At 43.1% G+C, this 71,637-nt stretch overlaps 3 protein-coding genes across 5 annotated transcripts; 1 reads left to right on the top strand and 2 right to left on the bottom strand.

The window, feature by feature from the left end:
* Window positions 1-16,873: 16,873 nt before the first annotated feature.
* Window positions 16,874-36,690, top strand: LOC120640503. 3 transcript variants are annotated; one of them, XM_039916368.1, is made up of 18 exons: window positions 16,874-17,562; window positions 17,704-17,753; window positions 17,843-17,951; window positions 17,983-18,123; window positions 18,427-18,531; window positions 18,626-18,709; window positions 19,643-19,758; window positions 19,845-19,946; window positions 20,026-20,139; window positions 20,230-20,279; window positions 21,405-21,411; window positions 21,493-21,559; window positions 21,668-21,721; window positions 21,836-21,910; window positions 22,010-22,045; window positions 22,154-22,260; window positions 36,114-36,484; window positions 36,562-36,690. In XM_039916368.1, exons 2-17 carry the CDS (start codon window positions 17,722-17,724, stop codon window positions 36,154-36,156), a joined length of 1,242 nt encoding a protein of 413 aa, XP_039772302.1. In that variant the 5' UTR covers window positions 16,874-17,562; window positions 17,704-17,721; the 3' UTR covers window positions 36,157-36,484; window positions 36,562-36,690. The 3 variants fall into 3 exon arrangements, with proteins under 3 accessions (XP_039772302.1, XP_039772301.1, XP_039772303.1); XM_039916367.1 differs by having other exon boundaries at window positions 17,840-17,951; XM_039916369.1 differs by lacking the exons at window positions 36,114-36,484; window positions 36,562-36,690 and having other exon boundaries at window positions 16,877-17,562; window positions 17,840-17,951; window positions 22,154-22,607.
* Window positions 36,691-39,398: 2,708 nt separating this feature from the next.
* On the bottom strand, window positions 39,399-45,973 carry LOC120640502 (wall-associated receptor kinase-like 8). The gene is made up of 6 exons (XM_039916366.1): window positions 45,493-45,973; window positions 42,421-42,987; window positions 41,775-42,248; window positions 41,447-41,493; window positions 41,079-41,181; window positions 39,399-40,989 (listed from the first exon to the last, which is right to left on the bottom strand). Exons 1-6 carry the CDS (start codon window positions 45,785-45,787, stop codon window positions 39,740-39,742), a joined length of 2,736 nt encoding a protein of 911 aa, XP_039772300.1. The 5' UTR covers window positions 45,788-45,973; the 3' UTR covers window positions 39,399-39,739.
* Window positions 45,974-47,162: 1,189 nt separating this feature from the next.
* On the bottom strand, window positions 47,163-53,719 carry LOC120640501 (dnaJ protein ERDJ2). The gene is made up of 10 exons (XM_039916365.1): window positions 53,278-53,719; window positions 53,054-53,149; window positions 52,564-52,684; window positions 52,368-52,474; window positions 52,067-52,284; window positions 51,067-51,244; window positions 50,854-50,973; window positions 49,887-49,973; window positions 48,344-48,454; window positions 47,163-48,207 (listed from the first exon to the last, which is right to left on the bottom strand). The coding sequence occupies exons 1-10, from the start codon at window positions 53,461-53,463 to the stop codon at window positions 47,377-47,379; spliced, it is 2,055 nt and encodes a 684-aa protein (XP_039772299.1). The 5' UTR covers window positions 53,464-53,719; the 3' UTR covers window positions 47,163-47,376.
* Window positions 53,720-71,637: the final 17,918 nt, after the last annotated feature.

The following is a 71,637-nucleotide window of genomic DNA, read 5'->3' as shown; positions in this document are numbered from 1 at the left end:
TTCCCCTGGCCATTTGAAGCTTGCTGGAGTTCCAAGACATCACACCCACACCCAAGAAACCTCCAAGCCATCCTAGAGCTTAGTGATCAAATATTTAGTCCTTAGCGCATCTTTGAGACTGTTAGTGCTAGGTTAGCTCTTAAGTGAGTGAGAGAGCAAGGTATTGCTTCCTTGTGAGTGGTTCTAGAGTGAACGAACAAGTGTATCTCGTTGCGCCGCCCCTTGGAGCATTGGTGGCTCGCCGACACGTCAACGAACCTCCGGCTTGGTGTGCAGCGGCGTCGACAACCTTGTGCGGGGGACGTGGAGACCCCGTTTCTTTGCGGGCAAGCTCCTTATTAGTGGAAAGCGGGATCAAGGTGACCGTGATTGTGTTCATGGAGAGACTTGATTGCCGGAAGCAATACTCTTCGTGAGTCCTTCAACAACGTGAATGTAGGTGTGCCTTCGTGGCTAACCGAATCACAGGATAAATCCTCGTGTCGAGAGTTTGATTGCTTCTTTTCATCCCCTCTTTATGTTTCCGCATTTCATACTAGCAATCTTTGTGTGCTTTTACTTTCATAGAGTAGTATCTCAATAGGGTTGTCTATAGATTGCTAAACTCTTTTGAGACGAGAGTTTCACATTAGAAGAACCATAGTTGCACATCTATTTAGCTTGAATTAATTTAAAATTTATGTGCAAAACTAGTTGGAGCCTAAGATTAAGGTTTTAACTTGTCTAATTCACCCCCTCCTCCTCTTAGGCTAGAGCACCCGATCACTTCCACGTCATCACCGTGCGCCGACATCGAGTTCTTATGTTCTACCGCAAGCGCCTTCCTCCACCAGGATTATGGATTACCATCGAGAAAAGACGAGCAACAACCGTGGTAGATCAGAGCACCGGTGCAACCCCACAGTGTTGCCGCAGAACTAGGGCCAACACACTAAAGCGCTAGAACGCGCAGCGAGCGACGGCACAGCGCAGCGCCGATGCTCAGACCAGTCAGACCGGTTGTCGCCGGACAGGCCGACGGCGGAACCAACGAACGTCGCCCGGGAAGGACCCGTTGGGGCAGGCACACGCAGGGTTGTTCTAGGGTCGGCATGCCACCTAGAACGCCCTCAATCGATGTAGAGACGAAGGAGGAATAACAAGTAATAGATTGAAAAAGTTAGGGCAAGAAAAAGTAAAAAGATAAAAAAAAAATTGTATTTGATCGATTGGATGCCTCAATCGGCCATGGCACTTTATATTTATAGGGTGGGTGGATTTATCCCGCAAGAAATTCTATTACAAGATTTAAATCTATAAAAATCTCTAGTTGTACTCGGACTCTGCTTGGACCGGTCAGACCGGTCGGACCCACTGGTCAGACAGGTCGGTCGTGCCAGACTAGCTACAGCACCTAGATCGGTCAGACCGCTTGGTCATACAGGTCAGACCGGTTGATCTAATCTGCTGCCAATTTTGGTTGTCAACATATGCCCCCATGTTCTTTGGCAAAGCTTGCGTGCTAAAGAACACTCTTCTAAATCAAAATTTATCAGCCGTATCTTGCTTCTTCTTCAAGCTGATGATGAAGCAACTTGCTTAGGCCTCCGTACCTGCTTCATGGTCGCCGACCTCGCTAGTAGAACCTTCGCTTGCTGTTCCATGGACTCCTTCTTGCGCATCCATTGCAGCCTGCTCTTTTGGATGTGAGACAAGCCTGAAGGACACCACCTCGACTGTAGATATTTTGAGTCTTGTTTTATGCACTTCTCACACTCTTTGCTGCAATCAATGTCCTTTTTGGCCAGATTATCGCTAATCGGTCTTTGTGAAGCAAAACTTGGATATATAGAAGGATAATGAATATAATACGATTGCATGTGCATCCTACTATAATCCAAAGGCATATAACAAGGATACCAGCAATACCATAGAGCAATCGGTTCATTAAATGAATTACCTTGGTTCGAACTCGATTGCTCTTGAGACGATGATGGCTTTGTATCCTTAACTTTATCTGGTCGTCCCCTCTGCTTCTGGACGACTCCTTTCTTCTCATATTTGGCCAAGAGTTCTTTAAAACTCGGCCTTTCTTTTTCTTTTTTGTTTCTAGAATTCTTTCCAGAATTCCCAGAGTGACCGATCAGACTGGTCAGACCGGTCTTTGCAGACTCAGCTCCTTTTTTCTGCTTCTGCCCCCGAGCGTTGAATTCTTCAATGAATATTCGGGGACCTTCTTTGCTGGAGCTTCCTGGTGAGATTTCGAAAGCTCAGATCTCTCTTCACCAACAATTATATTTTTCCCTTTCGCTGATTTGGCTTGATTTGGCCGAATTAAGACTTTGGGATTATTCAATTCAAGCATATGTGTATGTGTAGGAAAAGGATTCTGATCCACTTTCATTTGTAGAATAACTATTCGGCCTTCATTAACAGCCGATTGAATTTGCCTCTGAAGCACGTTACAATCATTAGTAGCATGAGAGAACGTATTATGAAATTTGCAGTAAGCGCGCCGCTTTAATTCCTCAAGCGGCGGTATAGTATGTGACATCTTGATGTATCCATTCTTATATAACTCATCAAATATTCTTTCGCATTTAGATACATCAAAAGTAAATCTTCTTGCCAATCTTTGTGAACCGGCTTAAGAGAACCACAAATACAAGGTTTATCATTGAAGGGCCAAACAAACTCAGCAGCATAAACATCTTTACCTTCATCGTCCGAACAATTGGAATCGCATTCAAGCACATAAACAGGACGATTAGGCTTTTCAATGGACTTTTGTGAATCTCTAGCCTCTTTAGCTCGGCTTTCATTACCCAGAGCTTTTTGTTAGACTTGACTAACATCTAGAAATTCTTGTCCCTCTAGCTTTGCTTTATGAAAATCAAGTAAACCAGCAAAAGCTAGATCAGCTAAATCTCTATCAGAAATTAACTATAGCATCAGTTTCTAGTATCTCTAAATCTTCTAATATACTCATAAACACCTTCATGTATTTTTTGCTTAATCGATGTAAGATGTGACAATTTCAATTCAGTTTCACCAGTAAAGAAATAATCATAGAATTTCTGCTCTAAATCAGCAAAAGTGAAAAGTGAATTGGGTGGCAATGAAATAAACCAAGTAAATGCAGCACCCGATAGAGATAATGGAAATAATCTCAATTTGTAAATATCATTAGTGCTAGCTTCACCACATTGTATAATAAACTGACGAATATGCTCCAATGTAGTTCTACTATCATCACCAGTGAATTTAACAAATTCAGAAATTTTAAACCCTTGAGGATACGCAACATAATCGTAATTCTCAGGGTATGGTCTTTAATAAGATTGGTATTTAGCTTTATGTTCTATACCAAATGTCTGCCGAAATATCTTAATCACCTCTTCCTTAATACTACCTGATCCAATATCATCGGCATTAGGCCGATTAGTGATCGGTGTATTGCTAGGTTGAGCAAAGTTCGGCGGTGTAGAATATCGCAACGAACTTGCTGCCCCATATGGCATATTAACATTAGGTGATGCATTGTAATTAATTCGGCTACGCTGATTAGCCGAATTAGTCACAATAGCATTATTAGTTGGAATTGTCGAACCACACATTGTCTTATTGGTATTAGATGTAGATGTATTATTACCGACAGACTTCATACCAAGATGTATTTCAATTCGGCTAAAACGATCATCAAACATATCATGCATATTTTGACCAATAAATTTCAACTTATTATTCACATGAGAAGAAACAACATTATCTATAGCATTAGCTATTTTAGAACTAAAGACAAGTTGTTCGTTCTCATTGAATTTTACCTCAAACTGTGAAGCATCAAAGGTAGCATCCGTTGTGACCTTTCCTTATCGGTCGATGGAGAAGTGCGAGATGTATTGCTTCATGGCTTCTTCTTCCGGTCTCTGAATCTCCTTCTCCTTCTTTTCTCTGATCTTCTTCTGGATGTCATCAAGAACCTTCTGATGCTCAGCCGAAAGTTGTTGAAAAGTCGGCCACTTGATGTTGGCAGCATCAATTTCGCCAGGTTTAGGAATACCGACCATGACAACAAGTATGTTGGCGCAGAACTAGGGCCAACACACTAAAGCGCTAGAATGCGCAGCGAGCGACGGCACGACGCAGCGCCGATACTCAGACCAGTTAGACCAGTTGGGGTTTATCGGTTGTCACCGGGCAGGCTGGCGGCGGAACCAACCAACATTGCCCGGGAAGGACCCGTCGGGCAGATGCACACATGGTTGTTTTAGGGTCGGCAGGCCACCTAGAACACCCTCAATCGATGTAGAGATGAAGGAGAAACAATAAGTAATAGATTGGAAAAGCTAGGGCAAGAAAAAGTAAAAAAATAAAAGTTTTTTTTATTTGATCAATTGGATGTCTCAATCGGCCGTGGCCCTTTATATTTATAGGGTGGGTGGACTTATCCCGCAAGAAATCTAATTACAAGATCTAAATCTATGAAAATCCCTAGTTGTACTCGGATTCTGTTTAGACCGGTTAGACTGGTCGGACCCACCGGTCATGTGGCAGAACCACCTGAATTATCCCGGCTCAAGTGCGCTTGCCATCATCAAACGCACTTCAAACGGAACAATTCTTGGCCTGTTGGGTAACATCCCGATACAACCACCGGATCTCGGATCGAACAAGCATACCCCGCACGAAGGCGAGTCCAGAGATATTACAACCATAAATTTTACAACACAGGCATAGTAGTTATTACAACAAGTTTAAAGTATTATTACAGGTCCAAACTCAGTAAGATGTTATACAAGACATAAGTTTAAAGTTCAGAGTTAAAACAGCGGAAAGAAAACACGACGGCTACAACACGTCGCAAAAGGATACCAAGCTAGCCCAAGCAAGGTATCAATCGTCGAGGTCATTGCCGGAAGGAGACGGATCCCACTCTACGGACCAGCCAGAGGGCAAAGAACAGGGCCAAGTCATACTAGCGGTCTGGTCCTCAAAACTCATACCTGAAACAGGATTCAACAGTAAGGCTGAGTATACTAATACTCAGCAAGACTTAACCATCAACGGATATACTTAGTCCACTTAACTAGACTATGCAGGGTTCTGTAAGACTCTGGGTTTCCTTTTTGCTGAAAAGCAACAAAGAGTAGGTCCTTAATTTCACATTTTAGCTTTCAATATCTAGTTGATTAACCATTCTATGTAAGCATCTAATTCTAATCAACCACGGTAGAATTTTAGTCAAACATCAAGATTGATCATAATAACATTACTCTTATTACTCTGTGTGGAAAAGGGATCAAGTAGTCTCAATATCCGTGAGAAACGGATGATTCGAATCGGATTTCCAACCTTGCAAGGTAAACCTAACACACACGTTTGGAACACCGTCGGGTCATTCCCAAACAACCGTCGACATTTCATTCCGGCTTGTGGATAGGGTCACTCTCCCCGACTACAGGGCACCAACTTCCTCCCTGCACCCGTGGTGTTGCGCAACATAAAATAAATAAAAACCTATCTCTAAGAGAGAGTGAAAGGTATATCCACTCACCGGGCCGATCAGCTACTAATCTTACCGTGTACCATATTTACGGCATGTGGCTAGTATGTTCAAACACTTAACCACTGCTACCACACACCGCGACCTTAACAAGTTCATCAACACAGACGGACTTCAACAAATCCGCCCATGATCCTTATAGTGATTGCAGGAAGTTAATAATCAACTCCTATAAGCTCGCGAGTGACAGGCAATCACTCGACTTTTATCGGTCCTATTAGCATAGCATCTAACTCGTACTCAAATCTAGTGTTCAATCAGTAGGAACCTAGAATTATGCAACTAGGGTTTCAATTCAAATCCTAAGAACTGTAAATGCACAAGTAAGTAGTATATAAAGTGCATAATTTAAAATACTGAGTTTATGTCCGGGGCTTGCCTTCGCGGTAGTCACTAGCTAAATCAGCCTTGGGCTCTTCCAGACTTTGGTCCGGATCTTCAGTCAGTGTAGTGGCGTTCACCTAGGCTTCTTGATCACCTCCTTCAGACTCCGGGATCAGCTCGTACGTCCCGTCAGCTATAACAGTCGTATCTATATGTGATGCAAGAAACTGTATTACAATCATACACACTTCGCGATAAAGTTGCGGTCTAACAACTAGCAAACATAACTTAGCATATGGGCAATTATTTATAGAGTAGTTGCTTAACATGATTAACCTCACAAGACAACTTGACTATCTTCGCAAAGTAAGTTTTAGTTGGTTCACATAGCATGAAAATCATGGTTTGCTAAGAATTAAGCAACTCAGTACACAACTAGTATTTAAATTCAGAAAAATTACTTCAAATAGGAAGTATAGAGAGCAATCTATCCTGTAAATTTCATACCATTTCATGCAGCCAATTATTCAGAATAAAACATTTACTCAGACAGCACCTAGAAAAAGATTAAATTTTACAGACTAAACTAGAGCAAATCAGAGGATAAAAATTTAACAGGATATCGATACAGAGCTAACACAGCTACTATAAAGTTTTCAGAATTTATCTAGACATAAAACAGAAGTAATAATTTTGACAAAATTAAATCACATATGGTAAAACTAATTAGTACAGAAAGTTCTATAACTTTTGTGTATCCCAAATTATACAGACATGAACATATGATCAAAATAAAGTTCCACAAATAATCTCAGATTTTTCTAAGCAAGGAAACTATTTGTTATAATTAAAGCCTTCTTAACAATTATTAAATCAAAGATATAGTTAAACAGATCTAAAATTTCCCGAACTCTCACAATAGCAAGATTTTAGTGACATGCATGCATGGAAAAAGTTTCAGATGCAGAAATTTAATATTTCTACCAGCATAAATGTATTAGCAAAACTAGTAGATCAAGGAATCTTGAAACTTTGACCTCGTTAATCATGTCAAAAGGTGCTCAAATTTTTATCACGTACTAGTAACACTGCAAGACACATTCTAGCCAAAATCACAGGAAGTTACTGAGTACAACTCCTAGAACATTTAAAACTTATTTATTCTATTCTTTTTCTTGGATTAAAATGCAGACTAAAACTGAAGATGTGTATGTAACAAAACTTGTAGGTCTTGTAACAAGGATTCCAAAACATTTGAATTTGTATATTTTTTATTTTTCTATAAATTTCTAGGCATTTTTAAATTTCACTGATTTGAGTTCTAGAGTTCATGTCGTTTTTACACTTGGACCCCTGGAATCAAGTTTCTAAATTACGAATAGGTCCTTCACCGGGAAACAAGAACAGAGCCGCCGTTTCGGCTCGGATTCTGGTGAAGTTCGGCACCGGTGGTGAGGGGAAGATGGGGGAAAACAATGAGGAGCTCGAGCCGCACCTTTTGGTGGCCCTGGCTCGGTGGGAGATGGTCGGAAGGGGACTCGTCGACGGTGAGCAGTGGCGACCGGCGAAGGGGAATGGCGGTGAGGATGCTTCGGCGGTCGAGGATGGGAGAGGAGTGGCCGGGGAGCTGTGCGAAAGCGAGGTGGAGCTGAAGGTGGGGTCTGCGCGGGCGGAGCGGCCGTGGAGGAGCGGGGCGACGGTGAGCTCAAGCTCGCCGGCGTTCGGGCGGGTGGTGGCGGCGTTCTGGAGGTTTAGGGCGGGGAACTGGCGAGGGAAAGAGTGGAAAGGGATGCGGGGGTTCCCCTGGTGCTGAAGCGCACGAGAGAATGGGAGCCGGGGCTCTTCCCCGAGCTTGCCACGGCGGCGGCGATGTGGCGGCCGCGGAGCACGACCGGGGTAGCGTGGCGAGGGAAAAGGGGCTCCAACACGGGTAGAGTGGGGCCAGGGGGTTGCGGGGGTGCCGCGTGTGGCGGTGGAGCAGCAAGAGGTGTCCTCCCGGCCTTCCTGAGTGGCGGCGGTGCTGCTCTGCGCCGGCGACAGAGGAAGCAGAGAGAGAGAGGAGGAAGATGATAGCTGGACCTGTTTGCAATTTCAAAAAAGTCTAGGGTTCCTACTGTAAAACAAAAATAACTCCTAAACTAGGGCTCAAATGAAAAAGTACCCAACATGAAAGTTGTTCAACTTTTTAAGATCTACAACTTTGATGTTGTGCAAAATTTGATTTGACCAAAGGTTGAAAGGTTATTTTGAAAACATAGAAAGGATTTTGAATTTAATGGACTTTCATCTTTTCCAAAGCAAATTCACCTTAATTTCAGATTGAAAAGTAAAATTTCCTGCCATGTAATGATTACACTAAATTTTACAAAAAAAAAACCCTCCACAAAAGCAACATTTCCCCACCCTATTCAAATTAAATTATAGGAAGGATCTTGCATCAAATCATATTTACACAATTAACCTTATATTTTTAAAATAAGACCCTTGTTCAAGCAAATTAAGCACATGATGAATAAAATAAATACACTTCTACTATGCAGACACCTAGGGTGTCACAGCCTTCCCCCCTAAAAGGAATATCGCCCCGAGATTACAGGAAGAATAAGGATGGAAAGATTTGGTACCTGGATTGGTTCTAAGAAAGTCGGGAAAATTTCTTTGGAGATAAGTTTCAGTCTCCCAAGTGGCTTCTTCCTCAGTATGGTGATTCCACTAGATTTTGTACATTATAACTTTCTCCCTTCTGGTACTTCTTTCTTTGGTGTCAAGAACTCTGATTGGATACTCAGTATAAGATAGATCGGGTTCAATTTCGATATCTTGTGGTTTAATGATCTCAGTGGGCACCTTGATGCATTTCTTGAGTTGAGAGATATGGAAGACATCATGAATGGCGGCCAACTGAGAAGGAAGACGGATTCGGAAGGCAACTGGACCACAAGTTTTGATGATTTCAAATGGTCCAACGTATCGGGGTGCCAATTTCCCTTTTATGCCGAAGCGTTGAACACCTCTAGTAGGAGATACTCCCAGATATACGAAATCCCCTCCCTTGAACTGTAAAGGTTCTCTTCTTTTGTCTGCATAACTTTTCTGTCTTGATTGGGCTGTTTTAAGATTAGTCTGAATAACTTTGACTTTCTCTTCTGCCTCAATGACTAGGTCTAGCCCAAAGACTTTGCGTTCTCCGGTTTGTGACCAACTCAAAGGAGTTCGACACCTTCGACCGTATAACGCTTCAAATGGTGCCATTTGCAAGATGGATTGATAACTGTTATTATTTGAGAACTCTGCCAGTGCTAGGCACTTATCCCAGTTCTTGCCATATTGAATAGCACATGCTCTCAACATATCTTCAAGGATTTGATTGATTCATTCAGTTTGCCCATCTGTTTGTGGATGATAGGCTGAACTATGAATCAATTTGGTTCCAAGGGATTCTTGCAATTGCTCCCAGAAATGTGCAATGAACTACGCCCCACAATCAGAAATGATCGTCTTTGGAACTCCATGCAGACGGACAATCTGGTCGAGATAAATCTCTGCATACTTCTTGGTAGAATAAGTTGTATGCACAGGAATAAAATGAGCGGTCTTGGTGAGTCTATCAACGATTACCCAAACAGAATCATGCTTCTGAGAAGTGTTGGGTAAGCCAACGATAAAATCCATACTGATGTCCTCCCATTTCGAGGATGGAATGGGTAAGGGTTGGAGAGTATCAACTACTTTCAAGTGACTAGCCTTAACTCTGCCTTAACTCTTTGACAGACATCACACTCCGAAACATATTTGGCAATCTCTCTTTTCATTCGAGTCCACCAGAAATTCTGTTTTAGATCCTGGTACATCTTGGTACTACCGGGATGAATAGAAAACTTTGATAGATGTGCCTCATCAAGGATTTGTTTTCTAAGCTGGTGGTTCTTGGGTACAACAAGTCAAAATTCAAACCACAGAACTCCTTTATGATCCACACGGAAACACTTGTACGTTGTTTCTCCATGGGATAGCTTTTCCTTGATGATTTTGATACCTTCATCATGTAATTGTGCCATGATGATGCTATCATGAAGTGTAGGCTCGACAGCTATATGGTTCAGACTTCCTTGAGGTACCATTTCTAGGTTTAGTTTCATCATTTCCTGGCATAGAGTTTCGTTAAATGGCTCTACAGATATACAATGGCATTGTTACTTGCGGCTAAGTGCATCTGCAACAACATTAGCCTTTCCTGGATGATAGTGCACTTCTAGATCATAGTCCTTTATCAATTCTAGCCAGCATCTCTGTCTCATGTTGAGATCAATTTAGGTGAAGATATACTTGAGGCTCTTATGGTTAGTGTAAATGTTACAATGAGTTCCCATAAAATGATGTCTTCAGAGCTTAAGAGCATGTATGACAGCTGCTAACTCCAGATCATGTGTTGGATAGTTCTTCTCATGATTTCGGAGAGCTCTTGATGCATAAGCGATCACCCGGTTGTCTTGCATAAGTACACAACCAAGTCCCGTATCAGAAGCATCACAATAGACATCAAAAGGTTTGGTACTATCCGGTGTAGCCAGCACTGGAGCAGTAGTCAGTCGTGCTTTGAGAGTTTGAAAGGCCTCTTCACATTTATCATCCCAAACAAATTTCACTCCTTTTTTAATAACTCCGTCATAAGCTTGGCTATTCTGGAGAAATCAGGAATGAATCGATGATAGTATCCAGCTAAACCGAGAAAACTGCGAATCTGATGGATTGAAGTAGGAGGTTCTGCTGGCATGACGGATTCTACTACCCTTGCACCAGCTGATGAAGCAATTCGGTTTGCATGGCCATTAGCTCGGCAAGATTCAGCGGTGGTGGCGGTGACTGCTGAGATCCACTGCCAGTTTCACGGCCGAAGCCTTCGGGCGATCCACGGGTATGACCAACCATCTGTAATTATGGAAGACATCCATTAGATACATTATCCTTGCTCCCAAAATCAATGGTATATGCAATGATCATACATTGGACAGCAAAACAAAATCAGTAGAATTTAACAAAATGCGGTGTAACACAATATGCATAACACACATTTTGCTCAACCAACATAGCTCAAAATTGGTCAGTTGTTAGATAACTTTATACTCTACCATTTCGGTATTCAACTCCAGAAGCAAAACAGTAAGGAAGGTAACCTAAAAATTCACTTTTCGTCATTTTGTGCTATGCTATTTTTCAACAGAGATCATGGTAGTGTTTTGACTATAAATATAGCTACACAGATCCAAATAGGCTAAAATTTGGTGAACACCCAGGTTACAAAATTTATAACAACTTTGGTACTCATTAAACAGCCTAAAAATGCACAAATGAAGAGATAAAAAAAATTCGGCAAGCAGAAAGGTCATGATTTCCAAACTGGTAGTCACTACTTATATTACATCTAAGGTAGTCTTTATATTACAAACCTAGCATCACACTTCCTTACCACATATGCTACAACAAGTGGTACTCCTTCCTAGGGCTATTTTACAACATTTTCTTTCCCTATTTACATATACTACAACAAAGAAGATCACATGCTATCTAGGACAATCCTAAGATGCCTAGAAGTCGTCGAGGTTGCCCACAGAGGAAGCACTGCCGGAGGAAGAGTCGTCCGGCTGAGGGTTAGGCTCGGCAGGCTCGTACTCAGAATCTATCTCTGAGACTCCATCAATCTCCTTTGGATCTTCTTCTTCTGTTGTAGGCTCGGTTGGGACAGCTGGGGGCATTGGCTGCTCATGGAGCATACCAATATGCTCTATAGCATCACCCAGCTCCATTTGGAGCTCGTGAACCTGCTCCTGAAGAAAAGCAATCACCGTGTTGCGCTGCACTATTTCAGTACCATACTCTAGGACCTGAAGCTCGTACTGTGCAATAACATTATCTCTCCCAGCAACAGCTTCATTAAGCCCCTGAATCTGAGTGTCTCTCAGACTAAGACTTCGCTGAAAAGTCTGGGCCAAGCACATCACCTGATCCATGTGCCTCTGCTGAAGGACCTAATAGCAGTACTGGGCATTCATATACCTAATCACCGCCTGGATAGTCTCATCAGACACATCTCCAGATAAGTGACCACAGTGGGTGGTCCTGAAGAGCCACTCTGCGCTGCCAGCATTGACTGCCGGAAACAAGCCAATAGGATAAGCGGCCACTTCATTCGGATGGTGCTCACAGAAGGTGGTAATAGCTTTGAGGGCTGCGGTCTCAAAAGCGTCCACAAGGCGATATCCAACCACCTCAATCTCAATAGGCGGCCAAGCCAAAGTGGGGTGCTGAGGAATGGTCATGGTGGCACTGCACTTCTGAACTCCATCCTCAGAAAACTGTCGTCTCTTGTACCGGGGTGGTTCTGGGTAGTGGAAAATACGAAGCGTATCCCACAAAATCCTAGGAAAGCCCTTCCAGTACAGGCAATCCGTATGAGCATATCCATCATCATCCCAGAAGATACTCGGAAGGTCCGCCATCTGAATCAAAAGGATTCAAATGTGAGTTATATGATTATCTCAAGACTTCTTAAATAAAGCTTTTAAGAAGACTGTGGAAAAATGTGATTCTGATTCAAAAGATTATATGGTTTCACAAGACTTAGGAAGTAAACAAACCACAATTGGTACTGGTTCATCTGTTGAGATTCTATGGAGTGAAAAGATCATTATGACATCAAGATTGGGCTAAGGATGAAGGCATGACTCAATTCCATCCTTTACATCCAAGAAAGTCTAAGTGTTTCAACAAACTTACTCCTAATATCAAGTTTTAACTCAACTTATTGTTTAATCATTCTAAGACATATTCATGAGGATGCACGCTAGAAATTCCTTAAAAAGACTCATGTAACAAATTCAAATCCTAGGAATCAAATCAAACATCCTCAAACTATACATGCACATTCTATTTGCCCTCACAAAATAAACAATTGCCAACTATTGTTGGGCTTACGTGGTTAGTACGGTGGCATAACATAGATATGTCTCTCCCTATAATATCTAGTCGATAAATTCTAACCGTTCTTAACTTATCGAATCGCGGTTAGTGTACCTGCAGAAGATTGACAGAACATATATATGCATTGAACCTTTCATGCCAGCACTCATGAAAGTGTTCCCATACATTACCGCTCACTATAGAAGCGGCATCCATGCGTCCAACACTGCATGGATAGTGCTCATATGCTACCGGGGCAACGTATTCACGGGGTACTTTTACTCCCAACATAATCGACCGATGGTCAGTATATTGGTAGTAGCTCAAGTAGGCCACTGCTTGAGCGCAACGTTCGGTTCGCATCGCCGACGGGAAGGTCTGACTCCCTCAGCTGACTGAGTATACTTTACTCCCAATATAGTCAACTAATAGTTGGTATATTGGCAGCACCTCAAATAAGCAACCACTTGAGGGCAGCGTTTGGCTCGCATCACCGACGGGAAGGTCAGACTCCCTCAGCTGACTGAGGATACTTACCTTCTTACCTTAGTATAGGTGCGTCGTTACAGAATTTAAAAGGTTGATTGTGCACAAAAGTAAGGTTTGACAGAATGTAAAGTGCTGCAAGTTAGATATAAATAAACCATAAGTTAGATAGCCACCTAGTAACTCCCATAAATTCCCCTAGGGCTTTACATTCTAAGCACAATCCTTAACGAAACAAACGTAGTTTTATAAATACTTTGTTGGTCCAATTTTATACGGATATCGATTTTTAAGGTTCCAACACCTCTGGTGTACACTTGCATCTCTGATACCAGCTGTGGCAGAACCACCTAAATTATCCCGGCTCAAGTGCGCTGGCCATCACCATAAAGGCAATACCGACTCAAACGCACTTCAAACAGAACAATTCTTGGTATGTCGGGTAACGTCCCGATACAACCACCAGATCTCGGATTGAATAAGCATACCCCGCACGAAGACGAGTCCAGAGATATTACAACTATAAATTTTACAACACAGGCATAGTAGTTATTACAAAAAGTTTAAAGTATTATTACAGGTCCAAACTCAGTAAGATGTTATACAAGACATAAGTTTAAAGTTTAGAGTTAAAACAGCGGAAAGAAAACACGACGGCTACAACACGTCGCAAAAGAATACCAAGCTAGCCCAAGCAAGGTATCACTCAAACAGCACCTAGAAAAATATTAAATTCTATAGACTAAACTAGAGCAAATTAGAGGCTAAAAAGTTAACAGGATATCGATACAGAGCTAATACAGCTACTGTAAATTTTTTAGAATTTATCTAGATATAAAACAGAAGTAATAATTTTGACAAGATTAAACCACATATGGTAAAACCAATTAGTACAGAAAGTTCTATAATGTTTCTGAATCCAAAATTTTATAGACATGAACATATGATCAAAATAGAGTTCCAAAAATATTCTCAGATTTTTCTAAACAAGGAAACTATTTATTATAATTAAAGCCTACTTAATAAGAATTAAATCAAAGGTATAGTTAAACAGATCTAAAATTTCCCAAACTTTCGCAATAGCAAAGTTTTAGTGACATGCATGGATGGAAAAAGTTTCAGATAAAGAACTTTAATATTTCTACCAGCATAAATACATTAGCAAAACTAGTAGATCTATGAATCTTGAAACTTTGACCTAGTTAATGGTGTAAAAAGGTGTTCAAATTTTTATCATGTACTAGTAACACTGCAAGACACATTCTAGCCAAAAATCACAGGAAGTTACTGAGTACAACTCTTAGAACATTTAAAGCCTATTTATTCTATTCTTTTTCTTGGATTAAAATGCAGACCAAAATTGAAGATGTGTATGTAACAAAACTTGTAGGTCTTTTAACAAGGATTCCAAAACATTTAGATTTGTATTTTTCTCATTTTTCTACGAATTTCTAGGCATTTTCAAATTTCACTGATTTGAGTTCTAGAGTTCATGTCGTTTTTACACTTGGACCCCTGGAATCAAGTTTCTAAAATACGAATAGGTCCTTCGTCGGGAAACAAGAACAGAGCCGCCGTTTCGGCTCGGATTCCGGTGAAGTTCGGCACCGGCGGTGAGGGGAAGGTGGGGGAAAACAATGAGGAGCTCGAGCCGCACCTTTTGGTAGCCCTGGCTCGGTGGGAGATGGTCGGAAGGGGACTCGTCGACGGTGAGCAGTGGCGGTCGGCGTAGGGGAACGACGGCGAGGATGCTCCGGCGGTCGAGGGTGGGAGAGGAGTGGCCGGGGAATTGCGCGAGAGAGAGGTGGAGCTGAAGGTGGGGTCTGCGCGGGCGGAGCGGCCGTGGAGGACCGGGGCGACGGTGAGCTCAAGCTCGCCGGCGTTCGGGCGAGCGGTGGCGGCGTTCTGGAGGTTTGGGGCGGGGAACTGGCAAGGGAAAGAGGGGAAAGGGATGCGAGGGTTCCCCTGGCGCTGAAGTGCACGAGAGAAGGGGAGTCGGGGCTCTTCCCCGAGCTTGCCACGGCGGCGGCGATGTGGCGGCCGCGGAGCACGACCGGGGTAGCGTGGCCGAGGGAAAAGGGGCTCCAGCACGGGTGGAGTGGGGCCAGGGGTTGCGGGGGTGCCGCGTGTGGCGGTGGAGCAGCAGGAGGTGGCCTCCTGGCCTTCCTGAGCGGCGGCGGCGCCGCTCTGCGCCGGCGGCAGAGGAGGCAGAGAGAGAGGAGGAAGATGACAGCTGGACTTGTTTGCAATTTCAAAAAAGTTTAGGGGTCCTACTGTAAAACAAAAATAACTACTAAACTAGGGCTCAAATGAAAAAATGACCAACATGAAAGTTGTTCAACTTTTCAAGATCTACAACTTTGATGTTATGCAAAATTTGATTTGACCAAAGGTTGAAAGATTATTTTGAAAACATAGAAAGGATTTTGAATTTAATGGACTTTCATCTTTTACAAAGCAAATTCACCTTAATTTCAGATTGAAAAGTAAAATTTCTTGCCATGTAATGATTACACGGAATTTTACAAAGAAACCCTCCATAAAAGCAACATTTGCCCACCCTATTCAAATTAAATTATAGGAAGGATGTTGCATCAAATCATATTTACACAATTAACCTTTTATTTTTAAAATAAGACCATTGTTCAAGCAAATTAAGCACATGATGCATAAGATAAATGCAGTTCTACTGTGCAGACACCTAGGGTGTCACAAGTCAGACCGGTTGGTCGTGTCAGACCAGCTACAACACCTAGACCGGTCAGACCGGTTGATCTAATCTGCTGCCAATTTTAATTGTCAACACACATCTCCATCTCTTATATGCCTCCGTGAGCCAAAGCAGTGGGGTTAGCTCTTTATAACCGTCCGCTCTACTTAATTTGATCCGCACAGCTCTCTGTCTTTTCTCCCTTCCTCGTATCGGCAAACCCACAAGTTGCAGCAGCTCATCCACACTACCATGGATCCACCGGCCCCATTTGCTCCAAGCTCCATCAATTTCTAGTAGTGCAATCAGATTCAACGCCAAATCAAATCCACAGTAGCAGCCGCGTTCTTCACCAAAAGTGTGCTGCTCAGCATCGAATTTTTGAGGATCGAGAGGTGACGACAACAACCACTACTTCGGGTGATGGCGATTCATCGATATAGCTGGGCGGGCATGCGAAACTTCTTGGTGTGTGCGCCAAGAGCTCGGTTGCGGCAGCAACGTTTGAGTACGGCTCGGTAAGTAGCGGTCCGTGAACGGACGGACCAAAAACTAAACTGAAGAACAAGAACGCACGAAGGATTTATTGCTTGGTTTAGAAATATAGGTATATATAAATATTTATTTGAGAGTACAAAACTTCATGTGTCATAGCGTCCATGACGGCTCCCTCCCTCTTAAGTGTGTGGGGTCATCCTAGCTATGGAGTCCAAGTGGGGGAACCTTAGTCATTATCTTCTATCTAAACACTCTCCGTGCAAACCGTATAAACTTCAATTTAAACCACCGAATTAACATCCAAAAAGCATGGGAGATTGAGTAATTTTACAATTAATCGCCCGCCCTTAGATTGGATAATTACACTTTTGCAAATCTCCCCTCCCACCCCTGCGCCCCTCCTCTTGGATTTTGATCTGATGACCCAGATTGAAGTTTGCATAGTTTGTACGAAGAGATTGATTTGCACCTGATATGCTCGCTTTAGTAAAGTGTTGAACTTAGTCGCGTCCCACGTGTTAAACTAAATACTTTACTGAGATCAAAAGTGTCTTAAGTATAATATGACTTTTGTAGTTTAGATTAGGACAGGCAGCTGGCAGTTGGGAAGTCGACTTTCCAATTAAAACCGGCAATCACCAGTTAATTGCTTTCCAATTAATGAAATGGATGGCCCAGATTTACCGGACGGTTGATCGCCTAGCTAGGACGTCTAATATGGACTGGGTAACTAAATTTTAGTCCATGTTTGAATTCATAAACTAAACTTTAGGTGGAAAATTTTCTAAACACGTAAATAGGTGAAACTATACTTTAGTCGGAGTTAGGTGGGATCTTTAATTGGGATGAAAATTTAGTCCAAAGTTTACTCCATAGATCGCGTCAGCGTAAACTCGGTTCCGTCGTCAAACCCTCTGAAACCCCACCCCTTTGTTGCGGGCGCGCCGCCGCCATCCCTGTCCGAAGCCACCCTCAGACCTGCTGCGCCGGCCGGAGTCCTGCTGCGATCCTTCTGGTTATTTCCTTTGATCTCGTTTGACCGGTAAGCTCTAGCATCGATTGCATCGCTTCATAATCAGCTGCTTAGCTGAAGCATTTGTGCCAATGAAGGCATGATTGCTCAATAATTCGTTTGGTAGTTGGCGCGATTAAGGAGCTCTAGTTTCTTGTTCTTTCTCTGCAGAAAACATTGGCACCTCCCATGGCGAAGCTTCCCAATGGTGTCTGCCCTAGGTATGCAAGTTCAGCCCTTTGCAGTTTGCACAATGGCTCCTAGCTAGTGGCTGTAATGCATCGTGATTCTGTTTAACTTTCATCAGCAGCGGCACACCAAGGTCAAATGAGGGCATGAAACTCATATTTTCGACGTTTTCTGGCGTCTTGTTGGGTTACCTGTTTGTGATCTCCTTCCCTGCAGTTAGCCTAACCAACGTAAAAGATCTTAATCTATCGCCCTTAGCAGTTTGATCTCCCTTCCTATGTTATCTCCTACATTGAGGATCGAAGTGCTGTCATCACAACCCAAACAATGTGGAACCATGCATTGACATCTGCAAATAGTCTTAAGGAAAGTTCTGACCCAAAATATGACGAAATTCCCAAGGTACTTCTGGTTTTGTTATATCAGTTATCTACGGTCTTAGGCCCTGATTTTACTGTGTCTGATACTTTCTTATATTTAATTCATGCCTTGCTGTTAGTTCTTCCTCATGCATTGTGTAAAAAAATTAAGATCAAGACATAGGCCAAGGCTGTAAATCTATGGTGCTCTGCTTATAGTCATAGAAGGTAGACCAGCCATTGCCTTCGCCCAATTGTTGTACCTGCACTACGTATCACACAAACAGCTTAAGAACTATCCTTGTTTTTCAATATCTTTTAAAAATCTGTACATAACTATCTGCAGATTTATGTTTCTACAAACCCAAAAGGTGCTGAAAGACTTCCACCAGGCATTGTTGTGCCTGAAACAGATCTTTATCCCCGAAAATCATGGGGTGAACATAGTGAGGTTGGTGGTTTTTTCTGCTGTAACCCTTGATTCTGTTTATTTTTAGCCTCTTCGATGTGTGATCTGCAATCTAAAATATATGGTCATGCTTCAGGATCTTACTAGCCAGCCGAGATACCTTGTTACCTTCACAGTTGGCATCGCACAAAAAGCAAATATTGACGCAGCAGTAAAGAAGGTAACTACTGACACGTTTACCAGCTTCTTAAACTGAGTGCATGAGACATCAGCTCTGAAATAATGATGTAAAATAAGGGTTTTGCTATGGTACACTGAAATCACTGTGGGCCGTTGATTTAATTCCATATTACCTCTTAGGAAGTAATAGTTTTAATATTTATTTTTATATTTAAATTAGAAAATGGAGAATTAGATCTAATAACTTGCATGCAGATTAGTTGATGTGCCGGCTATGGGAATTATTTGAGATCTCAGATTTGTTCCTTAACGTGAACAAAAGCAAACGTGCGGTGTGTGATTACTTCGAAAAAAATATGTTGATGACAATAACGTGTATACGCGTGACAAACTTGACTAGAAAAATATTTTTAGAACCATATCATGGCCGGTGTCTATTACTTTTGTAGCATGATAGGTGCACATATATATGTATCATGACATAATCTAGTAGTAGGACTTGATCTAATGTACATGCCTGGTAACGTGACATGCAAAAAAGGACCTGTATGTAGTGTGTTGTATACTTGTATGGTACGTGACCTTGCCCAATTAATAAAGTTCATGACAACAATGGGATATTTTCTCAACTTTTGTAACTCTGTCTATTTTCTTTCACTGTAAAATATAGCCGGCCAACAGAACTATCATTGTGATCTGCATGCCACCATGCAGAATCGTTACGAGCTTGCGGAATGAACTAACAGCATGCGTGATTTGGGGAAAAGGCACGCCAGTCTTTTTTTACTTTTAATTAATTGTTCTATTTCTTATAAAATTCAATGGCTCATATTTATTTAAACTGTTACCTCCTATATATGAGGTAATCGGTGTGCCGTAGCAAAGCTTATCCATGCATCCGAGTAGATATGGTAGTCACTTTGTTCTGTATGAAATTGTAATCATTTTGTATTCATATAAGTTTATTATGTAGGTTTCGGATAACTTCACCATTATGCTATTCCATTATGATGGTCGCACTACCGAATGGGATGAATTTGAATGGTCCAGAAGAGCCATCCATGTTAGTGCTGGGAAACAGACAAAATGGTAGGTTTTATAACATCCTGACCTAATCTGTTTGTATGAGACATTTGACTAGGAATTTGAAATTGTGTACTTCTTGTTTTTATAAGGTGGTTCGCAAAACGGTTTCTTCATCCAGATGTTGTCTCTAGTTATGAGTACATATTTATCTGGGACGAGGATCTTGGTGTCGAGCATTTCAATGCAGAGGCGTAAACAACATATAATTGTTTCTGTTCTTTTTTTTTTGGTCCATGTTGAGTAGGACGAGACATTGGTGCTGTTTTCCAGGTACATTGAGCTTGTCAGGAAGCACGGTTTAGAAATTTCCCAGCCTGGATTGGAATCTGACAAAGAACCAACATGGCGTATGACCAAACGACAAAGTGATCAAGAAGTTCACAAGTAAAGCTGAATCCATATCAGTTCTCAATGCTTAATACCATAAATGTGTCATCAATATTAGTTTCTCATGTAATATTTTGCTTCATTGAGAGAAACGGAGGAGAGACCAGGCTGGTGCACTGATCCCCATCTACCACCATGTGTTGGAGTAATGGGCTTGGCCCATTCAATCTAAAACATTAAAAGAATTTAAAGCCCACTATTAATGCTAGGGAATCAATGCTTAATTCCGTACCGAGAATTGAGGAGGATATCAACCGACTTAAAAGGTAGACTTCGTGTACACCACTTGTGAAGCCGGTAAGAGGAGGACGGTGAACCACACGCGCGCGCTCGCTCGCCTCGCCGAGCTGGGCGGTGCGCGTGCGCGTGCGCGTGCGCGTGCGGACGTGACGTGCAGGTGCGGTGCGGTGCGACGTGATGTGCTGAGATGAGAAGGATGTTTTGCAGTAAAGAGTATTAAAACAGAGGGTTAATGTCATCACTAATGACCGGACACTGAAGGCTCTTTACGACGTCCAGGTTCGTTGAACCTGAGGCACATTAACTGCCGCTCATCAAAGTCATTCATGACGTCCAGGTTTGTTGAACCTGAGGCATATCGTGCCTATATAAACCAGCACCCTCTCCTCTCATCCTCACTCATCTCAAGCACTCATCCAGGTACTCCTCTTCAGGAGACCTCTCCCTTCTCCCTCAGCTGCTTTCTGCCTTCCCCACCGCTAGCACTGCGCGCACAGGTCTAGCGAGAGCAGGGCCTCCGGAACCTCTGCTCGCTGAAGGTTCTGCACGGGACGCGGGCAATTAGGTTTTTGGGGAGCGTCTTGACGCGACTGCTCGCTCCCTGAACGACTCCTTCGTCTACTTCCCGGCGTAACCGCTCGTGCGAACGACTACTTCGTCTACTTCCCGGCGTGACCGTTCGTGGGACGGCTACTTCGACTACTTCCCGGCGTAACCGTTCGTGGGACTGCACTGCGAACATCTTCCTGCATCGACATAGTTCGGCTACTTCGAGCAAGACCAGTCGAATAGCATGTCTATTCCAGCTGGTAACGGCGCAACCGGTGCCTCCGGCACTGGTCCCGCCTTGGGGTACTTACTAAACCTACTCTGGTTTAATTCTTTGTTCATGCTTATTATTGAGAATAACATGAACACATGCACATATCTTGTACACACATTATCACTCATCTATATCATGAAATTGATATTAATATTTGGAATTAAAATATACCGAAAATTGCCTAGATATCTAACACCATGCGCAGCGTAGGATCCCAATTTTTGTTCTAGATTATAGCTACTTTCCTTTTGCCCAACGTCTGCTTGCATGTTCAATTTGATATGCAGATTTGTCGAAATCATGGCGACCGTATTTTCTAGAAATGCATGGCGCTGTGTATGGTACATGATTCAGGTGGGGTGATGCAACACATGCTAATTTAATTTATGGATTTGTTTAAACTGGTATGCTAATGCTTATTTTTTTGAACGTATGCTAATGCTTAGACACGGTGTGCCACAGAATGATTTGGTCCATGGGTGGGGTATGGACCTTGCCCTTAGGAGGTGCGTGGAGGTACTGGATGAATCTTCGGCTTACTAAATTTTTTGCAATTTTCATGCTACTACGAACCATTCATACATGTTTTGCTGAGCCGGCCCCTTTTGCTTTGTTTCTTTAACTGAACAGCCTGCTCATGAGAAGATTGGAGTTGTTGATGCTCAATGGGTTGTTCATCAAGCCATCCCCTCGCTTGGGAATCAGGTACCGTACAGACTATAGGTATAGGCAACAATAGCTACAGCTCACAAGACTTGATTCCACACAATGCCTCCTGATTCTGTAATGTCTATATTTTGACAAGGAGAGGCAGTTAATGGACGAGCACCATGGAAAGGGGTAAGGCAGTATCCACTGATCTCATGATTTTTTTTTTCAGAGCGTGAGCTCTGATCGATCCGTCCACCACTGCTCCTATACTGTTTTAATTTTGCTCTGAATCCACAGGTAAATGCGCGCTGCAATTTGGAATGGCGGTTGTTCCGCACCAGATTGGCTGATGCGGAGAAGGCGTATTACCTGGAGAAAGGGATCACACCTCCAAATTCGACAAGGTGAAAGTAGCCGCTAGTCCACATGAACGCGCTCGTCTTGGCCTCACATATCATCAGAGCATCTGCATCCGTAGCCATGCTGCTCCTAGGGGCCACACTTGTACATGAGACTTCCCAAGGAATCAGCATGGTTCGCTTTCAGCAAACGTGGAACTTTTTTTTTCTGAATCTGAAAGGAAGAAAAGGAATCAGCAATGCACGTTAGAACTAGCCTTAGGTTGTTTCACTATGTCAAATTTCGCCTTTTCGAGGCAACTCTTTAATTTGGATAGCTAGATGCACCTAAGTGTGAATTCTACCCTCCCAAAATTCCTAGTAATTAAAATTTTTAAATAAATTAAGGATAATTAAGTTGCTAGTGTGATTATAATTGGAGTTGTTTGGATTTATTGGATCTATCTTGTTTATTTGAATTCGTTTGGATTTATTTTCTTGTTTTAAAATTGTGTGGAAATTTAATTGAAGTGTGGCCTTCAATTTAAATTCAGATGCTAACTATCTTGTGTGGGATTTAATTTCAATCAAGCTCTTCAAATTAAATTCAAACACTAACAAAAACCAAGGCCCCTAACCAGACCTAATCGCCTAACCAGTCCAGCCCGCGACCCATAGCCAAACCATTACCCTGACCCAAACCGGCCCAGCCTGCCAGCCGCTACACACGCAGCCCAACCCACCTCCACTCTATGGGCCCAACAACCTCTGGCTGTTACCCCGTTTGGCCGCTGTTGGTCCAGCTCGCCGTGCCTCAATTCACCGCTATTGCTGATAAGCTGGCCCGCATGCAGCTTTCCCTTTTCCCTGTTCCTCCCTCTCCTTCACACCGCTGCCCTGCTCTGCTTTTGTCGACACCGCGTGACATGCCTCCGCTCTGTGCCAAACCAGCGCAATGGCCTTACCCGCTCCACGCCAATGTCACCCCACACTACGCCTCAACCCCCCGGAGAAACCCTAGCCTCGAGCGCTAGCCACCAAACTAGCGAAACCACCCACCATGCACTCGTCGGCGCGCCACACCACGTGTCCTGGCCCGGACGCCAAAATCCACCGCCCCCAGCCACGCAAATCTAGTTGGCCACCTTATAAAGCCCAGGAGCCACACCCCAAACCCTAGAGCCCTAGGGTGCTTTTCCCTCTTGCCGCCGCCACAAACCGAAAGGAAGGAAGAAGAGGACAAGAAGCAGAGGAAGAAGGAGAGGAGAAGAAGGAGAACCGGAGCGAGCCGAGGAGGAGGGGGAGGAACGCCGCTGCCGTCGCCGGAGCTCCCGCGTCACCAAGCCGACACCCTATTAGACTCCATCAACATTCCTGCGCAGCCTGCATAGCAACAACTCGACACGGCTCCAACTCGTCCCAGCCTTGCCCGTTCTTCTTCGAGCCATCAGGTGGGTCGCAGCCACCCAAGCCCTTTCCCCTTAAGGATGGCAGCGGATCGGGTTTGGTGCGGATATCCGCGGGTTTTGGGTTTGCAGGTTTCGGGTTCAGTTTCTAATTTTTTTCCCACGGATTTGCGGGTTCGGGTACCCAAAACATTGTGGGTTCAGGGCGGATACTTAATTTTACCCGGGGTGCTCCATCGGGCCCAAAACTTTCAGCCCAATAAAATCCCATCTAGCAACCCTAATTATATAAGTCAAAAATCTTATCCTCACCTGCCCGCCACACCCTCCCATCCACACCACATCAGCCCCAAACCACCCAGACCCTCCCACCAGTGCACGCACAGCACCAATCCCGCCTGCCGCCACACGCACAGGCACGGCACAGGTGCACGACGAAGGCCCCCCTCACCCTCTGCCATGCACCGCACCACGGAGGCACATGCACCCCGCAGGTGTTGGCGCCTACCAACGTCACCACTAAGAGAGCAGCAACGATGCCCGCAGACGCCAAGGGACTGGCAGGTATTTCATGAACCACGAATGAATCCGCAAGCGCACAAAATACTGTTGTAGTATTTTACCAGGGAGTATACCCTGGTGTCATTTATATTTCCGCAGGGAAGGCGGCGAATGGAAGGACATAGGCTAGTTAATGAACTGATCTAGATTGGATATTCAGTTGCATAAACAGAGGTAAGATAGATAACATGGTAGGAGGTAGTGCGACACACACACACAAACTACCATCACAGATAAATAAATAAAAGATGCTATAGGCAGAGAGAAAGACAGTAGTTAGAGTTCAAGACAGATGTGCTCGGCTAGCTATATCTATGCTATCTTATGGTTAGATTGTCAGAGATTAAACTAGTACAACAAGGAGACCGCTCCTCTAGCTGACGGGAGAAGCCCATTCACCTAGGCAGTTTTATGTACCTCCTACCCCCCAATCCGAATATGGAGGATTACTAGGGCTCGGACAGGCCTGTAACCACCTGCCGGCTACCTCTCAATCCGTGGGAAAGGGTGACATCCAGCAACACTTATCTAGTCTAGACACCACGTCCACATTAGTAAACGATACTCTAGCATCCCGTGTGGAGCGCCCACCCTCCGGATGGACAGACATCACACTAGAGCAAACATACGAATACTGGAATAGTTGACAGAGTTCTAAGTCCAATATATTAACCATCGCAAGCACAGGGCGATCATGCAATGCAAGCATCATAAGATAACACAACCTAATCACGAAGTATATATCCGATAACTCAGAACATACTTCAAGCAGATATCAGTAACCTTAGTCTAATTCTATTACAAAGAACCGAATATTACAAGAGAGAACTAGATATGAACCCATACCCAAACTCCCGAGCAACTTCGGGGATTCGATGACTCCTAGATTTCTCCTAAACACCACTAAGCCTATAGACTAAGCAATATTGCACTTGAGGTGAGTGAGAGGTGAGGTGTGTGTGTGTGTGTGTGTGCGTGTGTGTGTGTGTGTGTGTGTGTGTGTGTGTTTGTGTTCATTCCTTACCCTCCCCTTGTATTTATAGGAGGGAGCCACGGCCGAGCAGAACTCATTCCTCGGTGAACTGACATTGTGAGCCAATGCCAAGCCTCCACGTGGCCAGTTGAAGGTAGTGGGGCCCACTGGGCCATCAGCCGACCAGGGTGGTCAATCGGCCACCTAGTGGCCCCAACTGCTAGGGGCTGGACTGTCCTGAGCCTCCTTTTGTCTTAACACCGGGGATTGGCTTGCCTTGACTGGTTTTGACTTGGTTCTTGGGCTACACTTGGTCCATTTGAGCCTGATTCCGCGCTTTGATATTTTTTGCGATTTTATGTTGAGCCAAAGTGTGCTTGTAACCTGCATATTAGCTCAAAAATACATCTTGCATATTTCAAAAGGTAAAGTGTGGTTTAGAGATTTATTTGGATAAAGATGTGTGTAAGAAATGTAAACTCATGATTTTCTTATCAAATTGACGCCTGGAAATGGTCGTTAGTGAGCGTCAACAAGATCCCCCAAGCTGTCCTTTGCTCATCCCGAGCAATATAGGACAAATCGGGTTGTTGATCAGAAAATCACTTTGACTCTAACCTACCTGTCGTGTCATAGTCTATAGCAAAGATATTCATCTGTAAGATTAAATGAGTTGGCTTTGATACATTTTCTCTAATACCTTACTTATCCATGGGGCTTGTTAGCTATCTCCTTGTCTTGTGCTGTTGAGAGTTAGAACGGCTCATAAAGCAACACTTACTTGTTCGTAGATCTACAATCCATCTGGAGATATTTTTTGAAGATTTTCGAAAACGTGGCCAAGTTCCCTAAAATGATTCTCTCAAAGCATTCAACTTTTATTATCCGCACTAGGGCAGTGATTGCCTTCGGTCTTTCCTACTATGGGTAAAACTTTTGTGGAGCTCAAGGTAGGGTAAGAACAGGGCATACTTGCACTCCATATATTGTAAAGTCAAAAAGCGGATCCATGGAGAAACAAGTTGTTGACACTAATTTGCGCCAACACACTCAAAAGCGCTAGAACGCGCAGATCGTCAACACGATCTTCACCAATGGGCTCCCCGCGCTGACCGGTCAGACCGGTTACGGCAACCGGTCAGACCGGTTCTACAGAGAACGCCGCGAAAACCTAAAACCTCGAGCTCGGGAGGGACCCCATCGGAGCTCGTGGATCTATGGTTGCTCTGAGATCAGCAGGCTACTCAGAACATCCTCGAACGCCGTAGAGACGAGCGAAGAACAGCAGATGAGATTGGAAAAGTTAGGGTTTGGAGGTAAAAAGTAAAGGATAAATGTGTGAATCGATTGGGATTACCCTCAATCGGCCGTGACCCTTCATATATATAGGGTGGGGAGGTCTGTACCCATTAGAAGTCGGAACCCTATCAAATCTCATGTCAAAATACAACTCCTAACTCGGACTGGGCGTTTCGGACCGGTCTGACCGGTCTCTGGACCGGTCTGACCAGTCAGACCGGGGTGCAGGTCTTCCGGGAGGCATAACTCCTTCATCTGGACTCCGAATTGGACGTTCTATATATGCATTTCGATCGTCTCGACGAGATCTACGCAATGGTGTTGTCCAATTTGAAATTTGACAAACTTGTCTAGACCGGTCTGACCGGTTCATATGAGAGGTCTGACCGGTCTGTCCAGATTGTCCAGAAAACTTTAGTCGTGCCAATTTTGGGTGTCAACATATGCCCCCCTGTTTCTTAGTATAGCTTGCGTACTAAGAAACATATCTCCAAGCCCAAAAATGCGCTTGAACAACAAGAAGCACCTACGCACCAATCATATCTTGCTTTGAAGGACGATATCATATATCGGTCATGTCATCTTGTATAAGTGAGACAACCCTGAATATATACAACCTCGGCTGTGAATCATGTCCTTCAAAGGAACTGCTTCGGTCCATTTAGTAAAATAATTTGTAGCAACTAACACGAAGCAATGCCTCTTCGAAGATGGAGGATTAATTTGAACAATGAAATCCAATCCTCAACATCGGAACGACCATGATTTGATAATAGGATGTATCATCACAGCGGGCACCAATAGTAAATCACCAAACCGTTGATACTCTTCACACCCTTTTATACTTCTTGAAACAATCAAAGTTCATGGTATACTAATACAAACCGGCTCTATCAAACAACCACTTCATCCCGGGAGCCGATCGATGTGTACCACAAACATCTTCATGAACATTCCTCATGGCAACTTTGGCCTGATCTGAGCTTAAACATTTAAGAAATAAATATTCGGCTATTCAACGATAGAGCTTATCGTTGACTAAAACATTTTTAAGTGTTATCCGCCAAATATCCTTTTCTGCACCGCGACCAAGATCTTTAGATAGGATATTACAGGAACCCTCCAGTCCTGATCTTCGGCTTTAGTGATGAATCACCTTTCATAGCCGAATTGGTGTCTCCAACAGTCTGGACGGTCAGACCGGTCTCATGACTAGTCAGACCGGTCTAGGCGGTCAGACCGGTTGCATCGACCGGTCGGACCGATTCGCCCAGATCCTGCAACTTGGGTTTTGCTTGCATCGGCTTTCGAATATGAAAATATTTCTTCATAATTTATTAGCCAGATGCTTGCTTAGCCATAGCAATATAATTCCGTGGAGAAATCAAGACAGCACCAATTCTTTGACCATCATCACAAACCGATCTATCAAAATATAATTCCGTGGTGTGCAAGTAACATAGCCGATTCCCAAAGCATGCTTATCATTAATCCAATGCTCAACAATGAAATCCGCTATGATTTGGCCTCTCATAGATTCCAAGGATTCACAAGCAAAATCGTATTCAACTAAAGCATAAGCCCACTCGCCGATTCAATCACTTAAAATCGGCTTTTGTAACATGCGCTTGAGCACATCGGTTTGACATACTACTATGCAAGTACTAGATAGTAGATAATGCTTCAATTTGGTATAAGCATAATAGAGACAAACATAACTTCTCAGTAAGAGTATACCTTATCTCCGCATCAATAAGTCGTCGGCTTATATAAGTGATGACATACTCTTTGTCTTCGGTTTCTTGAGTCAAAACAGCCACAATGATCTTGTCTTCAGCAGCCACCTAAAGCCTGAAAGGAACCCCTCTCCTAGACGCCTTGAGCACAGGTGGCGAAGACAAATAAACCTTGATCTTTTCAAAGACCTCTTACTATTCTGCCCCCCAAGTAAATTCGGTTTCATTCTTTAACCGAAGAATAGAAGTAAGAGCATCAATATGCCTTATTACAAATAGTTTGCTAATTTTCTAGCTCGAATTGAAAAACTTCTAATTCGGCTTTTATCCGCTAATGTTGCAATTTTCAACCAGCTCAAGACCTCAAATACATGATCAAAGTCTTGAGAGCCCCTTGCAAACTGATCTATTGCATAGAAACTTCATGAGGTAAATTATCATTTGCCAATATTTTGCCCCCCGAGCACTTAAATGTCGTCGAGCTCCATATTGCTGCACTTTTGGTGTAGTATCATGTTCCACTAGCTCTTCATTGCCTTGTACCGAGAATGCTAGCGGTGTTTCTCTATCGCAAAGAGCCAAAACAGGCAATTCCAATTCAGCTTTCTGTTCTGCTGCAACCTCAACCGGTCTGACCGGTTGCTCTGGGCGGTTAGACCGGTCGCTTGTACCGGTCAGACCGGTCTCCTGAGGTGGTTTGACCGGTCGTGCTGGCTGGTCAACTGCTTTTACCCTCCATACCTTGCCTTGAGGGACCATTGGTTTGTAGTGGTTGGATTGTTTGTCCCTCAGCCTCCTGAACTCTTTTTCCATCTTCTCCCGAGCACGTAGACATTGCAGCTTCCTTCTTTGAGTACGAGTCAACCCTGAAGGACACCATCTTGGCTGAAAGTACTTTAATATCGAGTTACTGCTGCTGGCCTTATGATCATTGTCCATGATCGGCCTTTGGATAGAAGGATTGACCGATTTACCAAAAACCATCGGCCTTGTACCCACATCATTGACAACCACTTTGATATTGCCGATTTGCACAACATCATCGGCTTTAGCTTTCTCTAGATCAATAGTGGGTTGTACCTCTTCTTTCTTCTCCTTGACACGGTAAACCTGTCTCGGAGAATGAGCTTTGCCCGGCCTCTGATGAGACCGGTCTAACCGGTCAGCGGCGACCGGTCTGACTGGTGCAGGCTGTCGCCTCTGACTTGATTGGTTGGATCTCAATCGGTCATGCACTGGTCGTGCAACCTTGCCGAACACAGGCCTTCTGTGATCCTCCTCCCTGTGGTGAGATGGTGGGTATAGCATCGGATAACAATACATCCAAATTCCTTCATGCCCCCATGTAGGACAAGAAAAACCCGATGCCGGTGACGCCCATGACATATCAGCATACACCTTCTGAGGAGGCAATACTGTAGTGCTATCACCCCTACGCTTGCTGGATTCTCTCCTAGGAGAAGAACGCTTTCCTTGACGCGGAGGCGAACTTGGTTCTTTTTTTAGTGGCCGATCTTTTGGAACGGCCTTTGTGTATTTGTGCAGTAACTGAGCGAAGGTGAGCTTCTGCTTTGTAAAACTCCCCTGCACCTTTGACTCATTAACCTTCTGAGTACCTCCTTCCGGCCGCTTAGGCTTGAAAATTCTGGGCCGGCCTTTTGTCTGACCGGTCTGACCGGTTGAGGCGACCGGTCTGACCGGTCGTGCCTGCGTTGCAGGCCGACTTGTCTTTTGAGAGCAACTTTCTTGCCCCCCGGGTCTTGAAGCTTTGACAGTGATCTTCAGTGACTCCTTTCCATCAGGAGTCTTCTCCATCGTCACTTCCCTAGCCTAAATCTTGTCATTGATATTTTTCGGCCTTGGCTCACCAACGATAATATTTTTCCCTTTTGCTCCTTTGGCTTGTTCCGGCCGAATGAGTACCTTGACATTATCCAAATCAATCATACGAACAGGGAATGACGCCTTGTCATCTTTTACCTCATGCATTACCAATCGTCCTTCATTAACGGCCGATTGGATTTTTCGACGAAAGATATTGCAATCATTAGTTGCATGAGAAAAAAGTATTATGCCACTTGCAATATGCATGCCGCTTCAGCTCCTCAAGCAGCGGTATGACATGAGACAACTTGATGTTTCCGCTTCTAAGCAATTCATCAAATATACGATCACACTTAGAAACATCAAAAGTGAAACGAGCTTGTTCTTGCCGATTCTTTGGAATCGGCTTAAGCGATGAACAAGAACATGGCTTAGCATCTGATGGCCATATGAATTCAGCAACATAAGCTTCCTTTTTCTCATCGTCAGAATCAGATTTACAATCGACATGTATGGACCGATGAGTATTATGGGCATCTTTTGCGCTCTGGAGTCTAAATTCTAAACCCAAGACTTTCATGTGCAAATAATTAACAGTGTGGTACTCAAAGCCTTCGAGTTCTTTTTTCAAATAAGAACGCAAACCATCAAAAGCCAAATCAGCTAATACCTTTTCAGAAATTGTTAAATTTAAACATCGGTTTTTGATATCTTTAAAACTTTGGAAGTAATCCGAAGCAGGCTCATCTTGGCCTTGCCTAACCGATGCCAAATCCGACAGTTTAGCTTCATTGTGCCCATTATAAAAACGATCATGAAACTCACGTTCCAACTGATTCCAAGATTGAATAGAATTCGGGGCCAATGAAGAAAACCAAGAAAAAGCGGTTCCAGTCAAAGATAATGAAAATAAGCGAATGCGCAAAGCCTCATGAAAACCAGTTTTTCCCAGTTGTAAGATATATTGGTCAATGTGCTCCCAAGGTGCTTTATTATCATCACCACTAAATTTCACAAAATCAGGAACACACCAACCAGCAGGAAAAGAAACTAAATCAAATTCAACAGGATATGGCTTTTGGTATAATGTAGAATTACCTATATCCACACCGAATTTAGTTTTCATCGCACTAGCCGGATCCTCTTTTAACCTAGCGGGATCGGCTTTGCATCTACCACTCGTGGATGCTTGTGCTACAGAAGTAAGACGATGTTCTATAGAATTATCTTGTACCATCATCTGAACCGAACTTATCGGTGCATGCCCCGTAGAATTTCCATGTACATTAACAAGAATAGGTTCATGTGGAGAACCAGATTCTTGTGAAGAAGGTTGCACACAATTTGTCATCTCATTGGTTCGGCTAAGGATTGCCGAGCAAAGAGTAGACGTGTTCGGTGTAGATGTTACTGGGCTGACCACCATCGCACCAGTCTGACTAGTCTGTTGGACCGGTCTGACCGGTCCAGCCGCATTCGGCTGTACCAGCTGCAATGGTGATGTTTGCCCTGCAGAATAGTTCGTCGGCATGCCATATAGTGGTTCTTGAACAGATCCTGGCATAGCCGATGAATTAACAGTTTGGAAAGCACAATTATCATCTACGGATTTGCCTTTTTTCATGATATCTATTTGATCTTTTAAATCATTCATGGGCTTATATATATCAGCAATTTTCTTATCCATAATAGATGATAATTGGCTAAACAAGTCGGAAGATGAAGTGCTTACATTGCTTATTACCTCGACTTGCTTATTCTTGAGCGTGAAGGAGGGCATCACAAAGTCTTGAACCCTCGTGACCTGGCCTTGCTGATTTTTCTTGAATCCCTTCAAGAATTGTGCTTTGAAGTGCTCCCTGACCACCAAGTACTCTTGGCGCTCCTCCTCGCTGAGTTCCTCGATAGATGTGGAGATGTTGCCTTCGTCGAGGTCGGTGATGACGCCCATCTTCTTTGAGAACTAGATTAGACCGGTTTAAAAACCAGATTAATCTGTCCCCAGCGGAGTCGCCAAAAAGTGTGTTGCCACTAATTTGCGCCAACACACTCGAAAGTGCTAGAACGCGCAGATCATCGACACGATCTTCACCAACGGGCTCCCCGCGCCGACCGGTCAGACCGGTTACGGCAACCGGTCAGACCGGCTCTACAGAGAACGCCACGAAAACCTAAAACCTCGAGCTCGGGAGGGACCCCGTCGGAGCTCGTGGATCTAGGGTTGCTCTGAGATCAGTAGGCTACTCAGAACATCCTCGAACGCCGTAGAGACGAGCGAAGAACAGCAGATGAGATTGGAAAAGTTAGGGTTTGGAGGTAAAAAGTAAAGGATAAATGTGTGAATCGATTGGGATTACCATCAATCGGCCGTGGCCCTTCATATATATAGGGTGGGGAGGTCTGTACCCGTTAGAAGTCGGAACCCTATCAAATCCCGTGTCAAAATACAACTCCTAACTCGGACTGGGCATTTCGGACCGGTCTGACCGCCCTGGACCGGTCTGTCCAGGGCGGTCAGACCGGGGTGCAGGTCTTCCGGGAGGCATAACTTCTTCATTTGGACTCCGAATTGGATGTTCTATATATGCATTTCGATCGTCTCGACGAGATCTACGCAATGGTGCAGTCCAATTTGCAATTTGACAAACTTGTCTAGACCGGTCTGACCGGTTCATAGGAGAGGTCTGACTGGTCTGTCCAGATTGTCCAGAAAACCTTAGTCGTGCCAATTTTGGGTGTCAACACAAGTCATGCAATCTCGATCAAAAGGTGCAAGTGTGTGGATGGATGGATGAATGAACGGTGTTATGACTTACTCCTTAAAGCATTGGTTCCCTCTCTCTTTTATCATCCCGTGATGATCTCTTCTCTCTCTCTCTCTTGATATGGCTATCCCTATCTTTCTCTCTCTTTTTTTTTGGGCCATGCTTCTTTGACATGCCATCTTTTCTCTTTTTGAGGCAACCATAATCAACACCATATTTATTTCAAGGATGTTCTAAGGGAGAGTTTGCCAAAACATGGAGCATTTATTGGTGGATGGTGGTGAAGCTAATTCCCAGTATAGAAATGTCGCAAATGGATGGGGATGTGTACGTGCTTATGATCGAGAAAGCATGAAGAGATTCTCATTATTGTCACAAGATTTGACAAAACTCAACAGAACGACAAGCAACATATGTATAAGGTTTTCTCATGGTGTATGACATATGGCTCTGGTAGGACTTGCTTATCACTGAGGAACTTGACTTTTTGAACTTTTCGAGCGAGAACTCTCCTCGCTCGCCACCGCCTTGCCTCGTTCCATCCTTCTGCCACCTCACCGCGGCCGTGCCTCGCACAGTCATCGCAAGCCAGCACCGCGAAGCTCCGTGTGCGCATCGCTGCCAGCCATCTTGGCTTTTCCTCAAGCACCTCATGGACACAAGAACATACACGCCTAGCACAACACACATCTTGACCGCACATGCATGAGCCGCACGGGATAGCTCACGCTACACGGGATCCCACATTTGCTGCCATCAGGCCCCACTTGTCATCAAGCCCCATCGGCCATCGCCTCCGATCCCTTGCCTTAGAAAAATCCTAGCCTCCATCTTCATTAGCAATGGCGGGAAACAAGCGCACAGGAGAGGATTTCTCCAACCAACCACCAGCTCTTCGTCGCCGGGGGTAATGAATCTACCATCTTTATCACATACTGTAGCCTGATTAGATTTAATAAGCTCTTTGGTGTTTCTACAGAGATGACGAAGCTTCCAGTGCGCCTCCTCATCATTCTTCTTCCTCTAAACCACCAAGCCCACTCCATGGTGTCGACGAAGAAATCAGAGTGCTCATCCAGACACTCCTCCATGAAAAAGATGAAGCCCGCCAAACCTATGTGGCGGAGATCCTCAGGGCCGAAGCCCTCAGGACCGGCTTGGAGGCATCTCAAGCAGGTCAATTGCCCGCTAACAATGCGTTGGAGGCCGTTCGTGCCCAACTCATGGTAGCTGATACAATATCAATTTTTGACTGATTCTTATCTGCATCTTCTCCTCACCCCTAGAATCGCAAGTCCAAGCTCTTTATGCCTCAGCTGCCATTGCCACAGAAGCGGTTAACGCCCAAGGTGAGACTGTTGCTGCTGGCTGCAAGACATCCCCAATCGTGTCCAAGAGATCACTGGACATGGTGTCCATCGGGGAGCCACTGTCGCCCTTGCTGTGGTGCAGACTCTGTCCAAGAATGATCTGAGAATATTGCATCCTATTTTCCCCCACTGTGAAGCAAGGGAAGAATCTGAAGAGCTCGGCGATGATCTTGATGGTGTTGTCACCATCATCAGTGATGAAGTACAGGTTGGCAATGTGATCAACAATGTTTTTGCTGATGAATAGATTAGTAGTAGTAATATGTAGCCGATGTAAATGCCTGATCCACTGGATCAGCTTTTGTAATATATCTCTGATGAATCAATCGGCTCTTCCTCTTTATTTGTGCTCTGACTTTCTAATATGCACAAATTTCCCTTGTATGAAGATAGTCAACTGAATTAACCATGCAGCATACTATCAATGCTCCACCACGTTTCTTCAGAATCTCCAAAAAGTTCACACTGACTTATCAAGCCGACTGCAGCAATACTCTGAACAATCCTCAATTAACTTAAGATAACTATCCCTTTTGAAACCGCATCTCCTGAATTAAATTACCAGCTTCATAAATGAGAAATGTCCATCAGGTCTTCACTGATCCAGAAAGTGCTCAGCCAATTGGGCAAAAGTCATTTTACTAAAATAATGGACCTCCATATCAGACTTCATCTCTTGCTACGGCTATCAATTGGCCAAGAACAATAATAAACTGAATCTGAGCCAATCACTCTGGAAGCAAAACTTTTCTCTGACTCTGAGATAACTGATGAAATCATGCAACCTCGATCTTATCGATCAATATTTTGTCCACAATATTTATTGCTCAAAATCAGATGGAACTTCTAATAGAAGACAAAACATATCAAGATCAATAGGCTGGAAGACGATCAAGCCTGACAACAGCATATTGAACGACCGGATCCGAGTAACACAACTTATTTCAATGCCAATAAATAGGTAGCAGACAATTAAACAATCATTCCCAATCTTTGAAAGGCAATTCAGCCGATTACTTGATGAACAAACAAGATATCATCAAAATGAAAAATCTTGTTTGTAGATGTTTTTTGCACTAAGGGCGATATATATCATATCGGCCATGTAAACCGATGCTCATAACAATCGGTTAGCAGATGCAATTTTCTACAATATTTTTTTATGCTAAAGGCGATACATAGTATTAGCTATGGCTTGCACCCAGATAGATGTTCAAGATGACTCTTCTGAGCCGATTTGTTAGACCGTATCCAATTTGAAATTGGCCATCTTTAGGATCTCACTTTCCTAGGTTTCTCCAGATACACATCTCATGCCCACACCACTCCAGACCTCCGGATCGGCTGTTGCGATGCTGAAAGATGAGTCAGCATGCACAACTTCCATGGAATCCTCAATCCACTGCATAATACACTGATGCATGGTAGATGGTATGCAACAGTTGGCATGAATCTAGTCTCTGCATGGGAGTGTACTGTAAGATCCCATGCCTTTGATGACAAAGAACATAGTTGGTAGAGCCTTACTTCCAATCGTCAGATCAATGCAGAATGTCCCGTGCATGGAGAAACTGCACCCTCAAAGCCCAAGCTTTTGGCACGTCATATATGGCATGATGTCTACCGCTGCTCCTCCATCAACAAACATCTTGGTCATCGGCTTGCCATTAATGTCTCCCTTCATGAATAATGGCCTGAGATGTTTGCTCTCTTTGTCACCTAGTTTATCGAACGTTGCTTGCATGACAATTGTGCCATGGTTTTCTATACCGCTTCATCAGATGAAACTTTGAATTCCATGGGCAGAATAAAAATCAGGTTAACCGATGCAACCTCTACCTCATCACCTTTTTTTTCTTTTATGTGCCATATTTGAGACTTTGGGCCCCTTTCTTCATGAGTACGATCTTCTTTTATGCGCCATATCGCAGAAGTTGTTGCTTCTTATTATTCACTTCAATAACTTCTATTTTTTTATTCATCAGGGATCTGTACCAACTTGGCGAAGCAAGGTGTGTGCAAAGATGAGGAAAACAATTGCTGCCATGGCTCCTGGAGGCAGACAATCTAAGAGCGTCAGGTCAATCCCACCACCAGATGTTATTCTTGCAGGTTCATCAAGGATACTGAAAAGGCTAAAGACAACAGGAGCACCTGAACAGCATGTGCCGACATATCACCGATCACAGAAAATAGTACGGTGGTGACAATGCTGTGCAGGCAGAATCGCCAGTAGTTGTAGAAAATCGTTCAAGTCATCTAAGAGACTGGTCATATGCATATGCTGGTAATGACCTGGACGAAGATGAGACCGAGCAGAATACAGACCCCTGGCAGTCGGATCCCAGATATGATGGTTGGTTCCTATGTTACCCTCAAGATTGTTGCGCTAATATTTCTATACTTGTTCAATAATGAGAATTTGAATTGCAGTACCTACACAAAGAGGTGGCCCGAGAAAGGCGAGGGAAGCAACCAGAGGAGTTATGCTTGACAGTATGACCAAAGATATAGGGAGAAGGTTGCCCGTAACTGTTGCTGAGGGGAACCTAAGGCCGCATGAACCGATGCAGGCTGCTAAGTTTGCATCAGAGGTTGGTGTTATTGTCAGGGGTAAAGTTCCTATCTTGACCCATTGGAAAGAATACAAGCAACATACTGGCCATTTTGATGGCTTCGTGGGAAAGCTATCTCGAGCGGGCGGAGCTGCGACGGCGGCCCGAAGCGGAGGCAGAAGCCCGGAGCGAGAGCAGCGGGTGGAGCTCGACGCCGTGGATTCGACGGCAACGGCCACGGATGCGGTAGCAGCACAGGGCGGCAAGCTCAGATCCGACGTCCCCCGGTGGTAGAGTGAGCGGGGGCGCGGGGGCGGCGGCATCCCTGGCCCGTGGGTTTCTTTTTTTATTCGATTAACCGAGGCGGTTGCATTATAAAAAACCGCCTAGTTAATGCATTAACCGATTAACCGAGGCCTTACGACCGAGGTGGTTGCAAAAACCGCCCCGGTTAATGCTTTTTGATCGCCTCGGTTAAGATTTATGTAGTAGTGATGTACATTTTTTGAATGCATGCTATATGTATATAGAATATTAAAAAGAATTATGAAAGATTAAATGTCGGATTTTAGCATTTGTACTTGGTACTGGTATCTTGAGGTAGCAGGATGTACTTGGATTAAAAAAGTTGGCTTTTAACATTTCTAATTGGTACCAGTATCTTGAGGTAGCAGGATGTACTCTTTTTTAATGTATGCAATATAATTACTACTCCATGTGTTCCAAATTATAAGACATTTCAACAATTTTGGAGGGTCAAAGTTTTTTATGTTTGACCAAATTTATATAATAGAATAATAGCATTTATTATATAAACTAAGTACCATTAGATTCTTTATTAGTTATATTTTTATAGTACATCAATTTGATATTATAAATTTTTATATTTCTCTCTATAATCTTTGTCAAACTTGAGATTGCTTTGACTCTTCAAGATTCTTGGGATGTCTTATAATTTGGAACGGATGGAGTATAAACCTTGTTATCAATGGTAAGAAATTCGCAATGAAAAAAAAACCTATTCTTAATGGATGGACTGGAGGATCCAGGTGTTCTAGGCACAACTTAACTCAGGAAGATACATATTATTTCTTTTATCTGTTAGCTGTTAGCTGTTGACTCGTGGTTAAAAATTGAAAAGAGAAACGATATGTTCTCCTCCGTGCTATATAAAACTATTGCGTTAAAAATCTTGTTCACTCTAACGATGGCAACGGGTCGGATTCGATTCGGGTGGAGTGTCTAGGTACCCAAAACCGAAACCCGAACTTAAAACCCGAACCCGACGCGAACTTTGATTCGGGTGAGAATCTATGCCCAAAACCGAAACCCGCAGATATTCGAAACCCGACGGATAATCTGAAACCCGATTTTTTTTTTTTTACAAACTAGCAAGTCAGCAACAACATTTCCAACCACCAGTCAACCATGGAGAGCAAAAATAGTGCAGCAAACATGGAGCTCCGTCGCGGAGTGGAGGCTGGCAGCTGGCACCGTGGCGTCGAGGCCCGAGGCGGTCGTGCCTGTGCGGCCGACCGAGCGCCATGCGGTGCGGGCGAGGCGGCCTCTGTCGGGCAGTCCGGTGCGCGGCGTGGCTGCCTCCGCCGAGCGCCGGCGCCGCCCGTGCCATGTAGTGCCCGAGCAGGAGGCGCGGAGAGTCTATGCCGTCCCAACTCGAGAGTTGAGACAGATTGCTGAAGCAACTATGATGTCCAATCTGGTTCCTGAACCACAAATGCCAGAGAAAACATCTGCGGGAGTCATTAGTCAACAAACTTATCGTCACTTTGCCAAAGACCGTAGAATATTGGCAAACTGGATGTAACATATTCCTTGCGTGCCAGGAAACTGCACTGACTTGACACGCGATTAGACGAGTGAAAGAGGACAGGCAATTGGTATCTGCCGGTCTAGCTCAAGCATCCCTGGTAACCCACGTATTTGTGCTAGAGCAGGTTTAATAACGCAGTCAGCCGGCGGGCTGCGTGCGCGCGCATGCACCAGCTTCCGCGCCCGCTGCAGGCTATGTGCGGGCGAACGCCTCTGCCTGGGCCCACGAGCAGAGATCCATCCACCAGCCTCAGCCGGCGGCAAGCCAAGCGCCCGTTTTCTTCTCTCTCCTCTCATTTCTTTGCTCCACGTAGGATTCAGTCTACTTACAGCCTACTATATTACTTGCTCTTACTCGTACGGAAATTATTGGCCAAACTAGCCAATAGAGTATATGAGGTTTAATTTTCAGTTTCCTACAGTCGATGATCGAGGCACCTCTTTCCGCGGCAGCTACTCAGGGAATGCTATAGAAGGGAAGCAATTGCTAATCATGCTCAGAGTTCGAGAGTTACCGATTATTGGCACCTACAATATCTCCAGCTTCTAAGAAACTGCAACCCAATGGATGTTACACCGAAGCAGCTATAACTTAAGGCTTACCAGACATATAACCATGGGTGGCAGTTCGAGCAGAGGCTGAGGGTCCATACCGGTTTGCTGAAACCAAACTCAGTTGGACGCAGATCGTCGACTCCCAAGTCAATGCAGAGAGTGAAAGGCTAGGAAAAATCCCACTACTGGCCTACTGGGGTGCAGATTGTGGATTGGGTACGTGCATCTTTGATGATAGCAAATTAATTAATGACATATGTACTTTCCCACTGGGAACGTTTCATGTGCTATTAGAATCAGTACCCAGCATAGATGCCTGCAAGTTGTCGATTTGACAAGTTAGCTGTTTCATGAGTAATCTGAAAGACGAGAAGAAACATACAGTTTGTTTTGTTCTGTTCGTTACATGTCTCTACATAAATAGTCAAATACATTATACATGACTAACTCACAAACATATGCATGCTATTATTCTTTCAGAGGATGTACGTGCATTTTTGAATCACAGGAATCCGAATACAAAAATTAGATCATGGTAATCCATCACTTTTGGGGGGATAATAAGCTGGACCACATTAAGATGTTCAAACACATGCCTGATTATAACACCCACCTCATAAAATCTTCTTTTCCTATGAAGTTTTAGTGGCATTTTCACAGTGCAGAGGCCCTTAGCGTGGCACCCCGGAAGATGATTCGAAGTCATGCTTCAAGCTATTGAATCTTTGGCTGTAGCAAGATTCTGAATTATAACTTTCACCCAAGCTAATAGCAAACGCCTCATATCTAGATTCAGCTCTTGTAGATAGCAATGGCTGCGCCTCTTCAGCATTATCTTGAATAATGTGGCGTGAGTTTGAACTTTTTGTTCGCAAGAACTGCAAACTCATCTCAACTTGCTTCATAGTAGGTCTCTCTGCACTGTTGAGTCTCAAACACATCTCCGCAAGAGAGGCAACACTGTTAATCTCTTCATCAGTTGCTTGCTCACGAACCTGAGTGGCCACTATCTCTTTAATTGGCCTTGCTTTTAGTTCCCAAAGAAAGTAGTTAGATAAGTTCTGCTTTGAACCTGTCTCATTTGTAAAAATAGGCTCCCTTCTCAGAAGTAGTTCCACAAGTACCACGCCGAAACTATATACGTCACTCTTCTCGTTTAGCTGCCCAGTGTGGTAATACTCTGGATCTAAGTACCCAAATGTGCCTTGAACATTTGTAACAACATGGGTTTGATCAATAGGAACCAATCTAGAGGCACCGAAGTCTGAAACTTTTGCCGTATAATTTGAATCTAACAGTATATTAGAGGACTTCACGTCACGATGGAAGACTGAGACTGAAGCTGCTGAGTGGAGATAATAAAGAGCTCCTGCAGCTTCTGCAGCAATTCTTAGACAGTCATCCCATGACAAACAGAAACCACTACTTGGATCAGAATGTAGAATTCCAAATAATGAACCATTTGAAATGAAGTCATACACCAACAGCGGGACCTCAGTTTCTAGACAACACCCAAAAAGCTTTACTATATTTCTGTGATTTATTTGAGAGAGAATTGCTACCTCATTAATGAACTGACTGATCTCACCTTCCTCAATGTTCTTAGACCTTTTTATCGCCACCACGCGTTGATCGGTTAAGATACCCTTATACACCATGCCATGCCCCCCATGACCAAGGATACGTGTTGGATCAAAGTTATTTGTTGCCTTTTCTAGCTCCTCCAAAAAGAAAATCTTTGTCTTGTCACTAGCATTTTCATCTGATGATATTATTTGTTCTAGGAGAAGTCCTTGGTTCTTTCTAAAATACGTCCTACGTAGCTGCTTTTGAATGTCCCGTTTCCATTTACGGCACAGAAATGCCGCACTTAAGCTGAGAAGTAGAAAGCTGAAGCCACCACTAAGCCCTATGAGAATACCTGTAACAATTTTATTCCATAATTAGTCATGCTTTGTCCTCTTCTTGCTTACTGTCAAATTAACTAATTAACTGGCATGTAGAGCTCACCTACTAGAAGATTTTGCTTTCTCGTTGAGATGCACTTCATTGTTATAGTATCATACTGTGTTTTGTAAGGGCACACAGTGCAGTCGTATCTTCCTATAGTGCACTTCTTGTTTTGTAGGGGTGGAATCGAGCCGAGCCTCGACTTTTTTCGAGCTTTCTTCGAAATCAATATATTCGTATTTATTATAGTCTCCCGCGTTGTTTGATATGCAACTTCAAATTGAGCATAACGAGCCGAGCCGAGCCGAGCCTTCCAAAATTGACTTTTGTTCCAAATCAACTAATCTTTATTTTAAAAAAAGAACGAACGTAATCGGAGCAATTTTGAAACGAGACACCGAGCCAGCTTAACGAGCTTTTTTCCCAGCCCTGCATAAACCATTGCAAATGCCTGGTATTTTGCACTCATCAATATCTGCAACCAAATGTAAAGATTAGATCCAAGTTTTGAGGAGGCCATAGGCCATGCTTGTTTCTGATATTTAGAAAATCCCTCTTTGATTAAAAAGGTCTATGCTCAGGGTAAATATCATTATTCATGAGAGTATTATTATTGAAAACAAATGGTTCCACCATAAACTTCAGTCCAGCATAAGTGCCTGAATGGTGTTGCTGTTTTCCTTTGTTTAATTGAAGCCCATTCTTAATGTTCAAAACATATATATATTTTTTGGAGTGTCGTCTGTGAGACCGAACCTTCGCATCCATTTAGGATGTATGGATTTCCTTGAAAACCTGATGTACATTTGCATCGGTATCCAATATAACTACGCGTTGAATTGACGCCCAAGCATGTGCTGTTGTTGCTTACACATGCATATCCAGACTTGTTCTGTTGCGCCTCTTGACAAGTTAGATTGGCAACGGCCCATTGCATAGATGCCGAGTCACCTGAACCGATATAGAGTTCAGGCTCATTCGGTATATAAACCCCATACATCTCCTCCCTGAAATATGAGGTGTCATCAATACCCACAAGGCCTTCACTAACATTTATATATGTCACACGATATTCATCGTTCAACTGGAGACTGGATGTGGACATATTCGTGCAGTTGAGCAGAAATAGCTTCCTTGCCGAACAACCTTCTTCTAGACCGAATGGAAAAGGAACACTGATGTTCCCACACAGTTGAGAACAGTTAAGCTTTCGTGCAAACGGAGTGTATCCTGTTTTAAAAGTAACATCATGAGTACCATTTGAGAACAGTTTTGACTCTAAGGCCTAGCTTTCTCGTGTCAATTGGAACAAAAATGAATGAAGTTGGACAAAGTAGTTCGATGTTTTAACCCAACTAACAGCTGTACTTAAATCAGAGAAGTTAAGGTGCGCGCGACTAACCTTCATCACGCTTGCAGCCATCGACCAAGTAAGGGTTGCCTTCATACCCATTAGTACAGCGGCAATTATAACCATGATCAAATGTGTAGTAATCATTGAAACACGTGCTGTGGTTGCTGTCACATGCATAGTTGGTATTATTAACCAAGGCGCTGGCGCACGTTAGCTGATCCAACATGCTCCATCTAATGCCTGCAAAGACAGTAGTTACATTGATTCTGTCCCAGAGAGAGCTTGGGTAAGGGAGCTGCCCCATGTCCTTCCGGACAAACTTGAGCTGAATGGCGTTGGCACGAACGGGGACCGTGATGGAACAACATCCAGTACCGTTGCAGTCCTGCCTAGCAACAGTCTCCGTGATTTCTTTGTTAGGGCAGGTAACAGCACAGAGCAGCAGCTGAACTGTGTCTTGATTATCTAGCAGCTGGTATGCATCGAAGTCACAGCCAGTGATGTTCAGGTAGATGTATCCAAAGGTGCAATGTCTCCCAGGAGCTTTCCATGACTTGTTGTATTCGTTGACACCAGATATCATGGGAATAGAATATGAAAAGGACACTTCGATTTCTGTAAAGGAGAAATGGAAGGAATTATACAGAGCACCAAAAACTTATCTTCAGAACCTATGTATCACCGATATGCGATATTGAAAGGACCGGTAGCGCGTTCTAGCCTAAGAAGGGGAGGGGGTGAATTAGTCAACTCAAAACTTAGACCTATGGCTTCAACTAGTTTGCACAAAATTAAACTAAAACAAGCTATCTAGATGTGCAACTGTGGTTGTTCTAGTGTGAAACCCCTATCCCAAAAGAGTTTAGCAACCTATAGCCTTTCCTATCAAGAAATTACTCTATGAAAGTAAATGGATACAAATTACTAGTATGAAATGCGGAAGCTTAAAGAGCGGAATAAGAGATAGCAAACTCTTGACGCGGGTGTTTATCCCGTGGTTCGGTTAGCCACAAAGGCACACCTATATCCACGTTGTTGTAGCACTCACTAAGAGTATTGCTATTCGGCCACCAAATCTCTTCCGTGAACACAATCACGGTCACCTTGGCCCCGGGTTCCACTAAAGAGCTTCTCCACAAAGAATGGGGGTCTCCACGTCCCCCGCACAAAGATGTCGTCGCCGCTCCACACCAAGTCGGAGGGTCAATGACGTTGCCGGCGTGCCTTCAAAGCTCCAAGGTGCCGGCGCACCGAAATCTTCTTTTGGTTCAGTTAAGAACCACAGCACAAAGACTCTAGGCCTTGCAAACTCACTCACTAAGAGCTATCCTTTACACAACACTCTCAAAGTGTGCTAAGGGCTAAGGATATGATCACTATGCTCTTGTATGGCTTGGAGGTGTTCTTGAGTATGTGTGGGAAGTCTAGCAACTCCAGCAAGCTTCAAATGGCCGGGGTGAGGCGTATATATAGGCCACCAAGTCATGTAGCCGTTGCTCCAACAGTCAGCAGAAAATCTGCGTATCATCGGATGAACTGATGCCTCTGGCTGAGTTAGCGTCGGTTCATCCGGTCACTCATAACCCGAAGTAGCCGTTGAACTCCTGGCAGCTGACGTCATTACACCGATGGTATGCACCGATGCTTCACCGGTTCAACTGGTGCTGAAGACTTGGCTCTTGCGCGACTTGCATCGTCTCTGGAACACAGTACGTCCAATGCACCGATGCCTCTCTTGACACCATCGGTTTATCCGGTGCTTCACTTGATGTCCAGAGCCGCACAGACTTGTGCCAATTGCCAGGCCGTCGGATCATCCAACAACCATCGGATGCACCGATGCTTATAGTATCAGTTCTTCATGTGCTACTGAAGTATCTCTGCGGAACCACCGTAGGGGCGGCCCTTCGGGCCTAGCTACGCCTATCTTCTCTTTTATCATCACTTGAACCTAAAAGCCTGAGAATGGTCATCTTAATAATCATATTAGTCCCATTGATTGCATTGTCATTCGATCACCAAAATCACTCGAAATGGCATAAATGGTGCCATGTTCGTTACAGATATGGGTACGCCGATACAGGTACACCGATATTTTGATACGGCGTCCTTCAAAAAACAAGGATACATTGGCTATAATATATATAAATATCTATTAATAATTATCTAAATTATATAAATAATTGTATATGGGAGAGAATGAGATGTATATAGAATTAAGTTTGAGAATATCAACGTAGCACTAACATAATATGTTGTTATATTCGAAAGACTTAAATATTGTTACATTAATGCATCATATAACAAAAAGGAAAACAAGCCTAAAAAGGTCCCGATACGCGTATCGGCAAGTATCAAGAATTTATTTATTTATTTTTAATTCCATTATTATCCAATACGCCCCGATTCGCATATCGGGAAGTATTGACATACAGGATACGTATCAGATACGGGTACAGCAAGGCTACAGAAGTATTGGTGATTCATAGTTCAGATCTGCTGCTTCTTATTTTTTATGAGATGTAAATGTAAACCAAACAGCACTCCTGTTTTATGTATTTTTTTGGCGATTAAGATAAAATAGAACCATTCTTGCGATCAAAGAAGAGGTGCTGATACATTTAAAAAAAACTCGCTTTCTTTCTTCTTGCTAGTCACAGTCGTGTGTTAATTTGTTTTGCAAATTAATCAAGAGTTTCGGGACTCAAATTAACAAAATTATATCTATGGCTTTAATGCACACGACAAAATTTAAGGTTTCTACTTGACCAACCATAATATTAAATTCAAGGAAACAGATGAGAGAGCTACTTTAACCCAAATTCTCACTACTTACAGAGTTAGAGGTTTCTCAAAAAAAAAAACTTACAGAGTTAGAGGGGAAAAACTATCTGTATTTGAGCACTAGTATACACAAAAGTAATAAGATTAGATTCAGAAAATGATAATAGTAGTATAATTCTACGAAAAATACATTCAAACCACTTTATTATCAAAAACTTTTACTGAGAATTTTTTTGGGGGTAATGAATTTGGCTGGATCTGGATATAGGACCAGAACTGTATAAAACAAACAGTACTAACTTATATAGACAAAAGTACAGATATTGTATGCCCTACCATCATCTGGGACATCTAAATCATCAACGATCTCAGTTATGCCGTCGTTGAGGAAGAGCCTGGGGGCTTGTGTTGTGTTGTTGCAGATGAGCTTGAAGTCGGGGTCACGGAAGCAATGGGGTGAGCCGATGCCGAAGGGGTAGTCGAAGGTGAGATTCCCGCAGCTCCGTTGGCAACCGATGAGCGACGCAGCGGATGGACGACGGCTGGTATTGCCGCTGCCGGAGGAGGCTTTCGCTGCTGGGATTGCAGCGAAAGCTAGGAGCAGAGCAAGTAGTGCGTCGAAGAGGCTCATTTCTCTCTATCTTCCTGGCCTTTGCTCCACAGAGTTGTAGACGAAGGCTCTTTTCTCATCAGATATTGGCTAAGTGACTTCCTTTTAAGGGCAGACGAGTATGTATAAGTGTGTGCGCATCTTTGGAAAATGGGGAAAAGGAGAGGGAAAAAAACAGTTAGAACCCAAAAGCTACGGTGACCAATGGGCGCATCAGCCCGGTCGGTCCAGAGACAGCTTTCAGGTTTCAACAAAAGTGTAATGTTGGTCTTCATCAGTTATTGAACTCGGTTGGAATTGGGACCGGAGACCCGAAGGTCAGTCAACGGGAGAGTGAAGTTTAGGCGCCCGGTGAACTCATCAAACTCCAGCAGAGGCAAATGGCGACTCTATTCTTTTACAAAGACCGGCGCACGCGCAAATCTAAGTGCAAAATTATAATTCTGACAGCAGTAACTCAAATATCTACCTTTTTTATAAGCAAAGCCTGAGGTTTGAGTCACTGCCGTCAGTAGCTAATCTTGAGCAAGAATACATGCTGATGGAAGTTGCTTAAACCTTTTGTTTATGGAAGAAGAAAAAATCCTCTGGCCTCTCCTAAAAACCCAAGGTCAAGAGTGGATCGTACCAATCTAAGGCCAGGTCACACGTGCCAAAGAATCCGGTGCTTCCAGCTTCCTGACTCCAGAACCAGCCAGAACCACCATAGAAGGGGATGCTTATACGTAAGGCAAGATTGTACTGACCATGGGATGATAACGTTCCATGACTTCAATAATCATCAATACAAACCATGGAATAAAGAAGCAAAGTTCCAATCATAGAAGAGCCCTGATTAACGGTAGTGGTGTACATAGACTAGTAATTCCTCCATTCCAAATTATAGATTGTTTTCAATATTTTAGATACATAGTACTCCTTCCAGTCACAAATGATAGTCTTATTTCACAATCTGAAAAATTCAAGATTGATAAGTCTTATTTGAGAAACCCACCTATTGCCTCTCATGCCCAACGTCCATTAACTGTGTAGGAACAAATTTGTACCTCAAAAAATGACTCTGATAAAATTAGCTGCATGCGGAAGGAGAATTGAAAACCATTTATTTTCAAGAGGTTTAAGTATTAAAGATTATTTCTTTTCACTAGGTCTATAATGACAGGATAAGTAAAATTGGCAAGTAAAGTTTTTTTACCTTGATCGTTGTTTTCATTGTGTCCATCACAAATAAGACTATAATCTGTGAATGAAGAGAATATTTATTACGCACCTAGATATCCATTTTGTTTAAAAAAACAAAATAACCTATAATTTGGAATAGAGTAGTTGAGAAGTACTACTTGCACTTCGGGAAATGGGCCCTTAAATACCAGATCAACAACTCAGGAGTCAGGAATAACATGCCAAGAAACTGGTTTTATTAGGTCTATTTGTAACCATCAGCCTTGTCTCAATTTCTTTTCATCCAACACAAGGCTGTATAATATGCAAAATTGAGTAAATATTACCGCCAACTCTATAAATAGTATGTTAAAATTCACGGGGTACAACAGTCAAAACAGAATGGTGTTACGCGTCTATGGTTGTTTCAGCATAACACTGGTATAATATTACTCATCGCTGCCCGAATCTATATCAGAGTCGGCCCCTTGATGGGCCGCTCCATTCACCACCTTCCCCTTTCCCTTCCCCTTGTTCTTCTCATCCTCCTCATCATCACTGTACTCACTTTCGTAGTCATCATACTCCTCTTCCTCTTCCTCCTCTTCCTCCTCAATGCCATCCTCTGCTGCTACCGGCCCTTCCTCGGGCACGTGGCCCCTGGTTCCTGCACGACTGCGCTTCAGGACCTTCAGTTTGAAGCTGGTCTTGGTGTCGCAGCCTATCCATGAGTCGCACAAACAAAAGGAAGTCAGATTGTGAGTGCCCTCTGCTGGAGCTTGGAACTTGCCCATTACCAACCTACTGCCTTTCTTCACCCTGTCAACTGCCTCCCTAACTGCAATTCCTATTTCCTTTGCACTTGCACCCAATGCCTCCTGGGTTTCTTGTATAGCTTTTGATGCTGCAGTAATGGCGGTGGCCTCATCCATGAAGCTGACCTTCTGGGACAACCAGACATCATTCGATGCAGCATCTGCTAGAAGCAGCCAGAAGTTTTCTTCCTTGTGGAATGGGAAGTAGGGACAATGAGGAAGAGCAGCAGTTAGTCCATTACGGCGCTGAAGCGAGACCCAAGCATACATCGTCACGACATCACCCTCTTGAATCCCCTCTTCACCCTCAGTCTCGCACTTAATATCAACTTCAATAGAAGGAATCATCTCCAGTACAAGCTCCACGTCGCGAGCTTGTTCTTCAGAAAGCCCGGCAACTTGTGTCAGCAATGTGGCGCGATCCTCCACAGACATGTCGCACAGTTCCTGGAATGCACGGATTTTCTGTAGCCAAACACAGAATGAGATTGTTATATTCCAGATTTACAAGTATTGCTTTTTCCGAGAGGCCATCAATTTTCTATATTCCTTTGCTCAATTTACTTCTAGTCAAAAGATGCTAAGGGCAGTAAGGAAATACCTTGCGAGCTATCTTTTTCACAGTTGCCTCTGTGAAATGCGGCAGCTGCAAGAAAGGTGCTATTCCTTCCGAGTTACCTCCACTAGCTTTTCGCGCACTTAATGGTACAGCCTAAACATGTAGCATCCAAATATTAAATTGACATTAATGGTGATGGACAAGCTTATAAAATGTAAGGAAATGCAGTAACGGAAACAAAAGGACACGAAGATAGTTACTTTCAAAAGCAACAAGTACCAGACAATATCCCTAGATGTTTCAAGATTCGACGAGGCGTGACTATATACGGCACAATGGAACCCTTATGAAGTATTAACTATCGTTGTCACATCATGGTAATCCAATTCATAATCTATTTTCCTACCAAGATTATTTCCACAATGAATGAGTAGCTTTTCTGATTAAGCTACATAACACATCTCTACAAGTGGTGTTGCATAAAAGCTGACCAACCAACTTAAAAAGTCAATTGAAAGAAAGGTATAACAGAGCAGCACGGTAAAGACAGTTAAAACATATTAACAGAAAATAATTATAATTAAGATACTATATTTGAACATAATGACTAGTGCATTATTGCATCATCCCAAGCTCCACCTACTTTTTATTTGCCAGGACCGCCTAGTAAATTAACTAGTACTCCCTCCATACTCAAAATAATTGACGTTTAGGACAGCAACACGGTCTCCAAAACACAACTTTGACTTCTTATTTCTCTAAAAATATTTATCAAAAAGTGATATGTATACTTTCATAAAAGTATTTTTCAAGACAAATCTATTCATATAATTTTTACATTTTCAAACTCAACAACTTGAGAGTTATTCATAATTTATATTTTCAAGGTTTGACTCAAACCTTGTCCAAAACGTCAATTATTTTGGGTATGGAGGGAGTATGAAAGAGGCACCAAAGAATAATAGGCACCACTAATACTGGCTGGACAAACTCCTCTTTTTCAAATTAGACACAGACATAATATGCCATTCATTAATAGGTAAACAGTGGTATACGTCATTCAGTTGTATGCTTATAACATGTATCATACAACAAGGCTAGAAAACTGGCTCATTTATGTTACATTTGCCTCCTATCCTGAAAACATTATGAGTTGACGAGTTGTTGCCATTTAAATCAAAATGCAAATATTCGATCCACGTTTTTCATATATTGATACTGCTTCCATATGCTTTACACTTTGATAAGTTATATATTACCATTAAAAATCAGGATCACAGAATACAATAATGACTAGTTCAAAATTTAATCAAAGATTGAAGACTTTGAATAAACACTAATATTGACAACATCTCAAACCACAAGCTAATCCTATGAAATGATAAACTGATCAATCAGGTATGTACATAAAGAAGTAAAGACAGCACCTGAATGATTCAGGTAACTTAAGCTACTTATCTATTGTATACAGTTCACGAGTTTAGTATGTCAGCATGACAATACCTGAAGAAAAATTATATAGCATTATCTATTTTGTACAGCTCAGCATAGGATGCCTGAAGAAAAATCAGGTGGAAGACAATACCTGGATGATATTTTGAGAAAGCTCAATAACACCAGATGCTGGCCTGAGCCATCCAAAACCATGGGGATTCCGTGGTAGAACTGCAATCTGCAAGCCAATGAGTAACTTTAAATTGTATAGCATTAAACAATAGAAAAAGGAATAATGTGTGAGTTCAAAAAAAATTGGAAAAAAACGATTAACAAGGTAAGGTGGCTTCAAATTACAATAGAACAATTTCTCCAGTCGTTGCCCAAATAAGTAGAGAATACACCAACTTGATGTACACACTCAATAATAACTGTCAATTATTAAAGCGGACTAATCAGAATTTTCAAGTATCCATGAGGCGTGGTCCATATGGCAACTCAAGAATCCCTTGTTCAGACATTTGAAATTTAGGATATTAATATGGTTTACTAGGTAAGAAACAATGCTAGGGCTTACTGTCATAACAAAGATAAACACAATGGTTTGGAAAATGTGTCACAATTTGCATGACATTGCCAGCTTGCCCAAAAATATACCCGGTCCAGGTTTGAAAAGATTTTTGACCTCAACCAAAGAACTGCATTATTGGTCCAGAAATGTTGGTTTGTTTACATATACAACATAGCGCAGCATAGCAACTGCTAACTGGAATCCACCTTGCCAGAACAGGTTCAATGTGACCCAATAGGGTTTAATCAGCAAATTGTATACTTAATTGATAGCTGCATGGAGTGAAATCTTCATTCTTATGGTTTTACCACTATGTATAGCTTTACAAAATTTACTCCGTGAATTCTGATAGATTCAGATTTCAGATGTTTCATGGATGAATTATTCAGATCAAATTACCAAACTCAATAGTTACATGATGTCGATGTCAAATGGCACAAATAAGCAACCAAGCATCCTAACAATTGTAGAGAACCAAAACTTACAATACAGAATACACTCAAAATAAAATTAATGACAGAAATCCAAAGAGTCAGCAAGCAAGTACCTTAACTAGTTCTTCTAGAAGACGAGGTGCAAGTTCAAGCATGTGCCTGTAATCTTTTAGAAGTGCTGGGGTAAGGGCAAATGACTCCCGAGTGAGATGTGCCTGAATCAAGAGTTCCATCTGCAAAATGGAAGACAGAATATTTTAGATTGTAGGACTTTCCGCAATGAAGAGATTTGTTTATAAAATAACATCCAGAAACAAAAGACCAACCTTTACTAGTGATGGATGCTGCTTCCAGAATTTTGCTTGTTCTGTCTTAATGTTCTTTAAGTCCAGATTTAATTCACTTCTAACAGCTACAAACAATTTCTGCAGGGGTTCATCATCACTGCGTCGAACCGGCATCTCCATATATTCTGCAGCCTTGATGAAGACATCCATAACTTTGCTGTGACATAGCACCAATCCATTGCTCAGGTATGGAAAAAGGAGACAGATTTTTAAGGCTAGCAAATACCCAAGAAGGGAAAAGAAAGATCGGACTAGATTCATCCACTAGGTATACAAAAATAGCTATATTAGACCCACGGCTTTGGTCAGCAGCAACAAAAATGATTCATTACCCTTATAACATTGTTTTTGAAAACTGAAACTCTTAAATTTTGTCAAGAGTGGGCAATGATACATAAAGCAATGTGGTTCTGCATGTGCAGAACATCATTTTTTTTTCAATCGAAATTAGACCCACGGCTTTGGTCAGCAGCAACAAAAATGATTCATTACCCTTATAACATTGTTTTTGAAAACTGAAACTCTTAAATTTTGTCAAGAGTGGGCAATGATACATAAAGCAATGTGGTTCTGCATGTGCAGAACATCATTTTTTTTTTCAATCGAACTATCAACAATAATGCAAGGTAAAATTGAGCTGCGCAACCATATGTGTCCAGTAAAATTAATCATTTAAAAAAAGATCTTGTACTGGATCATACAAGAAAGCGAAGTCTAAAACAGTGAATCAGTGATAATATGATAATAAATCCTATCTTCACTTTCAAATGTTACTAAAAGCCTCCATTCCTATGGGCAAATGTTATGAAAAGCCTCCATTCCTAATGGGCCTGCTAGTCTCATGTCAGTCTGACATTAAAAAATTGAGGGGGAAAGAGATACGAAGCACTTTCACCTCAATAAGACGCGATAAGAAAGCACAAATCAAATTTCAATTACCAATAGTGAGATTGTTAAAATAAGGTGTTGCAAGTATTACCTTGGAGCAAGAGATGGCTTCATAAAGTAGTAGTAAGTAGACAGTGTTTGATGCATAACATAATTTCCAGTATACTTTGACGACCTTGACAAATAAATAACTGCTATCATCAAGGGCAACAGTATACAAAATCCGACTATTCCTAAAAGCATTATCCCACCAGATGCACCATCAATATTCAGTAAGAACTTGGGCAAAGCAATGCCCATTTGGAACCCCTGAATCATACATGACATGCATCCCATGTTAGCTTAATACGTTTCTGAAATATGATGTCGCAAAATTTAGCTTAGGCTATTACCTGCCGCCCATCAGGGTGACCATATTTCTCATAATTTTCACGGGACACAGGATCAGTTAATGCCTGATATGCCTTGGATATATATTCAACGAAGTACTTATGGGCCTCTGGATAGGTGGAGAGAAAGCATAAGACAGGTTCATTATGTAAGACATTTTTTCTTCACTGAGAAGCATCGCAGGTTACAAAAGAGTACCTGGATCAGGATTTTTATCAGGATGATATTGAATAGAAAGCCTCCTGTATGATTTCTTGATTTCAGATTCGGATGCCCCAGGTTCCAGTCCAAGAATGCTGAAAGGCTCAAAAACTTGGACCTACAAGATTCAAATTCAAATCAGAAAACACTATGTATTGGAATTTTATCATGCTGAACTTTCAGAACAAACAGTGGCTTCAATGCTCACAGCTTTTATAGCGTTGCATATACCATATCTTAAGTTCACAAAAATGTTAAGTTATTAGTATATCAATACAAAGAGCCATCACCATGTAAAACCCTGCAGCTGCAAAATCAGCCTATACACTATCTCGTCTGCCGTTGGGCCCAAATAGCTAATGGTTATTTTGATAATTCATAAGCAAGTGACACCTAAATGAATTTTCAGCAGAAAATAAGGGAGGATGGAATCAGCAGTTCAACACTAGAACGTGATGGATAATTGATGTAGTAAAAAAATACATACCTCACGGCTAACATGTTTGATGTAGTAAACCAGGAAGATCATAAAGATCCAAAGTAGAACGATGGTCAGGTTACTGCACGTCGAGAAGTTGGATATCTGCGAAGTCAAGACAAGCAAAACAGAGTCAGAGAAGCAAATCGAGCAGCACTCCCAAACAGAACCCACTAGTAGCAAAACAAGACGGCAAAAGATAAAAGGGAGGAGGCGAGTAGCAGCATCCGCACCCTCTTGTAGATCGACTTGCGGTACTTCCCGGAGCGGTGGCACCCCGAGCAGCGGCAGTGGATGGTCTTGGCCTTCTCGGAGGCGGCGCGGCACAGGCGCATGATGGTGTAGGGCACGAGCGGCAGCGCGATCATGGTGAGGATGAAGATCAGGAACAGCGAGGTGTTCTCCTCCGCGGCCGCCATGGCTGCTGAGACCTAAGCCTCCGCTCTCCCCCGGCCTGGGATGCGGCGCCGCGGGGTTTTGCCGGGGGCAGGCCCGGATCTGGCGGCGGGGCGGCGGGAAGGTTGGAGGGGGCAGGCGGATCTGGGGGACCGCCGGCTCGCGGCCAGGCGAGATCGGGGAGGGGACGGAGGCGCGGGGGAGTGGAGGGATAGGTTTTGGGTGCCGTAGCGGTGGGCTCGCAGGCACCGCGACACGGGGAACCAGGTGGGACGGTACGGCAGTGTCCGAACGGAGGAAGACAAGTGGGTTTGACGTGGAGAGGGAGGAAGGGCGCAAGGCTGGGCCTAGAAAGGATGAGCCGGCCCTTTACGTGGCCTTTCGGCCTTTTGGCCGCGAAACAATTGTATTATTCTTGGCTTTACCACATCTGTGTACGCAAAGTCTACCAGAGGACGGGTCATGCCGGGCGCGGTTAGCCGTCACTTCAGACCACATTAGCGCCAACCATCACCTGTAGCGGGATTAATTCCTCCCGATTTTAGAGAGCTTACTATTAGACCCAATGAATTTTAAGCCCACCACGGTTTGCTTCGACTATTTTTCTGCGTAGCACCTTTGCCACATGCATTCATGCAAGTGAAGACAAAATTGAAGACATTATCTATATACAAAGACAGTTCATACTAAAAAATCTATAAATCCTAAACAGTGTATTAAATTGAATTCCGATTGCACCATTATCTTTTTTATGATAAGATCTTCAAAATAAGACCACACTTGCCTATATTTGCACGATATTTTTAAAAAATATTTTTTAAATACTAAATAATTAATTTTGGCTACTGGGAACAAATATTTTAACAACACGAACAAATAATTATTTTCACGAACAAAAAACAAAACATAACGAACAAATAATTATGTATTACGAACAAAATATTGAACATCACGAACATTTGATTGTATAGAATAAATAACCAAAAATGCATATTCTGAACAAATAAATCAACGTCACGGAACAATTTAATAGACAAAGCGAACAAATAATTTAGCATTATGAACAAATTAGTTACACATAAATATATAATTTTATGTGAAGAACAAATGCAGCTATGTAGTAAAAGAAAATTTTATGAGCAAGTAATTTAATCTACAAAAAGCGTATGCACCATAAATTCCATTCTTTCTTCTATATTTTTCGTGGCGCGATTATACATTGCTCACTTGAACGTGTTAGTATATAAAGTAAATAAATTATTTCCCACACTGACTAATCAATCTACAAATTCAAACAAATTAGTTTAGAATATGGTAAAAGAAGTTTCCATCAGATGAATAAATGTCCACATAAGATTTAAAATAAATAAATTCAAATAGAAATAAACATAGATATATACATCAGGATTATAAAAATAGAAAAAGAATAGAAAACAATCAACTAGTCTAGTCGTCGCAAGAAAATAAATAACAAGAAAATAATAAACAAGGAATAAATAAATAGACACAAAGAATTGGAAAGGAAAGAAAAATGAAAATAAAAAAGGAAGGAACAAATAAACACGTCTAAGACTTCGAGACTTTTGTTACAGACTTGTATGTCTTCCACGAGTGGTTGCTTTGTTCACATCTTTCTATAAAGTTGTGGAATAGACTATTATCAATATATTATTAAATATGTTGTAGCTCTTCTATAGGCTAATAGACTTCTCTTCGTGGGCCGAAATCACGCGCCAACCCTCACAATTCTCTTCAGGCGATGGCAACCGGATTTGTAGCGCGGGCAATACATAGTCTTCCTGGGTCATGCCAGCCGCCCAACGTGCGACCCTCCCGGCCCAGCAGGCCGACGCGGGCCTAGGCTTCCTTTCTGGCCTTTTTTCTTTTGCCCTGTTGAGCAAACCACCCCCCAACACCGGAAATCCTATATATCTTCTGGAAGATTTTTTTCTTCTCAACCTTCCAGTTTGAGATTCATGCAGACCATCTTGTTCGTTAGATCTACTCAACCCTAACCTTCTTCCTCCTTCCTCCCATGCGCCGCCGCCACCGCACCTGCTGCGCGCCGCCGCCGCCACTGCGCCGCTGCTGCTGCGCCACGCGCTACTGCTGCACCGCCACGGCTGCTATGCTGTTGTTGCGCCCCGTGAGGCCGCCCCCTCTCCGCGCCGGCGCCAGAGAAGAAGACGGATTGAAAAAAATGTTGATCTAGATTTTAATTTATTGAATCTATTTTTTGAGATGTTGAAATAGTCTATAAAAAATGTTGAATCTACTATTTTCAAATGTTGAACTATTTTTTCAAAATGTTGAAGCTAATTTGGGCCTAATGGGCTTTATATATGCATAATTTATATATCTTCCAAAAGTTATGTAGGAGCCCCCCCCCCCCCACGCTCCCCTTCCGTTTCACCCAACGGCCGCCTCCTGCGGTAGTGGGGAGAGGACCGCGTGCGGGAGGCGATTCCCGATCGTTGGCGAGGAGCAGCGGCAGAGGACCACCGAGGAGTGGCGGCAGCGGCTCTACGGATGCTAGCTTCCTTCAGTATGAGTAAGTTGGTATTTGTGATTTTTGTCTTGCATAGTACTTTTGTTTGAGTGAGATCAATTCTCTTACTCGCGGATTCATTGCTCTGTATTTATACAGAGTGCCATAGGTTGCTACAAGAATTCAGACGTAGTCAAGCTACGGTAGTAATCAGTAGTGTAGACGTGGTGTCTAGGCTAAGGGTTACCTTTATTTGCCTTATATCCCACGGTTTGTAGAAGTAGGCCACAGGTGGTGACAGCCTGTTGGTCCCTTGTAATCCTCCACATTCGGATATAGGGTAGAGCTGTTGGTCGGAGTCTCCGGACCATTTCAGGGGTAAGTCGGTGCCCGAAGCGAGTATTCTTACCCGAGAGATCGACATTTAACTCATCCTTAGTGCTACCGTAGGAATCCTCTCCAGTCTTGCCACTTATCCTGGTGTGTCCTTGGACGACTGAGTTAGGAGTTAGTGCACACATATTCTCTGTGGATACGATACCCTTGATTACTCACGGGTGAAAGTTACGACGGTATCCGTGCGCTTGCGGATTTATTCGCATCGTTAAAATACCCAACAAGGTACAGGAGGTAGAAGGAGCCCCACGCTGCCGCTACAATCGCATCCTCCACCCGCACACCCTCGTAGTTGGCTTTGCTGTTGAGGTAGAAGGGGCTCCACTGTGCCGCTGCCATCGCCTCCTCCGCCCGCACCCTCTCGCAGTACAGGTAGGCGGCGAAGTTGCAGAGGACGCGCTGCTTGCTGTAGAGGTAGAAGGGGCTCCACGCCGCCGCCGCCATCGCGTCGTCCACTCGAACCCTCTCGCAATACAGGCACCCGTCGGCGCCATGGTGGAAGCAGTGCTTCGTCGCCGCGCCCGCACTGCTTTCGCTGCTGGCTACGGCGGTGGGGAATCCTAGATTTTTTTTAGTGTCAAGTTATGTGAAATTTTGCATGCAAATAGCGTCGTTTTAGTGTTAAGTCAGACATATCTTGCATGCAAATCCTAAGATACATCGGTGTAAATCAAGCTCAATTACAACTCACTCTGATCAAATAGCACTCAAGTATAGGATTTCCAGCAGAAAAGGTTGCCTTGCTCGCTTTTTTACCCTTGTACGCACAAATCTATCTCATAGCAGCACTTTCAAGTTCGGTTACTTAAGTACAGCAATTGGAACAACTTAGCGTGGGAAGTCTCCCATATTTTTGTCTTAGCCTCGCCTCACCTATTTTCCTCAAAACGAGATCAAAATGAAATAGAATTCATCGTCAAGTTACAGACTCATTATATATAGTGTCACATTAGGGTCAAGGTAACTATCAAAGCACAATTTAAAGTGTCAACATACATTTTATATACGTAACTTACTTTTTTGTGTTTGTTTTTTAGCATAGCTAAGAAACAAAAACTTGAAACTGTGGGACATCCTTCTCCGCCGAGAAAGAATACAAGAGCAGCTTCCAAATCATATTTGGGAGGTGGTGGTGGTGGTGGGTTCTCACAGGCACAAGATGCTAGTGATGCTGCCCCCTCGCCGAAGAGGGTCACTAGAGCAAGCTGCAGAAATATCAAGGGAATGCCAGATCAAGATGTGGAAAACAAGAGGCACAAGAAAAGCATCATCATGGGCGGTGAAGTAAAGCAGAAATCAAAAGGGAAAGAGGCGATGGATGAACGCCACATAATTAAGAAGAAACCAGATAAGGTTCAACACACCAGTTTTTTTTCTTGCATTTTTTTATTCACACACCTCCCATTTTTTAATACTTGTTTATGTCCCTATTTTTATTTTTGTCACTGCATACTGCTTTTTTTACACTTTTTTTTATGTTCGAGGACTTGAGGAAAAAGGGATCAGCTAGGAGGCTGATACTTATTAACAACACACTAGAAGATCCTCAGAAAAAGGCTATCGAACGTGTCGGTTTTGGCGGGCTGCTTCTAGTTCAATGTTGGTCCGTTCCAGAGAAGCTATCTTCCTAGCTCATCAAAAGATTTGTTGTCACAAGATCCGAATTGGTCATACCTTACAGGGGCAGAATAAAGGTTGACGACCATGTTGTCCACGAGGTTGATGACCGTACAAGGGCAGAACAAAGCACGTAAAAATGATCGGTCCTGCTGCCGAAGAGACCACAAATGACCAAGACTACTAGGAGACTCAAGAGTACTACGAGGAGCCCTCAGGTTCACGCCAATCTATGACTTGAATTCCCATTAGGCATTGCTTGCTAGAATTGTTATCGCTTTACTTTATGTTGAGATGAACCTGCATAGCCCACTTAATTATCGTATTCCTTGTTTTCCCATGATTACCTTGAATTATTATTGAATGCTTTGGCTACCATGAGTGTGAATGTGTATGGGCGGGAGTTCATGATCATGATAGTCTTGGCATGAGTGAAGATTCCACTATATGCAGAGTCGGTGATTAGGGCTCTTTAGCGGTGGCAAGCGACTGGCTGAGGATGTGTGTTGGGCACTGTTGACGCTCACTAACGACTATTTCTAAGCGTCAATATTGCCGTAATAAATGGATGGACTTGCATTTCTTACACTCATGCCACTAATAAATCACCGAATTCTACATGTCCCTCTAGATTTCTATGAGTGCAGGTTTTAGCTGAAAATGGAGGGCAATCATACCCTCTTGGCCAAGGAGCAAATACCGACTAATCAGATATTGCCACACATGGATCAAAAGGCCACCAGAGAAGAAATTTAGCAGAACTAGGTCCCAAACCACAACTATTAATAAGTGGACACCAGAAGTAGCCCAACCCAAGAAGGAGAAGGTCGGTGGACCTACAGGTCGGCCGGCCTCCCCATGCACCCCACCGCCTTAAGTCTTCGACGTGGCAGCTCCTCATTGGATGATGAAGTCGATTCAAGGTGGTTCATGCACAATTCCCGACCGAGGAGAGGGTGGCTCCCCTCTATATATATGAGGGGAGGGGCTCCATTTCAAGCATCTAATCCATCAAGCCAACACACATCATCAAAGCAATCAAGCTACTCTCTCAAGATGTAGTTCATCTTCTTTTGTAGAGGTCTTAGGACTAGAGGAGTTCGGGTTCGAGTCGTAGTTAGAGATCTTAAAGTCTTCATGGAGAGTCCGGTATGTCTTTTACCTTCTCTTTATGTAATTCTCTGAGTTTGTACTAGATGCTTATTTAGTTATTCAGTACTTTGGTCCATATGCTCTTGTGTGTATGTGATCTTTCTTGTGAGTTATGATTGTCTTGAGTGATTCATATGCATAGACTTGTTCGTGAATCATGGCTTTGTTTCATCTTCCTTAATTGGGAGCTTTAGAACTAAGGCCCTGGATAGACAAGGGTGTCCTTGCGCGAGGCTAGTGTCGGTGTCCGGACCTCGCGGTCTAGCACCAACTAGTGAATGTGCTGCGTGTCCCGGTCTCCAGATGGATGATGCAAGAAGAAACACAATGACACTAGATTTATCCTGGTTCCGGCCAATGAGGTCGTACGTCCAGCGGAGGAGCGTGCACTGTATTACTTGCATCGAAGTGCTAGCAGTAGGGGGTACAAGCTGAGGCGAGAGAGGGAGAGAAACTCCCAGGTCTCTAGGTGTTCTAAGAGTGATTGAGGCGAGTGCCAATATCGGTGGAGCGAGTACGTGCGTTCTCGTCGTTGTTCGATCTGTTCCCCCTCCCCCTTTTATAGGCTCAAGGAGGAGGGGTTACATGCTTGGGGGGTTAGTGAGGTCGTCCACTTCTGTCCCTGTGGTCCGGGGGAGAACAGTTGGTCTTCCTTGTCGCCGAGCGCTGTGGGGCATGGCGCAAGTCATGGTCATCGTTCTTGCGAATCCTTCCACCCATGCCTGGAGCGTGTCCTTGTCCTGTGGCGCCAGTCAATGGCATGGTGATAGCTGTAGGAGTGCGCAGAGCCCCACGTCAGATGAGGTGGGGCGTCGAGGGTGTCGAAGGTGCCGGTTCGGTCGAGGCTCGTACTGTGTTCGAGGGTCGTTGCTCATGCGCTCCGAGGGTCCTGGAAGGGAAAAAGGTACAAGGAGTAGGCAGCACAGTGGTGGGAGGCATCAGGCAAGTCCGCACAGAGCTCTGCAGAGCCGCCCTGCACTAGGAACAATGGCACAGTAGTGGGCGCAGGTTGATGAGACGCCGGTCATATCTGCTGTGTGGCATGATGGCCGACTGAAAGGCCCTTGTTTGGTTTTGGTAATTGAGTGACAACTTAGGTGGACTAATAAGTGTTTATGTTGAGATACACAGGAGATTAGTCCACACAAAGACACTAGTATGAGCAACATGTGCCATGGAGGAGAAATGACTAAGGGTTGATGTTATGCTCATATAGTGTGATCGAAAAGCTCATTGCATATGAGACATGACATGGAGTTATGTGACCAAAGTGGAGAAGATCAAGACAAGGCTTGGCTTGATGGACCGGTTGCAATGGAGAAGGGCAAGTCAAGGTGTAAGGATCGATGGACCAAGAGGGGGGGTGAATTGGGCCTTTTTCAAATTTCTAAAACAAAGTAAAGCAACCTTAACCTATGCAATACTAGTAAGGCTCAATTCACCAACCGGCTAACTAAGCAAATTACACAAGCTATAAAGGATTTAACAAGATATGAAACTAAGTAAGGTAGAGCTAAGTTATGATCTCTAAGGTCAAGCACACGAATAATTGCATGAAAGTAAGTGCTTGAAAGTAAAGAGTGGGCAAGAGACGACCGGATTTTTTTTCCCGTGGTGTCGATGTCACACACCCCTAATCCACGTTGTGACACTCACTAAGAGTCTTGTCACCTCCCAAGTCACCGAGATGAGGGCGCTCACTAAGAGTCTCCATTCACCATCCCGGCATGGTGGAGCTCAAGCCACGTACGAACTTCTTCGGGCTCCCACAATCAACTTGGCAAGCTCCGGAAGAAACACCTCAATCACCAAGATCACCTAGGTGCTGCCAATCACCAAGAGTAACAAGCTACGGCCTTCACTTGAGCAAGAACCGATCACCAAGAACGGATGCACACAAGCTTCTCTCTACTCAAGTCCTTAGTCTTGCTTCTTGAATGATTGAATGATCAAATGTGTGGAATATGAAGCTCAAGGTGCCTCTCAACAATAGTATGAGTGTATGAATGTTGCCTGGTGTCAAGAGAGAACCAAATGACCCATTGGAGGGGTATATATAGGCAGCTCACACGAATAGAGCCCTTGGAGAAAAGCTACCAGAAAAGTACGCAACGCCGGTTAATCCGACGGTCCTCCAAAAGTCATCGTCGGTTTAACCGATGAATGTAAACTGCCCATTTGGAAAACTAGCCGTTACAACTCAGACAGATTAACCGACGTATCATCGGTTTAACCGGTGAGTGTAGTTGTCCACTGATCAACTGAAAAACCAATTCTCTGGACAACTGCACCGACGTTAACTCAAATCCATCGTCGGTTTAACCGGTGAGTATAACTTCTGAAATCCCTGGAAAAACCAACTCACTGGACAATTGCATCGACGTTAATTTCAAATATCGTCGGTTTAACCGGTGAATGTAACCTTGAAACACCATGGAAAACCAACATTCTGGACAACTGTACCGATGTTTATTTTCAAATATCGTCGGTTTAACTGGTGTATGTATTTGTCCAGACTCTGATAACTGTGTTTAACCGACGTATAGAAAATTAGAGTCGTCGGTTAAACCGGTGTATAGACTTTTTCTGATTTTGCCTTTTCTGATTTGAGTCTTGAATGAAATCCAAATATTATTGAGATATAAGTTGAAAACCACTTATTTGAACTTCTAGGAACCTGAGTGACCATAGTGTGCATCCATTTTTGATTGACCATGTCCATGCTCAAGTTACTTGGCCTTAACCCCTCTTAATAGTGCGACCTCTACAAAACTATAAAATCTATACTAATCTAAGTGTCCTTCTCAACCTTGCGACACTTAGGACTAGAAAGATCCTTGGTCTTGTTATTTATTTGAGTTGAATACCGAGATCGCCTTTTTGAATAATGAAATTGAGGGGCCTCTTTAACATATGACCAAATGAGCGATAATGTTTCATTAAGCTGCACAAACTCATTAGTCACAATAATGGTTGTCATTAATCACCGAAACATACCTAGAGGGCCTAGATGCTTACACAAGGCTTTGAAGTGAGGGACCGCGAGGCGGTGAAGCTTGGGCAAGATTTGGTGCTGATGTACCGATGCAACGGTGAAGAGCGAGCAAGGTCAAGATCGATGGACCAAAGAGGTCATGTGATGATATGGAGTGGATCATATCATTCAATGAAGATCAAGCCAAGTGTTGACTCATGATGATGATCAAAAGGCTTGATGGAGTTTGGTGCTTGTGTGGCATCAATATTTGGGAAGATGAAATGGAATGCGCAAGGCAAAGGTATGACTGTAACACCATAATTTAAATTTCAGCTTTTAATGATAAATTTAATCTGCTTTATTTAAATTTCTAAGGTTTAGTGTGTTTAGGCTTGTATTTAATCTAATTTTGTTTCACAAGTAATTAAAATTTTGCTAGGTTTAATTTCGTGGTTGCATTCATGCTGGAGCATCTTTTTCTTTTGTTTGTTTGGTTAGATTTTGAATTCAAAATTTATTTGAATTCATTAGACTTGAGTTGAGTTAGAAATAGAATAGAAGAAGAAATAGAAAGGAACCCACGACCCAAACCCTTGCTCGCGGCCCAGTCCAGCCAGCATCCCTCGCGCACCCTGCCCTCCACTCACGCCCGCGCGGCCCACACCGCGGCCCGTTTTCCCCTGCCCTTTTCCTCGCGACCCAACCCGCATGCACTCGACCCAACTCTCCCAGCGCCAGCGCCTGCGCGTCACCCACCCGTCACGCACGCACGGCCCACTCCACTCCGCGCGCGGCAGCCCAGCTACAGTCGCCGCGCAGCGCTCTTACTCACAGCCGCTGACCAGTAGGGCCCGCTGTCAGCCCCGTCTTCCCCGCCGAGCTGCTGCTCCACTCCGCTCGCTTCACCCCTGCGCCGTGGACCAAGCTGTGGCCCACTTGTTGACGCTCTTTAGAGCCCTCAATTACGTACCGCAAGCGCACAGATCGTGTGTAGCTTTTCCCTTAGAGTATTCCATCCAGGGTTTATCAATCCACGGATCGGCAATGAACGACCTAGGGTTTTCCATCTAATCTAACGAATCTATCCTAACATGAAGCATGAATTGCATATAAAGAGTAAACCTATATAAGATGTGAGTGATGTGTATAGGTTGATCTCATCCATGAACAAAGACACAACCAGAGCATAACCAAAGGGATGACTAAGCCTATTATCTTCTAGTTGCAACTCCGGCAAAAGCGATAACCTAATCTAACTCGTACCATGATAAAGAGTCATCCTACTCAACAATACACGTTCATCCGGCCTTTTCCCTCCCGCATGCTGTCACCACACGAGGATAATACGACCGGCTTCTCATGCACCACAATGATGAATCCACAAGACAAAGACTAATCACTACGATTAGATCTATTCCTACTAAGAACATATGCTAGCTATCATATGAACGAGAAAGCATGCATCGAAGTGGATCAGAGTAGAGACAAGATTAGATTAACATCACCATTCAATGTACATATGCCTTGATGGCATGGCTCCGGAACTCCACCTTGGCACAACCACGCAGGGAGGCCATGGCGACTAGGGGCGGCCTAAGCCATCTCCTAGGCAACGTCGAGGACTTGCGGCGGCCGTCGTCTCCCTCCGATCTTTGCTCTAGGTTTTCGTCGAGTTCTGGGTGGATGGATGCCTCGAGTTGAATAAGGTGGGAGCTATTTATAAGCCGAGGAAGCCACCAGTCGAAGGGGAGGCCGAACCGCCTTAAAAAAGGTCTGGGCCGGCCGGCCCCATGGGCCTAGGCCGGCCGGCCTACCCCTTTTCGGGCTCGCCTGGGTCTCATTTTTGGCGTGTAGACTCCTCGCATCTTCTAGAGTTTCTGTCCTTCACGATTGCACCCCTTTTGACGTTGTTATCTTGGAGATATCTTCGAGGAAAGGATAGGATAAGGAATTCTTAAATCTTCATTTGCTTTGCTTAATGCCGAAGTATCTTGATCTCATCTTCGTGGGCTCGGTCCTTTGGGCTCTCTTGGAGGATGGATGTGCGTGAATGAGCTTTGGTCCTTCCTTTGGGCTTTGGCCTTCATCTTTCTCCGTGTTAGCGCTCGATCACGGGCCTCGTCATTTCATGCTCCAAAATAGACCAAAAACCTACAAAAACGAAGTCCTCCAAAATATATGTGCAAGTGTGAAAATGACCAATAATTAGGTCGGGGTTAGGACGGTTAGTGATTTTGATATTAAATTCATGCCATTATCAATGATAAACAAGGGATAAAAGGGGGTACTTAAGGAGCGCCAACATTCCCCCCATGCTTAAACCTTGCTCGTCCTTGAGTAAGTCCAGGAGCTTTGCTTATAAAGAAATCAGCGTTGCTCCTGAATGTCCTCTCTGCACTTAGTCATACATAACAAGACATATTGCTCTCTCAAGTATTTAGCATTTAAGTTCATGTTGTGACCGGCTACTTTTTCATTATGGAAGATAGACTAGCAATTAAAGAACAAGCCACAATAATAAATAAATGCAATGCTCTGAAACTTAAGCGAACTTCAAACCTTTACCTTGTTTCATCGTGAAGAGTTTTCAAAAGAATGCATATCAAACATAAGTGAGGTTCTCTTGCAAAAGATCATGGAAATACTTATCTCATCAAGTCGCTCAAGCCTATATTAGATTGTTTTCAACCTATTCTACTCATATATAAAAGTGGAAGGCTTATGTGGAGCTTGGTAGGTAAAAACAATCCTAGCAAAACATTATACTTGAAATATTATCAAACTAAGAGAGAGATCTAATGGAATTACCGAGACTAGTCAAAAAGGCCATTGGAAAATAATGTTGGAGATGGGGAAAGATGAAACACACACATTTAGATAGGTGGACATGTGCAAGTGGCAAATGGATGATCCCGAGACACAAATGAAGTTCTCGTTATCGGATTGCACATGGTTGGAAGATTTGAGTATGGAATAGTTCTTCAAAGTAACTTGGAAAATTAATGAAGCCAAAAAGAGCTAAGGAGCATTTTATTCTTCTCTTTTTTTCTTTCATTTTTCTTTTCTTTTCTCCTCTTTTTTTCTATTTCTTTCTTTTTCTTTCTTTCTTTTTGCTCCTTAGAACTTTTGATAACATAGAATACTTACCCATCCATCCCCCCATGTTTGAACGAATGCTCGTCCTCGAGTATGAATAGTGGGAGAACCAACTAGTTAGGGTAAGTATCTCAAATTCACCTTCTTCGTAGAACCACTTGAATCTCGGGGAGCCTTGTCTCCCAAAACTTTTCTTTATATGATGCCCTTGATTCTTTTGATTCTGTCGAAATGATAATCCATACTCAAATTAGGTTGTGGTCAAGGGGGTAATCATAAAAAGATATTTTTGGTTTAGGGTGGATATTCAGCGAGGTTTGTAAGATTCCCGAAGTAGAAACTCACAATGCATGGATAAATAGGGTAGCAAAAAGGAGGTTACACAAAAAAAACGGAATGACCAGCTTCTTAGTCTCGTACCAAAGAAATCAATCTTAATCCAACTCATCAAAATATAAGTTTGCAATCTAAAGGTTTCATCATGAAAGAATATGTTTCTATAGGCTTTGGTAGGTAGAACTTTGAAAGAGATTCACAAATGTAGATAGCATAGGAATTAAATTTTCAAATTAAACAACACAAAGTGTAAGGTCATCGGTAGACTTAAATCAAGGAGCAACATAGAATATGTGGGTTTAGAATTTAGTCATTTAACCTCCACAAATAAAAGACCCGGTATTTAATCATTTTAATTTCATTTAATTGAGAGCAAATGATCAAGTCATATACAACATAGCGTAGGTAAAACAAAGCAGCAACTTCCATCATTTTTCCATAAGCATAAGGCATTGTCAAAATGTATCAATGTGGTGAGCACAAAGTGATGGTGATCCTACACTTATTGAAAACAAAAACAAAACTAGGTTGTCCTCCTAGAAGCCATGTGATAGGTTGAGAGATATATACAAAGGTTGCATCTATGGTTGAAGGCATATATGTACAAGCATTTAGAAAAATAGAGAGTTGAGGAAGAATTACCGTCCTTCTCGATGCTCGTAATGAAGTGTAGCGTGGCCTCCCCCATACTTAAGCATTGTGCTAAGCATGGAAAAAGAATCATGAGCATCTTGTGGCAACCGTGATTATCTTACTCCATGAGATCTTTCTTCCTTGTCCACAAAATCCTCCCCCATGCTTAGATGATGCTAGGCGTGGAAAGAGAAGATGGATCATCTTGCAATTCTTGAAGTCCTTCCCTCATGTGTATGAATATCATTTTCAATGTGTCTTCACCTTTGTTGCCTCAATTTCCTTCAACTTCTTCTTGTACTAAGTCATGGTCCCAATCTTTGCTTCTCATTGTCGTCGCCTCCTTCAATTCCTCATTGTCCCATTGCTGTCTCATCTTCACGAATTTTTCTTTCAATTTCCAGAACAGAACCTGTACTTAAATATTTCTCCATTGTGAAGTGCACGAATTTTCCTTTCCAACAAGTCCTTATTTGCCCAAAATTGATTCCGAACAAGAGAGTTATGTCCATTTTATCCCAGCGCTGCAATATGTCCCGACGAATTTCAGAACGCACAATGTCCAATGTTCTTGCCATATCTCCTTGTACGGGTCTTGAAATTCATTGATCTTGAATGCGTTGGAATGGGAATTTGATGGAGCTTCTGAATATCAACTTTTTGCTTCTTGTACAGCTCTTAACATGTTCTCAAATTGATGAAAACAGCTGCTTGCTTTGGAACTTTGGAGATGTTGACGAATTTGTTTTTTTTCTTTGATCACGAATTCATGGGAACGCTTTTTCATGCCTGCAAAAAAAATTCAAGAGCACAATCTACCCCCAAGGTGATGGTCGGGAGTAGAGAAAATTGCCAACAAACCTACCATTCCTAAGATCTCAAATTGTGGCATAGCTAGCTTAGCGAAACTAATGAGTGTATGTGTGTGCTAGTGTAAATGCAAATGAGAGGAAGGTATATAAACAAAGACAATGTTTACACCTAGTTCTAAACACCATGTTTACAACTTGGTTGCCGAACTTCTCTATAGCCAAAAAGAATTATTTAACCAAGGTCAAAACACCATGTCTATCCCAAGATCAATAGGCCTTCATAGCACAAGAAAAAATAAAGCGCATTGCAAAGCTTATAAACCAACCAAATGCAACATGAGAACAAAATGGATTGTTATCTTGGTCAAAAGAGCTTAAAGATGGAAGTCCGCAAACTAGTTTAAACACCACATTTACACAAGATTGCAAAAGGTAAATGCTGTCATGATAAGCATTACGTGGATAGGAAAGCATACATCAATAAGATTAAGACCAAGCTAGCAAAATGAGGGCATGAACAATGGAATGGATGCAAAGTGCAAATGCAAAGTTAGCAAAAACAAGTGTTAGCACGGTTGAAAGGACCTTTTGATGTTGTTCCGCAACTAGTTTATTCAAAAACAATTGCTAAGAGTGACAAAAAGCCTTCGCGACACTTCATAAGAAGTGAGGCTTTTGTCAATGAAAAGGTTATTTATCGAGAAAGTATCAAGCAACCGAGCTAACAAGGTTTTAGAAGTAGGTTTATGGATTTCCTATATTTTTGGCTTAAAACAAAAAATTTGAAGAGAGAGTGTTGGGTATAGAAATTCTATCTAAGGTGGTTTAAAAAAAAACTAGAGAGAAACAAAAGTTAGATTTTTTTTTGAATGAAAAACATACCCTATGGTTTTGGGATTGCTCTATGAGTGGTTTTCCTAAGGGTTTTAGGATCTCAAAAGCGAGGCTAGTCAATGTTTTTAGAAAAAGTTTTTTTAAATGCAACAAGCAATGCAATGCAAGGGTGAGACGAACAACATGGTATGCAATGCAACACGGGGTGGATGAATAAAATGATATGACATGATGAGGTGGTCTAAAACAAAACAAAACGTTAGCCTAAGTTAACTAGCCACAAGTTTAAAATCAAAGGGTGGTGCAATGCTTCATAAATCTCTCTAAAAAGACACAAAGAAAAAGACTCAAAACACTAATAGGCACACAAAAAAGGTCTACAAGTTTCCCAAGATCAAATAACAAAGTGCTCCCTCAATAACATTTAGAATGAACAACATGATGTTGTGGTTTTTGTTAGAGCAATGGTACAATGTTATTTGATGTTCCAGTAAAAAAAACGCAATGTAGACGGTCATATTTAAAATAAAATACCGGGTTGCCTCCCGCAAAGCGCTTCATTTAAAGTCATAAATCTCAACTTTCTCACATACCTTTTCATTGTTGTGAAGCCATGGTTCTTCGTGCAAGAATCCGAAGTAGCCATGCAACTTGATGTCGCCCTTGAAATCCGTCGTGGTTGCTTGCAACATCTTTTGTTTGTCGAAGGTCGACCGCTTGTGTCTTTATTCACCAATGTTCTTGGGGCTCTTTCTCTGCTACAAGCCTCTGAATTCGATCATGCATGCTCAATGTAAGCATCGCCCAAGCTCCTCCTTCTTGTTGTTGTCATCGTTATTTCCTATATCTTGTTCTCATCGCATTGCTCCTACCTCTTCTTCGTGGACTCTCTCCTATGTACTCAACAGAACATATACCGAAATATAGATCTATTGAAAAATTTATGAAATTACCTTTCCAACGAGTGGTCATTCATCTTAAACCGAGTTCAGACGTGGGAGTTATGCCCGTTTCATTTTGGCGCTGCGTGCTGTCCAGAAAATTTCAGAGTGCACGACCTTCGATGTTTCAGCCATAACCGCTTGTTGGAATCTCCGATTGACTTGATTCTTGATTCGTTGGAACCGGAACTTCGTGGAGCTTTCGAATATCCAAAAATATGCTGCTAGTTTCCTTTGAGGTGGAGCTGAATGTTGATGAGAACAGTACCTTCTCGCGAATTGATCTGAAGATGTCGATGATCATGATCTTGTGGTCTTTAGAGCGCCTTGTTGTGCGTCCCTAGGCTCCAAGGTCATCACCATTGATTTACCAGCATATAGCATGGCTTCAATGATGTGTCTTCTCCATGATTCTTGCTTTACCCAAGGTATCGGGATTAGTGGAGGCTCCCGTGCTTTGTGTTGATGATCTGAGAGGTTTTCTTCCTTGATAGCATCACTCGACTAGAAGTATATCGAGCATCCCACTGGAGAAGATAGGTGGTGTCATGATTCTTCTAATCTTGTTGCCTCCAGCTTTGGTCAACTTCAAATCATCATCTTTTGTGCACTCGGCCTTCCAATCATCCTTTGACATCGTCATCACTCTCTCCGTTGTTTGCTGCTGCACCTTTCTTCATTGAATTGCTCCTTCGTCCAGTGCTGAACATGTACCAAACTCCAAGCTCATTGTGAGGTGTATCAAATCATGTTTCCAACAAGTGGTCATTTACCCAAATTGGACCTCGGATGAAAAAGTTATGCTTGTTTTACTCCGGCGCTACGCTTCGTCCCGAGAGATTTCAGAACACGCAGCGTTGAAAGATCTTTCCATAACTCTTCACACCGATCTCCAAAATTAACGATTTTTGATGCGTTGGAAAGAAGACTTGACGGAGCTTCATAATAATCTATTATTTCCTCATGGCACATATCTGATCTTGGACGAAAAACTCATCACAACAGCGACACTTCATAGATGATGATGATCCAATCGCACGATTTTGTTTTCTGACATGCTTCATACCTATTGCTTGAGCAAACAAATCTTCCCAAAAATATTAGTATTTAAAACTAATTGACACGGCGGCGTACCTTGTTTATCAACCTTTTTTTTCTTGGGAGTGGGGACTCGATAGCAGATGCTGGGCCACTAACAAAAGTTAGCACCTACCACTAAAGAGCGAAACTTGATGTTATTCACATCTTGTCGAAGTGGATCTAGGGTTTTCGATGTTGATGTCGAGAACTCCTCGATCGTCTTGTCGTCGATTGTCGAAGTTTGTTGGAGCGGGTTGTGGACTTCTCGAAGCCCAAGTTTGGTGTCTAGTTTTTTCCACATGCTTTCAAGGACACAAACAAGAAAACAATGTTATATGCAATAATAAAATTTAGGGTTAGCCCAAAAAATTAGATAGATCGCCCTAGGGTTCGAATTGCCGATCCCCGGCAACGGCGCCAGAAAAGCTTGTTGACGCTCCTTAGAGCCCTCAATTATGTACCGCAAGCGCACAGATCATGTGTAGCTTTTCCCTTAGAGTATTACATCCAAGGTTTATCAATCCACGGATCGGCAATGAACGACCTAGGGTTTTCCATCTAATCTAACGGATCTATCCTAACATGAAGCATGAATTGCATATAAAGAGTAAACCTATATAAGATGTGAGTGATGTGTATAGGTTGATCTCATCCATGAACAAAGACACAACCAGAGCCTAACCAAAGGGATGACTAAGCCTATTATCTTCTAGTTGCAACTCCGGCCAAAGCGATAACCTAATCTAACTCGTACCATGATAAAGAGTCATCCTACTCAACATTACACGTTCATCCGGCCTTTTCCCTCCCGCATGCTGTCACCACACGAGGATAATACGACCGGCTTCTCATGCACCACAATGATGAATCCGCAAGACAAAGACTAATCACCACGATTAGATCTATTCCTACTAAGAACATATGCTAGCTATCATATGAACGAGAAAGCATGCATCGAAGTGGATCAGAGTAGAGACAAGATTAGATTAACATCACCATTCAATGTACATATGCCTTGATGGCATGGCTCCGGAACTCCGCCTTGGCACAACCACGCAGGGAGGCCATGGCGGCTAGGGGCGGCCTAAGCCATCTCCTAGGCAACATCAAGGACTTGCGGCGGCCGTCGTCTCCCTCCGGTCTTTGCCCTAGGTTTTCGTCGAGTTCTGGGTGGATGGATGCCTCGAGTTGAATAAGGTGGGAGCTATTTATAAGCCGAGGAAGCCACCGGTCGAAGGGGAGGCCGAACCGCCTCAAAAAAGGTCTGGGCCGGCCAGCCCCATGGGCCTAGGCCGGCCGGCCTACCCCTTTTCGGGCTCGCCTCGGTCTCATTTTTGGCGTGTAGACTCCTCGCATCTTCTAGAGTTTCTGTCCTTCACGATTGCACCCCTTTTGACGTTGTTATCTTGGAGATATCTTCGAGGAAAGGATAGGATAGGGAATCCTTCCTTAAATCTTCATTTGCTTTGCTTAATCCCGAACTATCTTGATCTCATCTTCGTGGGCTCGGTCCTTTGGGCTCTCTTGGAGGATGGATGTGCGTGAATGGGCTTCGAATCAACATGGGCTTTGGTCCTCCCTTTGGGCTTTGGCCTTCGTCTTTCTCCGTGTTAGCGCTCGATCATGGGCCTCGTCATTTCATGCTCCAAAATAGACCAAAAACCTGCAAAAACAAAGTCCTCCAAAATATATGTGCAAGTGTGAAAATGACCAATAATTAGGCCGGGGTTAGGACGGTTAGTGATTTTAATATTAAATTCATGCCATTATCAATGATAAACAAGGGATAAAAGGGGTACTTAAGGAGCACCAACACCACCCTAGCCCTGCAGACC

Source organism: Panicum virgatum, chromosome 7K (assembly GCF_016808335.1).
Source record: "Panicum virgatum strain AP13 chromosome 7K, P.virgatum_v5, whole genome shotgun sequence".
Lineage (NCBI taxonomy): Eukaryota > Viridiplantae > Streptophyta > Magnoliopsida > Poales > Poaceae > Panicum > Panicum virgatum.
The sequence above is the reverse complement of the archived record's forward strand: the minus strand, read 5'-3'. Positions and strand labels throughout refer to the sequence as shown.

What these genes read in the sequence shown, in the direction of transcription:
- LOC120640503 (XM_039916367.1), top strand. Translation starts at nt 17,722, where the DNA reads ATGGCGAAGCTTCCCAATGGTGTCTGCCCTAG. An exon ending in CTGCAGTTAGCCTAACCAAC is followed by an intron (nt 17,952 to 17,982) that starts GTAAAAGATCTT and finishes CGCCCTTAGCAG; the next exon opens with TTTGATCTCCCTTCCTATGT. An exon ending in GAGCATTTCAATGCAGAGGC is followed by an intron (nt 19,947 to 20,025) that starts GTAAACAACATA and finishes GCTGTTTTCCAG; the next exon opens with GTACATTGAGCTTGTCAGGA.
- LOC120640502 (XM_039916366.1), bottom strand. Translation starts at nt 45,787, where the DNA reads ATGAGCCTCTTCGACGCACTACTTGCTCTGCTCCTAGCTTTCGCTGCA. An exon ending in TTTAGATGTCCCAGATGATG is followed by an intron (nt 42,988 to 45,492) that starts GTAGGGCATACA and finishes TCTCCTTTACAG; the next exon opens with AAATCGAAGTGTCCTTTTCA. An exon ending in TGGCTGCAAGCGTGATGAAG is followed by an intron (nt 42,249 to 42,420) that starts GTTAGTCGCGCG and finishes CTTTTAAAACAG; the next exon opens with GATACACTCCGTTTGCACGA.
- LOC120640501 (XM_039916365.1), bottom strand. Translation starts at nt 53,463, where the DNA reads ATGGCGGCCGCGGAGGAGAACACCTCGCTGTTCCTGATCTTCATCCTC. An exon ending in GCAAGTCGATCTACAAGAGG is followed by an intron (nt 53,150 to 53,277) that starts GTGCGGATGCTG and finishes TTGACTTCGCAG; the next exon opens with ATATCCAACTTCTCGACGTG. An exon ending in TGAAAAAGATAGCTCGCAAG is followed by an intron (nt 48,208 to 48,343) that starts GTATTTCCTTAC and finishes GTTTGGCTACAG; the next exon opens with AAAATCCGTGCATTCCAGGA.